The sequence below is a fragment of the Dendrobium catenatum genome, unplaced genomic scaffold, assembly GCF_001605985.2.
Source record: "Dendrobium catenatum unplaced genomic scaffold, ASM160598v2 fragScaff_scaffold_1242, whole genome shotgun sequence".
NCBI classification, from domain to species: Eukaryota; Viridiplantae; Streptophyta; class Magnoliopsida; order Asparagales; family Orchidaceae; genus Dendrobium; species Dendrobium catenatum.
The window spans coordinates 401,314-468,881 of NW_021319704.1; the positions used below are offsets into that span (position 1 = coordinate 401,314).

Consider the following 67,568-nt stretch of genomic DNA (forward strand, 5'->3'; position numbering starts at 1 on the left):
TATATATTTTGTTATGGTGTAGAAATTAAGCATGATTGAGTTACACAAGGAGTTTACAGACAAAGAAAAAAAATGGGTTTCTGAAGATTGTCAGGCAAAATATGTTAGTATAAATTTAATTTTTTAGAATTGATTTATTAGTAATTTTTTTATCTTTTTTGTGTTGATTTTTCTTAAAACATATAGGACAAGATGATGAAAATTTGTGAGAAAATTATTGATGATGGAGGAATAGTTGACGAGACAATCAATTGTGCTAAAGTTTTAGGTGAGACATCGTCATATATTCGTGGCCTTGGTTATGGGAAAAAGCCGATAAAGAAAACTAAAATTGTCAAATCAAATGCATCGTCCGAGAGAGAGACCGAGCTTGAAACCAATTTAAAAGTTATACAGATAAATATGAGGAATAGAGTAAGATCATTAAATCTCAGCAAAAAATGATAGATTGCTTTAAAATGATAGAAGAAAAAATGGGCATGCAACCCCCTAATGATGATGGTAAGTATTTAAAATATGCACATTAAGGTTAACTTAATAAAATTGAAAATTTTGTTTAACTAATATTATAAATTTCTTCTTGTAGGTCCAGACTTCTCAAATGAAGAAAATGATGATTAGAGATCTGATTTATTTGTATTATTTGTAACTATAATGTTAATAATTCGCTCTCAATTTAGCTCTTGAACTAACTTATTTTATTGCATCAATTTCCTTATTTTTTAACACATGGTTATTTTCTCTATTTGTAATATATTCCCGTAGTAGCAATTTGAACGTTGTTAGAAACATAATTTTGACCTGAAAACTTCTTGTTTTAATTTAATCTAAGGTTGAAAACTTTTTGTTCTTGCTGAAATCCAAGTTTCCTGAGTTTAAACTTGTACTGTGAGCCTTTGATTTGTGGAAATATAAGTCTATTGTGGTATAGGAGCAAGTTCACAGTTTATGTACAAAATTTGGGCGTGAAAAAAATGCATTCGTGATGATCCTGCTAAAACCTACTCTCATTCAGACCAAGAAGACAACACAATGAAGACTCATAGTGAAGAGATGTCTATATCAATGGGTAAATTTTTGAATGGAGAACTCATTAATTAATATGTATGCTAGCTATTTTGCATATTCTTGTAATTATAGTTAAATGAATAATTAATGATTTTAATAGTTTTCTTAATGATTGTAGATATACAGAGCTGTACTCAGTGAATCTAACTTATGCCACTGTTAAGGTAAGATGCTTTTCCTCTGCTTTCCTTTAGCATTAAAAACTACCTTATCCATTTAATAATCATTCAATCGTCCCGTCGTTTGAACAAGTTCGTCCTAGATGATCGTGACGATTGTACAGACGAAGTGAAAATTAAAAACTAAAAACTGCACACAAATGGTTCAAAATCCGATAATTTGACACACTACACAATTCGTCCCGTATGAAAAAATTTCGTCCTAGACGATTCTCACTCAAAATTTTTAAATCATGCACTCAATCAAAACTAAAACATAAACACAACCAAAACTGCATAAAATCTCAAAAACTCAAATACATAAAATCACAAACAAAAGATCAAAAACTCATAAAAAAACACACAAAAATATTAACTGGAAAACACATATCAATGTTACAGAAAACATTTTTAATTAAGCATTCAAATCAATCACACCAAGCCTTATTCTTCATGTACTGAAAGTATCAAAGGTGAAAGGTTTTGTAAAAATGTCTGCAAGTTGATTTTTAGTAGAAACATGAGTGGGTTCAATTTCTCCTTTGGACACATGATCCCTTATGAAATGATGTTTTATGTCAATATGTTTGAATCTTGAATGTTGAAAAATATTTTTAGAAATATAAATAGCACTAGTGTTATCACAATAAATTGGAATAGTGTCTATAGTTAATCCTAAATCAATCAACTGTTGATTTAACCAAAATACTTGTGCCACACAACTTCCTAATGCAATGTATTTAGCTTCTGCAGTAAATAGGGCTACTGAATTATGTTTTCTACTGGACCAAGAGACTAAAGAATTTCTAATAAACTGACATGTTCCAGAAGTGCTCTTTCTATCCACCCTACAACCTGCAAAGTCAGAATCTGAATAACCAATTATTTCAAATGAAGAGCTAAACTTAGGATATCAAATTTCTAAGTTCTGAGTTCCTAACAGATATCTTAGAATCTTTTTTACTACTGTCAAATGTGATTCTTTTGGATCTAATTGAAATCTAGCACACAAACAAACACTAAACATGATATCAGGTCGACTAGCAGTCAAGTAAAGCAAAGATCCAATAATCCCTATAAACTTCTTTTGATCAACAGATTTTCCCTTAGGGTCCTTATCCAACAGAATTGAGAAACTCATAGGTGTACTAACAGGTTTAGCATTGTTCATTTCATACTTTTTGAGGATGTCCTTAACATATTTTGATTGACCAAGAAATATACCTCCCTCAATTTGCTTAATACTAAATCCTAAAAAGTAACTTAAATCTCCCATTATACTCATCTCAAATTCACTATTCATTATTTTAGAAAAAATATCACAAAGATTTTTATTTGAAGATCCAAAGATGATGTCATCCACATAAATTTGTACAATGAGTATATCATTTCCAAATCTCTTCAAAAAGAGTGTTGTATCCATACTTCCTTTTATAAATGATCTTTCAAGTAGGAAGGTGCTCAACCTCTCATATTAAGCCCTAGGTGCTTGTTTCAATCCATATAATGCATTTTTCAATTTGAAAAAATGATTTGGGTATTTAGAATTTTTAAAACTTGGAGGTTGTTCTACAATAATATCCTCTTGAATTACCTCATTTAAAAAGACACTTTTTACATCCATTTGGTACAATTTAAATCCTCTAAAACAGGCAAAGGCTAGCAAAACCCTAATTTCTTCAAGTCTAGATATAGTGGAAAAGGTCTCCTCAAAATCAATCCCTTCAATCTTATTATACCCCTTAGCAACTAATCAAGCCTTATTTTTATTGACTATACCTGAGTCATTCATTTTATTTTTGAATACCCACTTAGTTTCAACTACACTTTGATCCTTTGGCCTTATAGTTAATTCCAAAACTTTATTTCTTACAAATTGATTTAACTCTTCTTGCATGGCCAAAATCCAAAATTCATCATAAAGTGCTTGATCAATATTAGTGGGTTCTATAGTTGAAATGAAGGCTAAATGATTGACTTCTTTGTTTAATCCATGCCTAGTCCTTACACCCTCACTAGGTTCATCAATTATCAACTCCTTTGGGTGGTTTTTAAAAAATCTCAAATCTCTAGGCAAAGGGTTTTCTATTTCCAAATTTTCTTCCACATTTTCTTCCAAATTTTTTTCCAAATTTATTTTATCAATCTTTTGGGAGTTATCATCTATCTCATCTTCTACAATATTTGGCTCTTCCAAATTTCCAAACTCATCAAATACAACATGTGTGATCTCCTCAATTACCAAAGTTATTCTATTGAATACTCTATAAGATTTTCCAACACTTGAGTATCCAATAAAAATTTTTTCATCTAATTTTGGATCAAATTTTCCTAAGGCAGATTTTCCATTGTTATGTATAAACACCTTGTAACAAAAAATGTGCAAATGAGACAAATTAGGTATTCTTCCTTTTAGCAACTCATAGGGTGTTTTTTTCGTTTAGATCTCACATTCACCCTATTCAGAACATAACATGCGGTGCTAATCGCCTCAGCCCAAAAATATTTTGGAAGTGAGTATTCTGCCAACATTGCTCGGGCGGCTTCTATTAATGTTCTATTTTTCCTTTCGACTACCCCATTATGTTGAGGGGTTCTAGGTGCAGAAAAGTTGAGAACAATTCCTTTCTCCTTACAAAAATCCTCAAATCTTTCATTTTCAAATTCTCCTCCATGATCACTTTGTATAGTCATGATTTCACACCCAAGTTTTCTTTGAATCCAAGTTAAAAATTTTTTGAATTTCTCAAATGATTCACTCTTACAAAGTAGAAATCTAACCCATGTGAATCTAGAGTAATCATCCACAATCACAAAGCCGTATACCTTCCCTCCTAGACTTACAGTTCCAACTTGTCCAAAAAGAACTATATGCAAAATCTCCAATGGTTTACTAGTTCTAAGATCCTTATTGGAAAGAAAAGAGTACTTTACTTATTTTCCTAATTGAGAGGCATCACAAAGGTGGTCCTTAGTAAAGTTTAGTTTTGGTATACCTCTCACTAAGTTCTTTTGGGTAATCCTCCTAAGATTTTTTATGCTAGAATAATAAAGTCTCCTATGCCAAAGCCATGACTCATCAGTTACAGTTTTCAAATAAAAAGCAGTAGGAGTTTGAATGCAATTCAAGTCTAGCATATAAACATTATTAGCCCTTTTACCATTCAAAACATCTTTACCATTTAGGCTTAATATGCAGCTAATATGAAAAAATTTCACACAATATCCTTTATCACATAGCTGGCTTATACATAACAGGTTATGCTTTAAGCCTTCTACCAATAACACATCTTCAATGTAAAATTTCTTTAGATTTCCAATCATACATGTCCCAATCACCTTCCTTGTTGTGTTATCTCCAAGTGTAACCTTGTCTCCACTCCTAGCTTCCAGCGATATGAATTGTGCATTATCTCAAGTAATATGCTTTGAGCATCTCCTATCCAGGTACCATATGCTCTCACGAGGTCTTATGTGAGAGCAATCCTGCAAAATTATCAAATGTTAGACCTGGGAACCCAAATAAGTTTGGGTTCTCCTTTTGGCAATTTATAATCAGATGCATGTATGATATGTCTAGGTTTATGCATCTTAGGTTGTCAGTATTCACTTTCAGATTCCTCTACTTTCAATGCTATGTACTTCTCTCTTCGTGGTTCACCTGCATCAATCTTTCTTTGGCTAACTCCTTACTCGTAAGAAAATAGCGAACCAAAAAGATTATCAATAGAGTAAATGTTTATATCTTTAGACTCTGTAATTGTACTAATTTTAGCATCATAAGCAGTAGGAAAACAACAAAGAATTTTATTAACCATTTCAGCATTCATTAGTTCCCTACCCAATGCATGTAAAGAGATGATAATTTGTGTAAATCTTGTGTACATATCAGAAATGGATTCATTTAGTTTCATGCAAAACAGTTCATAATCATGCAACAAGATATTAAGTCTAAATTGCTTAACCTCATTAGTCCCCTCATAAGTTATACAAATTCTATCCCATATGTCCTTTCCACTTTTGCAAGTAGAGACCCGCATGTAATCTTCTGATTTAAGAGCACAAAAGAAACTATTCAAGCATTTGACATTTAGTTGTGCTAAGTTACGTTCTTCTATTATCTAATCTGGAAAAGGTGTTTCAACTCTAACTCCATCAACTAGTCTAGTTAGTTTTGTATACCCTTCCTGAACTAAGATCCACATACGATAATCAAGTGACTGTAAAAATGTAGACAAGCATGTTTTCCAAAAATCAAAAGGTATATTGTCGAACAGTGGAGGTCTAGTTATAGAGTAACCCTCGGGTGTATTTCAGTTTCCAAATGTAACCATCTACGTTAATAAAAATGTGTTCTAAACTTATGATTTTGAAACTAAGCTCTGATACCACTTGTTGAAACTTGTTCACTATGAATTAGGTTGTTAAACCTAAGTTTATGTCCAAGCGGCTAACCAAGAGGGAGGTGAATTGGTAATTAAAAATTTTACCCCTCTTTTTAAAATTTAAAACCGAGAAAATTAACTTTAGTGAATTTTATAGAAAACATTTTTCAATCACAAGTTAAAAATAGAAAAGCAAAAATAAACGCAGCAGAAAAATAAAAGACACGAGATTTATAGTGGCTCGGTCAAACTTGACCTACATCCACTCCCTGGAGGCACCCTCTGAGTATTGCACTAATACCAATAGTGACTCTCCTTTGCACCAACAGCAAGGCGGAGAAGCCTTTACAAAACTCTCTTTTACCACTACCCGGTGCGGCAGAGAACCGTCGTCCTTTTACACTCTTCCCAGTGTTGGCAGAGAACCCTTCGACTGTTCACACTCTCTAAGTGTGGGCAGAGAACCCTTCATCCTTTCACACTCTCCTAGTGTGGGCAGGAACCCTTCAACTGTTCACACTCTTTAAGTGTGGGCAGAGAATCCTTCGTCCTTTCACACTCTCCTAGTATGGGCAGAGAACCCTTCGGCTGTTCATACTCTCTAAGTATCGGTAGAGAACCGGATCTCCTTGACAGATCTTCTCACAAGAAATCTATAAGGAATAGAGAAAAGAGTGAAGTAATCAAAAACCACAAGTAGAGATTCTTACCTTTGAGTTCCAAGTGAATCCTTCACACTGCAGTAGTAAGAAATCTCCTATAAACACTCTCTCACACTCTCTACTTGACTCTCTTTTTAATTGGACGAAGATCAGTAAGCAAAAAGATTAAGTGGCAGTCTAAATTGGACTATTTATATAAAATACAAGAAAAACTGTCCAAAAACTATAAATTTTCATGTCAACACGATGTTGATCATCTCGTACGATCGTGGATTGTCTTGGACGATTTTACTTAAATGTGTAGAAACGAACCAAATGTATATTGGCACGAACAGAAATCATACCCAAGCATCATCCCATACGAATTAGGTTCGTCCGGTATGAACAATTATACCATAGGTCGGTTCCCAAAAACTACAGGACGTCGCCAAAATTTGAAGAGTCGGTTCACTTCAGACTGGGACGAATATGAGTTCGTTCGGACGAAATTTTTACATAGAACAATTCATCCTGGGACGAATTTGCATTCATCTGGATGAAAATTTTCATATAGTATTTCGTCCTTGCATGAATATGAATTTCATCTGAACAAAAATTTTCCAGGGGACATTTCATCCTAGGATGAATTTGAGTTCGTCTGAATGAAAATTTTTCAGAGAGCATTTCGTCCTGGCACGAATATGAATTTCGTCTAAATGAAAATTTCCAGAGAACATTTCGTCCTGGGACGATTAACATTCATCCTGGACGATCACAACTTAGAAAAATTTTCTTCGACTCCTGTTCGTTCCTTTACTCTTTAGAGGAGATAACTGACTTGATCGTCCTGTACGATCAGTATAAATTTTTAAAGATCTCCTCAAGTGTGTGTGTGTGTGTGTGTGTGTTTATTCACTCAATCAATCACTCCCTCTCAAACTTAATTCAAATAAAAGTACAAGCTTCAATTCATAAAAATCTCTCATGCTAAATTTGATTTGAAGTCTTCAATAGTCTGGAGTTTGATTTTTCTGAAATGTTAGTTCACACAAGAGCAAAAATAAATCTTCAAAAGTGTTAGGAGATATCAATACATAAAATAATAATATTTGGAATCATCAAAAATATACAAGTTGCAAGAATGTAAAACATGCAAATAGCAACTCTCTTAACATTATCTTAGGCCTCTTTTATTATCAAGAAAACTTTGTCTGACACATTTAAAGAATTTTTGTTTTCTTGACTGAGAGCCTTTAATATATTTGATGCTGTCACAAACCTTTTCAATAAAACACTCAATTTCCTTCATTCCATCTTGAACGATGAGATTAAATATATGTGCATAACATCTCATATGATAAAATTCATCATTACATAGAAGACCATTTCTCAAATTTAAATGATTTCCAAGAAAATTAATAGACACATTGTTTGAAGAAGCATTATCTAGAGTAACACTGAAAAGCTTACCATCAAGTTTCTATTCTAACAAAAACTATTGGAGTTTTTGAAAAAAGGCTTAACCAATCATAGGGGGGCATGAAACTTAAATTTATAACCTTTTTCCTACAAGCACCAATTGTTATCAATAAAATGAGTAGTTAAACAAATAAAACCCCGTGTTGATAGATGACCATAAATCAAAAGTTAAACAAAATCTACCCATAAAACTAGGTAGTAGGGCTTGAATTTGAACTCTTTCCTAAGTAAACATTCTATTGCAATCATTTCATGTAGTGTTTCTATAAACTAGTTGCAGTCTAGTAACAAAGTAATGCTCTAACACCAACCCACTCCATGAATTAAAATGGTAGATTATGCATGGTGATGTAAGAAATAAATAAGTTCAAAATTCTTGATGATCAAACTTACTTTCAACTATAGAAATAGAATTACTGGAGTTACTTTACATAATAAGTTGTCAATATCAAGATAATTGATCTTTTTATAATTTTTCAAGTGACGCCTTAAATTTCCTATGCCATTTTTATTATTTCATTGGTACACTGACCCGCATTTCATACATTTTCATTATTATTTCCCATTATTTATAAGTGGTAACATTTCATAATAACCCCATATAGTTGAAATCATTATCCTCTTTTTTTAGTTCTTCCCTCATTTCCTACTATATTAATATCACCAATCTCCCCAGCATTATGAAAGGCATCACTATCAAATTCAATTTCATTATCAACTAGGCTCGGCTCATTATGCTTAGTAGGATTACTTGCAATAACTATGTTAGAATCATCCACCTAAACATAAAATTGGACATATTTAAAAAAAAAAAACTATATGGGAACCTTAATTAAATACACAAGACGGCAACCCATTCAATCTATTACATATTTAAATTAACCATCACACTACCATTCACAAATTTAATAATGTTCAAGCTAAGGTTCATGTTAAACACTAAACCCTAAAATAATATATTATGAATATATAATATGATTGACTACTGCAACTAAATTTTACTAATGCTTAAGTTAAGGTTACAAATTTTTAAGTATGCAAATCATTAGATATATTAATACCACCATAAAATGTCTAAGATTTTAAGAATCCAAATCATCACAAAAAGTGCACACCATTGCAAAAGTGTCAATGTGTAAATTACTAAATTAAAATGGAATACTAGGTAATTAGAACCAGAAGAATAATAACAACAAGTCCAAACATACATAATTACATAACCCAATACTATAGCAAAATATAAGAGGAAACTAAGCTAGAACATGTTAAAACCCTAAACTCCATGAATGAGAAAAGATACAAAATCTTACCATTCTCTTCTTATCTACATATTGTGGAAACTCAGAGATAGAAAAAAAAAATGAAATAAGGGTTTAACCTTTTAAACCTTTAGGGTCGTCGAACTAGGTTTACTAGTTGCGGGTTGACAACCTCCATTCCCCAACAACTCAACAAGAATACAACATAACAAACATAGCATTACACTATTACTATCTACAAATGTAAGAATGTAAAACCCTAAAATCCAAAAACCTAAAATATTAAAACCCTAATTTTTTTCTATGGGTCAACCGGGTTGTCGGTTTAACATGAATCCAACCCAAACAATAAACAGGTTCAAAATTTACACCTAAACCTGACTCTTTTCTTTATCAGGATAACCTGAACCTAGATTTTTTAGGTTGAGTTTTTTTGTCGGGTCATTATTTGACACCCATACCCAAGATACCCGATATTTCCTATTTATTTAAGTTAAATGGTTGGTTGTTTAATTTTAATTAATTTAGTTTGTTGACTTTTGAATTGTAATGTTTATAATTTAATACTTAAATTTTATCAACTCATTCATGGTGTTGTCATAATGGGCATGAGGATCAAGGTCTACTTAGGACATGTAGCCCCATAAATAATAGAAAAAATATAACCAAATTCTAAGGGGTATGTGCGTTATGATTTTTCAAAATTTTGGGTCAAAATATGATAGAATTTTGAAAATTTAATTCAGTAAAATCCATTAATCATCATGATTGGAACAATTATGGTATGTAGCAAACATACCTAATTTGACCCTATCTAAATTTGAGGTCAATCAAATCTATTTAGTCGTCTAATTGCGCATGGATCAGATGGATGGCTCTAATTGTTCCATGTGGTGCTAGTTAGGCCATGCGACATGGGTTCAAAAACATGTCTCATACATGGCACTATCTAACTATGTTTGGGTCATTTTGTTGAAATACATGCAAGATCGAACAATTCAGATTAATCTAGAGGGCTTAGTACAAAAATGAACTAGAATTTTAAATTCTCATATCTTTGTATACAGTGCTCTCAATTCGATGAAATTTGAAACACAGCTTCTTGGTACCCTAATCTTCCATTCCATGGAGTTTGAGGGCATCATGCATTTAAATATTAAATTAATTAAAGATTGAAGTTTAAACACTTAAATGTAAAAATTCCTCCAACTTGAGGATGGATTCACTTAATTTTATTCTATATGGACTCCTACAAATGTCCTCTACAACCTCCTTTTAGACTCCAAGCTCTAATTTCCATTGGTTTGGATGTTGTTTGAGAATTTTTCTCCTCTCAAATGGGATTTTTTTTTTTTTTTGAACTAAGGAAGGCTAGGAAAAGCTATGGTGAAGCTTGGAGAGTTTTTTGGAGCTCAAAGCAAGAAGAATGGGAGTTTGGGATGCTATGGCCTGAGAGTATTTCTTAAATAATCCTTCTCCCCTCTTTTTGGCCTTTTCTCCCTAATTCAAGCCAATGGGCCTTCACTAAGAGATGAGAATTATTGGAAGCTTTCCCTGAGGCTTGCCACATGGTAGGAGTTGTTTAGGGGCATTCCTTTTGGGTAGGTGAAGGAAAATTTAAGGTCATGTGATGTGGAAAGAGGGGTTTTTAGATTTTTGTTAATATGGAACTAAATTGGACCAATAGGCTACATGGGGTAGATGAAAAAGAGCTTTTTGAACCTATTTGAAATATTTGCAGCAACTAATTTGAACGGGGTTACCTTTGAGTCCATGAATTTGGGCTTTTGAGGGCTTATTCAACCCAATTAATTGACCCAAGTCAAACCATGGGTTGGCTCACTGGGTTATGTATATATGAGTTTGGTTCAATGGTTTTGTGAAAATCATAAGTTTTGAATTTTAAAACCCCATATGTGTGTTTTGGTCAATTGAGGGTTGACTTGGTCAACCAACTTATTCCAAATAATATTTTAAACATATTAGAGGTGGTTTCATACAATGGAGAGATCATTTGGCTCAACATGCATATTTAAGGGTTTAAGGGACCCTTTGGTCAACATAGGCTAACTTGACAAGTCAGGGCTGACCAAGGCTTGGGGTTTCGTTCAATACACTCCATTTCATATATAAAATGTGTTGGAGGAGATTTCATTACTTAGTTTGACTAAGCCATGTTGATGTTTAAGGAAAATTTAGTTTTAAAATGCTTTGGGGTTTTAGGTTTTTCAAGGTTTTGTGGTCAATCATGGTTAACCATGTTGCAATTAGGGATCCTGAGCTTATGATTTTAATAATAACAAATATTATTGATTGTATTTTTATTTTTCCTACCATTTTGTAATGCATATATATTTTTGTGTGTACTAATATTTCAGGTACATCATACACCATACAAAAAGATTCGGAGCTCAAATTTAGATAAGAATAGAAACATGGCTGACAAAAGTCTGTAATTTTTATTTATTTATTTTTAAATTTCTTGAGTCAATATCCTATAAAAGGTGTATGCTATTTTTCCAGCCATGCACACACACAAGAGAGGGAGAAAATAATTTTTAAATTTTTTAACTAATTATATTGTATGATCCATATTATATTGTACAATCCACATCATACAGTATGATTTGTTATTTTTGAAAAAACTTAAAACTCTAATTTTATAATTAATATTATTAAACTAATCATATTATACTTTCCAGATCATACTATATGATCTATTTAAAATAGAAACCCTAGTCGCCAATCAGAATTAAGTAAGTATTTTGATTTTTGAACTAATCGTAATATAAGATTACATTCGTATAGTGTAATTTTTGAAAACTTACTTAGTTTAATCCTCATGATTAATCAATCAAATTAAGGTTTAATTAGTTTGGTTGATCGTATTGTACGATGTAGATGGTATTGTATGATAGGAAGATATAAAAATTAGACATCCTAGCAATCATCCTAGATGAAATCTTAATTTTTGAACTAATCGTATGATATGATGTTAATCATATTAGATGATATGCAGAGATAATTTTCATTCATCCCGAAAATCATCTTATATGATCATAACATAATTAAATTAATCGTATTATACAATATTCAGAACATACTATACGATCAAGTATATAGATTTTAAATAGTTCATCCCAGGACTATTTCATTGTATTGGAAATTATCTATTTTTTTGTACTAATCATACTTTATGGTCATCAATCATACTATACGATTAGTTTTGGCATAATTAAAATTTTAGGGTTTTTTATAAACCTTGTATTTAAAAGCTTTTCTTAATTGTCTCAAAGAGAGACTTTTTTTATTGAAGTAATTCTATTGGATATCTTAGAGAATGGAGAAGGATAAAGTGAGTTTTGTAAGACGAAGAATAAGTGTGAGGGTTTTCTCATGGCTGCTTTGAGCTGAAAGTACGAGATGCGCTAGGGGGTGAATTAGATATTTAAAAATTTCTTTAATGAAAAGAAAAATCTTTTTATAACTTGATGTGGAAGCGAATTAAATTCACAATAAAAAGATAAGTTATCATTTCACGCACGTAGTTAATCGCAACAAAAATACATGCAGAAATAAAGTGCAAAAATAATAAAGGAAAGAACACACCAGATTTATAGTGGCTCGATTAAACCATAACCTTCATTCACTCCTCGGAGGCACCCTCCAAGTATTGCACTAAATCTTTAGTGACTCTCCTTTAGGTCCCACTACTAGGCAAAGAAGCCCATGCAAAATCTCTTCCATTCCCCAATACGGTAGAGGGGCAAGGTCCTTCAACGCCAAAGAGGCCTTCTTCTTCCCAAAACTTCCCTCAAGATAAACCTTGAATCCGATGGTACTAAGGTGTAAGATTATCGGAGCAACCATGTGAAATCCCCTCCACACTCTATTGAAATCCCCTCCAAGAATCTTCTCACTCTGAAACTCTACCCTTTCCTCTCTCCCTTTCAAGTTCTCTCTTCAAGTTTTCTCCAGAAGAATAATGACACAATGATTGTCAAAGACACTTGCAAAGTATTATGAAAAAGCTTAAATAGAGGGCTTTAAAAAATTCTAAAAAAATAATTCAACCTTCAAAGATCATACAGTACGGTCGCAAGATCGTACATTATGATGTGCATAATTTAACTTATTTGTATAATATGATCACCAATTCATACTGTACAAATACTTCAATTTACCTATTTGTATTGTACTATCATCGATTAGAACTATACAAATGGTTCAATCAAAATGAAGTTCGTCCATAATGAAATATGGGATGACCAAATCGTCTATGTTGATTGTATAGTACAAACAAAATATCAAAATAAAGTAGATTTGATTGACTAATTATAAGATTAAATTAAGAAATACTTTAAACATCATACAGTATGATTAGATTCATACAGTACGATTAGAACAACTTTTCAAATTCAAAATTTTGCCTAATTTAATGGACGACATGCTTTCTAATTATCACACATCATCCAGTACGATGTGGTGATCATATTATATGATTAGTTATATTTCAAAAATATTTTTTTCTAGGAAAATAAAACATTTTAATTAATTTATGTAACACCATACCATACAATAGGATCCATATCGTATAATATGATATGCAAAAAAATTTAAATATTTAAAATTATTTTTGCTCCCTCTATGTGTGTGCATGGTCACCAAGCTAACATACATAATTATAGGACTTGACTCAAGAAATTAAAAAATAAATAAATAAAAATTACAAACTCATTTAACATAATCTAATCTACACAATCTTGAGCCATGAATTTTCAAAGAATATTGCATGGTGTACCAGAAATATTAGTCAACACACAAACAAATATACACTATAAATATAATAAGAAATAAAAAGGTAATCAATATTATTTATTATCATCAAAATTATAAACTTGGAAGCCCGAGTTACAATAATCTCACCCTTTTTAATGATGGAAAATAATATTGGTTGAATTTATAAACTAAAAATATTTTATCCTAAACTCTCCCTCTCTAAAAGAATTATATTAAAAAATAGGGGAAAGCATTTTTTTAAGATATAAATTTTTAAAGCTAAATAATAAAAAATTAAAAAAAAACATAAATACAAACAATCACAATACATTCTCCCCCTTTGACATTATCAAAAAGAAGAGATAAAATAACATATAAAATTAAAATATATGTAGAAGAAAATAACAACATAATAAAGAAACAAAAATATAAAATTATGCTTAAAATATGATAAAAAATTAAACACGGAGAGTAAATAAGCAGACATACAAAACATATAAATAAAATACACAAATAAATCTTAACATACTTATACCTCATCGTCTTGCTCATATTCTGATGATTCAGATGCTAGATCTGCCTAGGAGATCTTTTACTTTTTATCTTCTCATCATATTAATATCAGCTTATTTTTAATCTTTTCCCTTGCATTAAGAGTTTTTAAGTTGGGGCGTTTAAATTTCAGATGTCCAAGTTTCCTACACCCAAAGCAAATAACATTAAAAAAAACTTAACATTTTTACCATTTTTATATTTGCTCTACTTTTGTTGATGCTTATGCTTGTGCTTCAATAGACTTTCAAATTTATTTGTTATCAACGCTATATCCTTGCTTTCATTATCTACTAAGCCATATTCTTCTATGTCTTTGGCTTTTAGCACTATAGTCTTCTCATCACCTGCATCCAAAAGTCTTTGACTCATACTTTGCTCGTAGGAAATGAGTAAGCCAATTAGATTGTCTATAGAATAAACATTCAAATCTTTTGATTCATATATGTTGTCAATTTGGCATCAAATTTATCAAGTAGAGAACATATAATTTTGTTAACTTTTTTAAAGTTTGAAAGTTCTCTACCTAAAGTATGCAATGATATTATAATTTGAGTAAATTTAGTATATATGTCTAAGTTCATCTCGTAAGCTTTCATGCAAAAAATTTTATAATCATGCATTAAAATATTCAACTTAGATTTCTTGACTTAACTCGTACCTTCCTATGTAGTGCATAATCTATCCCAAATTTTTTTGCCAGTAGTACATGCAGAGATTCTCATGCAATCTTCAAAATTTAACACATAGAAAAATATAATTCAAATATTTAGTATTTAGTTGAGCATTGATTTGTTCTATTCTACACCATTCAGTAAAAAAATATCAATTTTTACTCCATCTATAATATGTGATGGTACATAATATCAGTTTAAATCATATACCATATTCGATAATCAATTAATTACAAGAAAATAGACATGCAAATTTTCCAAAATTCAAAAGAGATATTTTCAAATAAAGGAGGTCGCATGATTGAATAGCCTTCCACAATGTTATAATTTGTAAAATGTGACATGATCATTTTTCTCAAGGTTTTCTAAAACACTATTTTGGAGACCCCGCTCTGATACCACTTGAAAGTACAAGATACACTAAGGGGGTGAATTGGATATTTAAAAACTTCTTTAATGAAAAGAAAATTCTTTTTATAACTTGATGCGGAAGCAAATTACATTCACAATAAATAAATAAATTATCAATTTCACTCACGCATGTAGTTAATCGCAATAAAAATAAATGCGAAAATAAAGTGCATAAATAATATAGGGAATAACACACCAGATTTATAGTGGTTCAATCAAATCTTGACCTACGTTCACTCCCCGAAGGCACTCTATGAGTATTGCACTAAACTTTTAGTGACTCTCCTTTAGCTAACATAACTAGGCGAAGAAGCCCTTACAAAATCACTTCCACCTTCCCGGTATAATGGAGGAGCCGTGTCCTTTAACACTAAAGAGATCTTCTTCTTCCCAAAACTTCCCTCAAGATGAACCTTGAATCTTATGGTACTAAGGTGCAAGCTTGCCATAGCAATTGTGTGAAATCCCCTCCACAGTCCCTTGAAACCCCCTCCAAGGATCTTCTTCCTCTCAAACTCCACCCTTTTTTCTCTCCCTTTCAAGTTCTCTCTTCAAGTTTCTCTAGAAGAACAAAGACGCAATGGTTGTCAAAGACTCTTACAAAGTCTTATGAGAAAGCTTAAATAGGGGGCTTCAAAAAAACCCTAAAAACAATTCTGTCGTCGAGGATCATACAGTACGATCGCAGGATCGTCCAGTACGATGTGTAGAATTTGACATATTAGTATTATACGATCACCAGATTGTACTGTATGAACATTTTAATTTGACTGTTTGTACTATACGATCACCTGTTAGTACTGTATGAACAGTTTAATCAAAATGCAGTTTATCTAGGATGAAATATGGGATGACCAAAATCATCTATATTGATCATATATTACAATACAGTTTATATAGTATGATCAAAATATCAAAATTAAGTAGATTCTATTGACTAATCATAGGATTAAATTAAGTAATATTTTAAACATCGTATAGTACAATGTGGTGATCTTATTATACGATTAATTATATTCAAAAAATATTTTTCTTAGGAAAATAAAATATTGTAATTAATTTCTCTAACATTAGATCGAACTGTATGATTCATATCATACAATATGATATAAAAAAATTAAAATATTTAAAATCATTTTTGCTCCCCCTATATGTGTGCACAATCCCTAAGCTAATATACATCATTATAGGACTTGACTCAAGAAATTAAAAAAATAAATAAATAAATAAATAAAAATTATAGACACATTTAATATAACTTATTCCATCTAATCTTGAGTCGTTAATCTTTAAAGAATGGTGCATGGTGTACTTGAAATATTAGTCAACATACAAATAAATAGGCACTACAAATACTAGGAGAAATAAAAAGGTAATTAATATTATTTATTATCATCAAAATCATAAACTAAGAAGCCCGAGTTATAACACGAGAAAGCTTACACATTGATTCCTCTACAGAGCTCCAAAGATTTATAGAGGTTGCTCTAGAAAGAAAGGCTTCAAGTTTAAATGTCGAGGTACTCTACCTTCAACAACAGAAAAGAGATTTTAAGGTCTCTACCTCACTAGGAGGGTGAAAAGGATTTTAGTTCTCCACCGCACTGAGTTGGTGGAAGAGATTCTTGTAAGGGCTTCTCTACCTTACTATGCGGATAAAAGGAGAGACACTATGAATTAGTGCAATACATAAAGAGAATGACTCTAGGGAGTGGATGTAGGTCAATGTTTAATCGAACCACTATAAAATTTTAGTGTGCTCATTCTTATTTTCTTTTACACATCTTTTATTTCTGAAGTTAAATCTCCTGTAAAGTTATTATTTCTAAAAAATGCATTTTGAAAAGGTTATGATTGTTGTTAGATTAATCTGATTAAATTTTCATCATCATTATAATTATTTCTATATTTATTTTATTCTACATTGGGTGATCAAGTTTAAAAAAATATAAAAAAAGAATTTTTCTTTGGTATTAAGAAGAAATTTTTTTAAATTATGGGGGTTTCCAAGGTGATTTTTTTATAAGATGCAAGGTTAGTGGCATAGGCTATAAATATTTGAATATTTTACATCCTTCAAGAATGTATTTAGTTTTAGGGGTTAGGAGGCTTAAAATGCTTCCAAATTTATATGGTTGACCCTAGGGACATGCCTAATCAATACACAACTGACTGGTCATGAATCTAAGGTCATTTGATAAGGTTTTATGGATTTGAAATTTTTCTATAATTTAGTTTTTGACCAAGGGGTTTTGGATTTGGATTTCAACAATTGATTTTAGATTTTGGATTTTGAATTGGATTCTGATTTGGATTTTATTTGGGATTGAATTTAATTAGATTTTTTCTTGACCTCACATAAAAATGATGTCAATAAGCACTTAGGATGAAGGAGGTTCAATCATAGATTTTTTTTATCAAAATAGCCAAAGATTTGAGTATGAAGTGGCCTTTATTTGTTTTTGGTTGAAAAAACAAACATATTTTAACCTTTGATGCTTGAGACTGATTAGACTATGTTGGATTTAATTAGCTCACCTTTTACCCTATAAACTTCATTTGGTCATCAATCATATATGTGATGCTTTGGCTCATGTTTAGAGATGATTTAATCCATTCCTCATATTTCAATTTTAATCAATTTAAATCCTTGATTCATTCTTAAATTTACCCCTAGCTTGATTAAAAACTATGCCCCATCGCATAACCTGAGCTAACTAGGATTAAACCCTAGCCATTTATGACTATAGGAAACCAATGGATTTAATAAAGCATTAGATAATAGCTCATATTTTTCAATTATTAATCTCAAAATTAATATCTTATTAGGTTTAAACATATATCGCCTTAAGGTTAAACTTAATCTTGGCTTAGCCTTAATTACTCCTAGTGGCTCAGTTGGTAGAATAAGCATTTAATTTTCCTTCCTCGTGCCTCAGCCACAAGTATGTTCCTTAAGATTGACCATTGAATCTCTTAATTTTAATTTATGTGCCAAAGTTTGACCAAAATTATGTTAAACCTCTCAGTCCCTGTCTAGTGCTCCAGGCGATCGGGTTCCACTACTTGAACCTCTATGGCGCTGCCTCTCTCAGAACCTGTTACCACTTAGTTATATTATTAAAGTAAATGTTAAAGCGGTCTTTATATAACCAACTGACTCCTCTAAGCTTACTATATAGTCTTGTAAACAACACTATTTGAAATCAATCAACTAATGCAACTTTACCTTTTTAAGCTCAACTTCTTCCTTTGTTAGTTCTTTCATGGTATCAGAACATACATAGCCTCATGGCAACCTGACTCCATGGCCGACTCTGGTAGTACCTCCGATAATGCTCAGGCCACCTCCTCTCATCAACCGCCTATGACAATAGAAACTACCTTCCCACCAGCTCTAAAAAATTTCATATCCAACCTGAAGAACCTCGTTCACGTTCATCTCAGCTCGGACAACTACCCCATATGGCGTCTCCAGACTCTAAAAATCTTCTCCGCCAACCGCTTTGATGGCCACCTCACCGACGCCAGCAAATGCCCTCCGGAATACATACCTTCCACTACCTCTGGCATTATCCTGAACTCTATGTACGCCACATGGACCTTCCTAGATCAAAACCTCTCCTCCGCTCTGTGTTTTACCATCACAGCTCCCATCATTCCATATATCCTCAATCTCTCAAGCTGTCATGAGATCTGGCTCACTCTTGAGAAGCGCCTCCAACCCTCCAACTGAAGCAGAGTTATCCAACTCAAGAATGAGTTGTATTATGTCTCCATGAAGGACCTTTCCATGTCTCAGTACCTCAGTCACATGAAGGCGATAGTCGACAACATCTCGGCGGTAGGCTAAGCTATCAACCAAGAAGACATCATCTTCTACATACTAAATGGATTACCCCCATCCTATCAGTCTATCAAGACTGCTATACGAACTCGGTCCGACCCCATCAATCAGGATGAGTTATATTCACTGCTTTGCAGTGAAGAGATCAACTTGATGACAGAACACCTCAAGCTCACTCCGACTGAAACTCAAACAATGGCATTTACTGCTTCAAGTGGTTGCACCACCTACTCACGAGGACGTGGGAGAAACATCAGCGACACACCTCAATCGAACCGCAACCCCCTACCTAACAGTAGTGCATGAGGAAGATCAACACCATATCAACGTGTTCTCTGTCAAATATGTTGTAAATCTGGGCATATCGCCCTGCACTGCTGGTACAGATCGGATCTCAATTATACACCTCCTGCAGCACCGGCCAAAGCCTTCTACTCCAACACCTCGTCCGTCTCTCTAGACTGGTACCTCAACTCAGGAGCCACCGCGCACATCACCGCCGACATATCTCAACTCAAACAACAGAAGCCTTATGCTGGCTCGGACACGGTCTCCATCGGCGACGGGTCATCCCTTCCGTATATAACACCAGAGACAACATTCTACCCACCACGACATCTCACCGTAAGCTCCACCTCAAACAAAGTCTTCATGTCCCTAATATCTCACATAACTTGCTATCTATTCATTAACTCACCAAAGATAATCACTGCTCTGTTCTTTTTGATCCTCATGGCTATCACATTAAGGACCTGACCACCAGTAAAGTCATTCTTCAAGGACCAAGCTCTCAGGGTCTCTATCCGATCACTCCCTCCCGCAAGCCTTCAGCACACGTTGCCATCAACAATCCCGACAACTCCAGAAAACTATGGCACTTACATCTAGGCCATGCTCACAATTTTGTAACTACTGCTGTAATGCGGTCTCTTAGCTTAGTCTCTCCCTCTACTCCTCTATGCTTTGTGTCCTATAATGTGGCCAAAAGCCACAAGTTACCTTTTAAATCTCATATGAAATCTGTAACTCAACCATTCTCGTTAATACACAGTGACGTTTGGGGGCCTTCACCCATATTATCTCAAAATGGTCTCAAATACTATGTCATTTTTGTGGATGACTATTCCAAATTCACTTGGCTCTACCTCATGAATACAAAATCTGAAATGTATCAAAAATTTATTCACTTTCTTGCCATGATTCAAACTCAATTTAACACCAACATCCAATATTTACGATCTGACAATGGAGGCGAATATACATCAACACAGTTCAGAAACCTCCTAGCATCCAAAGGCATCATTCACCAACTTATCTGCCCTTACACTCCAGAACAAAACGGAGTCTCAGAACGCAAACATCGTCACATTCTGGAGACGACTAGAGCCCTCCTACACGAAGCCAGTCTTCCTCTAACCTTCTGGACCGATGCTCTACTAACGTCCATCTACCTAATCAACCGACTACCATCCAAAAACACCTCTCTAACCTCCCCATATCAACTTCTAACCAAAAACTCACCCTCTTATACTCACCTAAGGGTATTCGGTTGTCTCTGTTTTCCCTGGCTAAAGCCCCTAACTGTCAATAAATTCCAACCAAGATCGAAGCCCTACATATTCATTGGATATTCCAACTCATCAAATGGGTACCGCTGTTATGACCAATCAACAAAGAAAATCATAACATCACGCCATGTGACCTTCTATGAAAATCAATTTCCCCATGCCATACATCCATCTCAACCTTCCAACTCCACAGCAGACAACCTCATTTCTCCTCTACTACTAACTCCTACATCCATCTCATCTCAAATCTCCAGCAATGAACCACAAACCACACATCTGTCACAACCCGATCCCTCTCTTATATCTCCTAACCTCTCCACTTCACACAACTCAACAAACTCTACTACTCCCAGCACCCGGCCTCCAACACCATTACCATAAACAATTACCAACCCACCAAAACATCCAATGCTCACTAGATTTAAAACTGGCACCCTGAAACCAAAACAAATTTTCACTTTATCAGCTACCCACACATCCTCCCTCTCTCCCTCCACCTTTGCCCAAGCCAACAAGGACCCCAATTGGAGAGCCGCCATGTCTACCAAATTTCATGCCTTACAGAACCAAGGGACCTGGGAACTCACTCCTCTTCCTCCTAATCAGCCACTCATAGGTTGCAAATGGACATACCGACTCAAGCTCAAACCAAATGGCACTATTGATCGTCACAAGGCAAGACTTGTGGCTCAAGGATTCTCCCAACAATTTGGAATTAACTATCATGAAACCTTTAGTCCGGTGGCTAAAATGCCAACCATCCGTCTCTTACTCACTTTAGCTCTTCATGACAATTGGTCTATCAAACAATGTGATATCTCTAATGCCTTTCTCCACGGACCACTCCAAGAAACTATATACATGAAACAACCTCCCGACTTCATTGACTCCTCTCATCCCAATCACGTGTGCAAATTACACAAAGCCATATATGGCCTACGTCAAGCTCCACGTCAATGGTTTCAAACATTCTCTTCATCCCTCATACAACAAAAATTCACCATAAGCCACTCTGATCCCTCTCTATTTCTCTACAACACAAACAACACACATATGTTCCTTATTCTCTATGTCGACGACATCTTAATAACAGGGATTAACCCCGATCACATTTCTCACCTTCTCTACAATTTAAAACAACAATTCCATCTCAAAGATCTTGGACCCATCTCCCTATTTCTTGGTATCCAAGTCACCAAATCAGCAAACTCATACTTTCTCCAGCAATCCTCATATGCAGCCTCTATTCTACAATCGGCTGGAATGCAGTCTTGCAAGCCATCCCTCACCCCACTCTCAGTCCAAACCAAATTGTCCACCGACAGCTCTCTATCATACTCTGATCCCAAACTCTATCTAGCAATCCTTGGCTCTCTTCAATACCTCACCATAACTAGACCAGATATAGCCTTCGCCACCAATTATCTTTCTCAAGCCATGCATCAACCTCTTAATATCCACTTTCTTAAACTCAAACGTATCCTCCGTTATAAAAAGGGTACCCTCGACTATGGATTACCTATCACCACTGGAGAACTCACTCTACGCTCCTACTCCGATGCCGACTGGGCCTCCGATCCATCTGACCGACGATCCATCTCAGGCCATTGATCGTTTATCGGCAACACACTAATTTCCTGGAGCGTAAGGAAACAACCAACTTTGGCGAAATCCTCCACCGAAGCTGAGTATCGCGCACTCGTTGCATCGGCAACCGACATCGTCTAGCTATGTCGCCTTCTTGCTGAACTCACCATTCCACAAAACACGGCAACACCGCTGTATTGTGACAATGTTTCAGCCATGGAACTTTCAAATAATCCAGTATTCCACGCCCGGACCAAACACATTGAAATAGTTATCACTTCATCAGGGATCAGATCACTGCCAAGGAAATCACAGTGCATCATATATCTTCCCAGGATCAACCAGCTGACATCCTAACCAAAGCATTACCTCCAAAACGGTTTGACGAACTTCGCTTCAAACTAACCATCCAACCTCCGGCTGCTTAGTTTGTGGGGCGGTGTTAAACCTCTCAGTCCCTGTCTAGTGCTCCAGGCGATCGGGTTCCACTACTTGAACCTCTATGGCGCTGCCTCTCTCAGAACCTTTTACCACGTAGTTACATTATTAAAGTAACTGTTAAAGCTGTCTTTATGTAACCAACTGTCTCCTCTAAGCTTACTACATAGTCTTGTAAACAGCACTGTTTGAAATCAATCAACTAATGCAACTTCACCTCTTTAAGCTCAACTTCTTCCTCTGTTAATTTTTTCATAACCTAGCCCAATATGTTTTAAACCACTGAATACAATTAGTGCCTTTAAATTAATTGATCCAATTAATAGGCTAAACCACTTTCATAGGATTTTAATCATAAAAATATAGATTTTTTTACCCTAATTAACCATTATACTAAGTAAGATCCCATTTAACCCTAGTTAGCCCAATTAAACTCCTTAGGCCTTTGTTAGCATTAAAATTTGCATTATTACCAATTTATTTTATGTCATCACAATGGTGCTGACAGTTTTGCTGAGATATCCAACATAGTCATTGACATGTCTAACATTATTGCTAGATTCTCAACATCATTTACAAGATGTCTAAAATTATCATTAAGGTGCTTGACATTATCGTAAAAGCTTATGAGGTTGATGTTAAAGTCGTCAGGATACTTATTGTGGTGTTTGAGGTCACTATTATCAAAGTGGTTGAGTTTATTGACAATATTTTTACGGCACGTAATCAATTTATTGGAATATTTACTAAGTTGGTTGATCCAAATTGATGCTTGAACCCAACCAACTCAATCTATTGACTCTTTGAACCCAAATGACCCAAATATAACCCATAAAGACAAATTATTCAAATTTACTAAATTAATCTTACCCAAAACTTCCAATTAACTCAATTTGTTTGATCATAAAGCAAATTGATTCAATTGACCTTTCACTAATCTAATTAAGACCAAGTGACCCAAGTTAGACTGCTTGATCTCATTGAGTCCAATTGGATTTAAAATGGCTTAGTTCATTGAATTCAACATCTTTAATTATCCTTAATTGATTAATAATTAGTTAATTGAGTCCATGGACCCATTGGATTGGCCTATGTAGGCTAGAACTCTTGAACCAAAAAAAAAATCACCTTCAACCCATTTGATTATCTAGCCTAATTAAGTCTTCATTTGGGAAGGCTTTCTTAATGCTTCTTAAAGAAAATTTCTAGTATAAAAATTTTAATTTTTAAACTAGAAAGCTATTTTAAGAAGCAATAAAAAAAATTGTCCCAAACGAAACCTACGATTGATTGGCTAACCCAAACTTATCAAATAGTAGGGTCCTCTTCTTGAAATTGAGGTGAAGGTGCTTGATCAAATTCATGACCTAAAAGCAACCTAAGCTAATACAATTTTAAGCCTTAAGCTTTTAATCACATTCTAGTTTTAGATATGTTAGAGTCCACTACTTGTTGATTTCTTCGCACCATCTTATAAAGCTAAAAAAAACCGATCAATTTTCTTTTGAATCATTTGATTTCAAGCACTGGTTAAATAGTTATGAGCCTATGAAGTTAACATGCCATAAATAACTTATTTTTTCTTGAATTTGAGTTGGTTGGAGCTTATAGAAGAAATTAGGGCAATCTATTCCTTTTAAAAGGGAACCGATAGTCCACACTACTTAGCCTATTATATATGTAATTGTCTTAAGATATTTGCTCAAATCAAAGTAGAAATTCAAATTTAATAATTTTTTTCAAAACTCTATCATGACATGACCTTTATTGGATATATATTTAATATTTAATATTTATTTTTTAAAATCAAATAATCACTAATTTAATTATTTTAAATACTTGAGATTATGAAATATTTATATTTAATTATGAAATTATCAAATAAAAATAGATAATTTGGAGTATTTTAAAGCCATTGTTTGAATTAATGAAGGTATTGTGGCGCTTTGCCATTATCAAAATGTATTTTTCCAAATTTTCACCACTAAAATCCTATTTTTGGAATTTCTTGAAAATAAGATTAATTTAAAATTTTAATTTTATTGCGTGCGTTTGTTGTACATGCATGAATTTCAATTTTAAAATTTATATAAACTAATTGGAACCAATTCCAAGTTTATTTATATTTTTTTAATTTATTTTATAGTTTTTATATTTAATGCAATATTTATATTAATTATGAAATTATCAAATAATATTAAAATATCTTAATTATTTGGGTGTGATTCTTGTATGTGATATGTTTTTAAATATTAAAAACCTTCTCTTTGACAATTGGAAAATAACATTTCTTTCAATTTAATTATTCTTAACTTGATTTGAGCATTCTAGAGCAATAGGATAAGTACAACACATCCCCAAATATTTAAGAATTTTATTTATTTATTACTTTTCATAATTTTCACCTCCTAACTTATAATTATGAAAAATATTAAATAATTTCTAAAAATTTCTTAAATATTTGAAAATATATTTTGACTTGATTAATGACATTTGGCATATTAACTCAATATCTCACCCAAAATTAACTGTGAATCATATAAATTTTTTCCTCACAAAAACTATCTTATATATATCATACTCTTAACTCTAAATTATGAAAAGCTTATTCCCATCACCAAATTTAATAAAAATATAATAGTCAAGTATGGCAATGATAAGATAAAAAAGTGAAAAAAAAAATTAATCTCAACCTAGCCTAATGATGGTTTATTTGTTCACAGGAGTTCATCACCAAAAAACCTCACTTATAGCCAGGCTTGATAAGACAATTATCTATTAAATAAAAATGATTAAGGATTGTAACTTACCCCATTAATCATTGAAGTTTCATAATCATATTTGGACAAATAATAAAAAGAAGAAGAATAAGAAGCTTTTATCCCAATACATGAGATCTAATATATGAAGAGGGGATTTTTGGGTGCTTCGAAGAAAGTGAATCTGAGGAAGACTTTTGAGGGCTGATTTGAAGAGACTGAGCAATGTAGTAATTTACAAAAAAAAGATGGATGGAAGTGGGAGAAGCCAGAATACTAACCTCCACCAATGCTTATTAGATATAGATCTATTTGACCTCCGATATATCTTATTAAGAGAAAACATCTTTATAATTACATTTATTTTATATGGGTTCATCTTGATGCCTTAAATAAGTCTTGAACTCGCTCTAAATGTACACTTTAGATAATTGAGACACATTATATTACTTCAAATTTGCATTGTATCCTATAAATCTAAGATGTGCTATTCCAAAGTTCTAATCTTGAAGAGTATAACATCAACCTAAGATAAGATATTTCAGCATTTTTTAATTAAAAATCAACTCTAGTTTTAGGCTAGACCGGTGTTTATTTTTCCTCTGTGTGCCGGATTTTCGAGCTTTCACTGCATGCTGGTTGTTAGCTTAGAATTGAAAATGCAATCCATCATTCACAGGAAGTTTTAATAATAAAATGCATCATCAGTCATGAAACTCACATTTTCATAGCCAGTAAGATGATTTTTATTTAATAATAGTTTAAACAAGCATCAAGAAAAATTATTATTTGAAAGTTGGTTGTCGAATCAACCAGTTCTTCTATTCATGGGTGATTATAAGTAGCTTTTCAAACAATATAATGTTAAAACTATTGTCTTGAAAGTATTAAGCAATGGATGACCAAATATACCATTATGGGTCATCAAGGCGTTGATTATTACGAAGTTGACCATGGTTGTAGATTATCGATTATATTCTCCTCAAGTGATTGACCACACAATCATCCCATCAATTTTTCGTGTTTGCCATAGAAATCAAGGCTTTAGTGTTGTTTCTAAGTACAACTTCCATCATTTAATGTTTAAAAAGAACAAAAAAATTTCTAAGTGATTCACCCTACTTTTTCTCACATTAAAAAGAACTTTTGAATTATTCAACAATTACTAAGAACTAATGAATTCAAACACATATGATCATTTCAACTTGGAGTATGAAGACAAACTTTTAGTGGGAGATATGAGAGCTATTTTAACAACATATATTTAGAGATAATAATGAATAATCATCATTCAAGTACATCATTGATATTAAGAAGTGAAGTAGTTGAATAAATTTAAGTGACATGATCAATTGGGTTCAACTTCTCTATTTAAAAGTTGAGATAAGATATTTTAAACTTGGGATGAGATCAAGCCTTCAAAATTTTAACAAAAAAATAGATTGGTAAGGTGGCTTGATGAGAGAGATTTTTTTGGAGTTATTTCATCACAGGAGACGAGCTTCATCTATAACTAGAATAGAAGCATGGGCTCCGAGGCAATACTAACATCGACAAATAAGAGTCAGTAGATGCCTATTGTGTCTGACTCAACTTGACGAAAATTGCACAATAATTATTTGAATCATTCTCACTAAATGGACTTGCATTTGATTGAGTTGTCCAGCAATTCTGAAATCTTGTTTTTTTTTTACTTGCAATGGCTTTTCTTTCTTACCAAATCATTCTATTATTTGGCTTCTTATCGTTGCATCATTCAGACTCTCAATACATTTTGAAATATTGGGTACAAATCTATCTGTGAGTAATACAGTATACCTTACTAATATGCCTAGTTCAAGCCCAAAGAGAAAAAAAAAAGAAATATAATATAAAGAGAAAAGTTTTAAGACCTTCACAATGCCACAAAAAAAAAAAGTGAACTTGTCTCTTTGCATCCTATTTATAAGCTTAATACTATAAAATGATAACAGTAAAATAACAAAAAAAATTGTAGAAATGCACAAAATTAACTAAAAGCTGCTAAAATTAAGGACATCTCGAACAGCCGTAATATTTTTGAAGTTAGTTGTAAAATTATTATAAGAAATATAACTTAATTAATCTAGTTGTAAAAAACATCTTTTCATTATAAATTTTTTTTTGAAAAATTATTAGAAAACAACAATAAATCAGCAGTCAAATAAAATTATTAAAAACTAAAATAGCAAGAAAATTATTCTAAAAAGACCCTAAATATAACTTATGGCAACTAGCTCTAGCAAATTATACAATATGAATTTTCTCAGTTGATTCTTTTGATTGATAAGCAAGAGTTTTGATTGATAGACGCAATTCCTAAATGAGTTGCGAATAATTTTAGCAAGATGGCTATTTCAATTGACTGAATTCTTGAGATAAGTGGGGCTTTCTTTAGTGACTTCGGTGAGAACAACTTTTAACTATAGACGACTTCAGTGACTTTGAAGATTATGATAAAGTAATAATTTTATAAAGATAACAGCATAACAAATTATTTATTAGATGTAGCACTTCCAGTACATGAGTATTAATTAGATCATTGCATTCATAATTTTCAAGGGAAAGTCCTACGAATGTGCAAGTTGAGAGGATAAAAAGGGGAAACAAAAGCAGCCTGGATAAAGGTTGTTCTCATGTCAAAAATCTTTGTAATCATAACGCATAAGCAGTAATAAGACTAGAGAATACATGGAAGCGCGATGCTTGAGATCCAACTAGTTCACACCAGCAATCTCTTTCGTTGGCTTCGCCAGCACCATCTTTTGAGGCTACATCCAGAAATGAAAATTTTAAGGCAAAAATGTCAATGCTTACATAGAAAAAAAAATGATGCCAATATGAGCGTGTGAAGAAAACATTCATGTTTATTTCCATCGGAAGAATCACACAAAGTGTTAATATCTATATAATTCATTTATTTTTATTATATGATTCACATGCTGAGAAGGGTTGTATAGGAGGCAATAACAGAGATGACGAAGGGGCAGCTGCTGAGAACGGAAAGAAGGCAGCCAACATTGTTGAAGGACATCTACTGGCAAAAGAACAGTATGGATGCTGCTGGGTGTGAGGAAAAGGGAATAAGGGTTAATTTCTAGTTTGTAAATAGTTGTTATAAGGTTACCATTTGTAGTATTGTCATTGGCTATTGGTGCGTAGGTGGAGAGAGTATAGTACAGCAATTGTATGGTTGAGATGTACTGGTAGCATAATCCAAATTACCAATACAAATTTCCTGTTAATTTTCTTTCTCCACATGGTTTTTTGGAGTTGCGGACATCTTCAAATTGCTCGAAACCAACAATCCTTACAATTGGTCTCACCAATGACCGTAAGCACGTGCTCAACAACCAACCTGGAAGATACATCACGCAATCAATGAAGTTCCCTGTGGCGCCAATCTACGGTTAGCCCTAATGGAAGTGAAGCAAGAGCATCACTTCAAAGGGAAGACAACACGATGCATAGATAAGCAGGAATGAAAGATCTCTTGGGGAAATCCATTAAGGGGCTTACGCCTATAGGACACCAGAACTCAGATCATAAAGTCCTCGCAAAATGAGGGCGAAATCTCTGGATAGTGTCTTATCTACAAACTCATTTGCCTTCCCAAAATTTATACTGAACTTAATCTGTTAAAACTCCCTCGAAGAAAAACAACGAGGGAGACCGGGGCCGAATTTTTGTAGCCCGCACATATTGAGTTTCGAATGTGTCAGAACAACTATGTACAAGCTTGAATTAACAAAATACTCTCACATCCAACCTATTTTCCAAATATCATTGCTCAAGTCATATCGTCAAGATCTGTAATTGCTTCCTACCTACTTTCTACAGGAGCCATGGATGAATCACCCACTGCTTAAGCTGGCGATTTTACTAAGTCTTGCCAAATCTCAAGCTGGGTGTCGAGAAGTGCAACACCTCATTGAATGGGAGTGGACACTACTGAAAGACCCCATACAGAATGCTTAAGTAGAATTGAACACGAACTTTCCTAAGTTCAAACTTGAGTACAAAGTCATTGATGCAAGAAGAATGGAATTGACATGGACCCCAAGGAGGCTGACAAAGGATGGTTGTCGAGGAGGGAACAAAGGCTACCAACATACCTCAAAGACTTCCACGTGGAAAAAGGATGTTATGGGCTGTTGCTGGGTGTGGAGATAAAAGGAATAATGGTCCTTCCTAGTTTGCTATGAGTTGATATGGCATTGCCATCGGTAACTTGTGAGTGGTTGTAGGCATATAAGTGAAGTGAGTCCAGTATAAACGTGGTATGATTAAGGTGCAGTGGTCTGCTATATCTAAATTATCAATACAGTTTTCATCTTCATGTTCTTCTTCACACGATTATTTTGGAGTTGTTGGCATCCTCGAATTGCTCAGAACGAGCAATCCTGAAAACTTTATTTCTTAACTTTAAGTTAATTTATTTAGTTGACATGATTTAAGTCTCAATTTAATTTTGATTAACTCTAACAAAAGACTGAGTAGGCTATATGGTACATTGCATTATATCTTAATGTTGTTTGGATGAGAGATTGTGCTTTCGCAGTGTGTAAGCTAGGGGGATTATGTATCTCTTGCACTACAATATTTGATAGGCTGAGGTTTTTGATTTTATTTGAATCGTCTTAAATGCGTTTTTTGTGTTGCATGATATGGTTGCCTTGTTTCAATTCTCTTTGAGATTTTAACAGTTGGCTTCACCTAATGGTGCTACCACGAGTGACTTCTTCAGTTGTTAAAAAAATTTTAATGAAAGTGAGTGACTTCTTACCTTGAGGAATTAATTAAATTTTAAGTTTAAACTTAACTATTGCCTATTCTCATTAAAGAAAGTTTAGTGCAATTCGTAGCTAATGACTAGTGGAACATCTATTTTCCTATTCATGAAAGCATAGGAAGCGTCATATTAAGTGCATTAGAAGACCTAAACCTAAGTCATACTATATTAGAAGATGACAACAACAACAACAACAAGCCTTTTGTCCCACTACGTGCAGTCGGCTACAGGAATCTTTTTTCTCCATTGTGTCCTGTTAAAAGTCAAATTCTCGTTTAAATCTAATAAAGGAATATATTTTCTAATATTTTCTAACCAAGTCTTTTTAGGTCTACCTCTACCTTTCTTAATATAAGTTGAATCTAATACCTCTACTATCCTAACTGGGTCATCGGAAGGCCGTCGTTCTATGTGACCAAACCGTCGTTCAAGGCGTATTGAGGCGTAAGCCTCAAAATCAAAAAATTGTGTAAACATAAAATGATAAATTTTGTATATACTAATGAGTAAATAATATATAAAACATAAAAATGCACAAGCTATGAAGCGAAATCAAAATATCCCAATAATAAGACAACATGAAATATAATTCAACTCAAACTCCATCTTTCCCAAATCACAATATTCTTTTCATTAACATATAATTCCAAAAATAAATAGCAATGAAATCTCACATAAGAACTCGCAAGTCATCAGCACTGTCATCACTAAGGGGGTCTTCATTTTAATCATCATTATGATGAACTGCTCTCTCCCCTTCCTCCTCTCCTATAGAGTCTAATGTCTCCCAATCAGGTCCTTCTTCCTCAATATTAGTTATCTTTCTCTTCCCTAAATATTTTTGAACAATCTCAAAATAAATAATAGTGTAATACATTAATAAAAGTTTAGAAAAATTATATTATTTATATATCTTTTTTTATTTGTTCTTGAATTGTGGTGGATGTAGATGCTTTAAGGCCATCAAAGAAATCAACATTTAAATCTTCATCTTGTAATTCAAATGGCATCACTTCAACTTCATCATCTACAAACCACTCATCATTAGATGTCACATTCTCGCAAAGCAAAGGATCTTCATCATCCATTAATCATTTTTTCTTTAAATTGATATCTCTGAGTCTCCTATTGTACATAATGTACACCAGTGAATTCATCCTCAATGTGGACAAGCGATTTCTTCTCTTTGTATGTACTTGATTGTAGGTACTCCAATTTCTTTCACAACCACTATGATGCACAGACACAGACACGGCGAATCGGATACGACACGACAAGGACACGGGACACGTCAGTTATTAAAAATATAGGACACAGACACGGGTTGGACACGGTATTATAGTTTTTATATTTAAAAAATAGTGTATAAAAATTAAATAAGTATAATTTTAAAAATAATTTGAAAATAATAAGTCATTTAACTAGAATTTGTGTTTAAAATGATTAGTATTAGGATGTCGAGAGTCAGGCGTCGATGCTGTTTATCAGTCACCAAGAGAGGAGATGAAAATACCTTCACTGCCAAAAAGAAATGAAAATGAGAATATTCGATGATTGGGTATTAAGCGCGGGCGTTGATTTGGTGTTGTGGATAGGAAAAAAGAAATTTAGTTTAAATCCTTCCAAATATAAGAAGTTATATTTAAAAAAAAATCATAAAATATTTAAAATACGTGTGTCGGACACGCGTATTCAATTTGTATTTAATATTTTTTAATTGGACACATTTTCAGCGTGTCCAACACGTGTTGGAGTGTCGGACGAGTGTCGTGTCGGATACGGTGTCGGACACTGCACGCCTCTTTGAGGAGAAGTGTCAGTGCAACATAGCAATCAGATGAAGAGCATATCAAGCCCAAAACTTTCACAGTAAAACGTTGCAATTCTTGAGTCCCATCGCCAAATTGAATCCACCACTCAACTAATATTTATATAAGAGAGTTTAATTAGTGCGAAAAAAAATTTTAAATAAATATTTAAAACATTAAATAAAATTACATGAAGATCATTTGACAATTGTATCATTTGCATGTTGTAATCCAAAAAAGTCTTCTTTGTTCCTAAAAGGTACTAATTGCATGTCAGCATTTGATCTTTCAGTTGCATCACTTATTAGCCGATCCTTGCAATGATACAATCCCAACTTTATTTCAGAGTTTGACTTGTTCTCTACATATTGATATTGAGGATTTAGGTAGTAACCAGCTGCATGCAAGTGCCTGTGAAGTTGTAGGTCCCACCTATCATCAATAATATTCCAAATTTTTATAAAGCTACCCTCTTCGCCTCCTAAGTTGGAGGCAATCATTTATTTGGCTTCATCCATGGCATTGCAGATGAAACTCATTGCAGGCTTCTTTTCAGCATTCACCATCCTTAAAACTTGAACCAAAAGTCTAGTGATTGTAATGGCATATAAGATACTTTGCCAAAATCTATCATTTAAAATAATCTTTCTAATCTTTTTTCCCTCAGCTTTCTTCGCCCAAGCACAACTCAACCACTGTGTAAATGTGAACATAGCCTCTAAAGGTTGTCTAGCATCCAGCATGCTCTTTGAGGTCAAATAAGCGATGACAAATCTTGTTGCTGCTAGCCTTAGAATTTCTTTTTTTAAAAATTTTCTCATAAGAGGTAGAACCCAAGTGGTTGTAAATAAACTTGATTATTTTTTTTGCTTTAGTAAGTGCATTCTTATGTTGAGGTAGCTCTCCAAGCTTCTCAAGAATCAGATCTTTGACCTGGTCAGATACTTCAACTGACCTTAAAAATACAATACCATAAGCATTATTAATGAAAATATTGATCAGACTTCTATGTTTGATATCAGACCACCCATCTGACATAATTGTTACTCCTGTTTGGGTCCAAGTCCTCTTAATATCTTCGATGCTTTTATCAGTGCTTTCCAACTCCTCCTTTAGAATCCATGTTCTTAAATCATACATGGTTAGAGGTTTGAACCCTCTCCTAAATGCTCCAACTGAACGAATCATATTTTAAAAGGCATGTGATTTTGCAACATTAAATGGAATTGCATTTTCGTAAAAGAATCTACCTATATCCTTACACACTCTTCTCCGCGCCTCCCTTGCATTTTTTTGGGCCATCTTCTGTGTAGTATGAGGCATATCCTCTGATGTGTCCACCATATAATGATCCATAGGCCCTCTAGCACTCCTAGATGAAATGGGCTTCATCGAAGAAAATGAATTCCTAGCGCTGCGCTCACTCCCATAATAAGAGCCAACATAACTCTGTCCTCAAATTGCTTCTGTGCAAGATGTTTTAACGTGGTAGACTTATTCATGTATGACTTTATCTCCTCCCTTATAGTATCAGAAACTTTGGAGCATGAAGCAACATTCTTGTGAGACCTTGAAAGGTGATCCTTCAACGAGAATATATATATATATGGTCCAGTGACAAGTTTAGACCATTCTTGAACGAGAAAATCAGCTTTCCAGACAACATCTTTCCTATCAAAGCGAAGGAAAAATGAATACAACTTCATTTCAAATTATAATTTTCAATGGGTTTTCCAACTTTTGTCTCCACTACACTGACTAAACTATAGAGACAAACCCATAACCAATCTTCTACTAAAAATTCAAGAAGAATCTTAGAAAAGGGGCATTAGAAGTCCAGCTGGTGACAGGATTCTGACTCAGCACGGCTGTTATTAAGCAAGAGTTTGTTATACTTTCATCAAAGATTTGATCTAACACCTTATTAGGCTCTCATAAATAAGCGGATATATATATATATATATATATACACGCGCACGCACACATTTAAGGTTTGAAATAAAGAAGATAGATTAGGGCACAATTTCATAACAAAAATGAAATTGGTTGGTCTTAAATATGAAATTATAGTAATGATAGTTGCTCAAGTGTTTAATGATATTTTATTCAAAGTTTTGGTCAAAATCGTTGAGTTTAATTTTTAATCTTTATCAAAACTCTTGAGTTTCACCCAAAACCCTCAAAATTAAATCAAAAATATTAATTGGCTTCAAATAGGTTTCAACTGATAGCTATCCAAAATCAATGAAACTGTGCCAAAACTACCAAAACTTCAGCCATAATTTTTTACAAGTAGAACTCCAAGATAAGGTAACAAATGAATTCCCAAAGATGTGTAATAAATTATTGAAATGTTGTATTGCTGCAGATTGCATTCATGAAATGATGCACCCCCTTTTTTTTAATGATGCACCCTTAACAGAGCAATTTGGAAGATCTTCAACGAAATCATTTCTCAAGGTTAAAAATCTTCAATCCATGCCAGCAATTAGGAAAAGACGTTTTTTTAATAATATTTATTTTATCGATTTCTAATCAAAGCCGCAAATAAAATCAATATGGGTGAGGCAAGCCTGTTTATCTATCACTACTCTGCCGTCACAGAGCACCAAAATCGGCTCAAAGTAGAGGAGGACGAAGAAGAAAATAATGTAATTCCGTTTAAATATAGTTAATATAATTGATTATTTTGGATGCATGGGACTAATACACAAGAAAGACAAAGGGAGCTTAATCCAAGCAGAGAAGGGCATTTCAAATGGAAAAAGGATAAGGTACCTCAGCCAATTCGCTCTCATGCTTAGGTATGAATGCCGTATCTACCTTTCCAATTCTAAAGTCCTGCATTACCATGAAAGTGACATGTAAGTTTTTCTGAATTCAAACATCAACAATTGCATTTGAATTAATATCTCAAAGAGAGCAGGGGCATCCTCGTGAAATGCACAAGTGATCTGCTTCTGCATTTCACGTGGACGCTTGATTTAGCCTGCCAGAAATCAGAAAACAGGCATCTCGTATTCCAAGTAATAGGCACATCGATTGGATTAAATCCAACACCGCCTGCGCCCTTGATTCCATAAGCATAGAGCTTTTTATACCTCAACATCAAGGATGAGCTTGTGGTACTCAATTGTCGTCGGGACACCTGAAAAAGGTAATAAAATTGCAACACTCATACAATGAGAGGAATCATGAGAGAATTCGCATATTCATGAAGAAACATTAAAATAAACTTAAAAATGGCAATACGTACTTCAAAAGCCAATATCTCAATGATGCCTATAATGAGATAATTGATAAATTGATAGAAAAAAAATAAATAAAAGGAAGACAGAAAATGATAGTAAATTTGAATAGTATGTGGAATGAAGGTTTCGGTTTACATGATATACAAAAACAAAGCAATAAGTTGTACTCTACTAGAGAGTTTCATCCAATATTAAAATTATGGAATGAGTGTCCGTTGTAACAAAGACAGATATTCTTTAACGTTAGCAAATAAATGATATCATGCAAGTTTTCTGTTAGTTTAACTACAGTACTAGAAAAGGAATAAAAGATAACTGTATCTGTCCACTAAATTGATTTTCCATTGACTGCAAACTAACCGGTGATGACGGTGTCATTTAGAGCTCTTTTCATTCGTTCAATTGCTTTATCCCTGGTTGGGGCCCAAACAATAAGCTAATTACAAAGAAGAGATGTTAGATTGGAAATTCGCATGCAGCAAACAGTAGAAAAGAATGAAAATCAATATTAAACAGACTCATCACATTTCAATTATAATAGCAATTCAACCATTTATTTATTAGTTTCTGTAACTAATAAATCTCTGTGCCTTTTAGCTTCTCCCAAGTTGAACTTATGTACCATGACCTAATTCTAAGTTTTCTAAACCATGTTGTGTAACCTTTTGGGGTTCTTTGGTTGCAAGTAGGATTTAGTAAGTCCTGTAAATCTAAATTTATCAAATCCTGAGGTTGTTAACACGTAAAAATTATTTGGCATGATACATATTAAATGCTAGCAAATTGATTGGCTATACATTTCAAAATTTATGGCCGTGAAATTAAGAATTTAAATGTGAAGCTATGTATAAGGCACATGTGAGAAGCAAACATTATTACATGACATCATTGAATTACATGATATCACCAAATTAAGATAGATAAGACTCTAGAAACAAATTATTGATCACACATCTAAATACAAATAAGAATGAAACATAAGTCTTATAACAACAATGGTGGCAGCAAGTACATAGAAGATAAATACAGATGAACAAATAAACTAAATAGAAGTAGACAATAATATTTCATATGTGCTTCCATAATGAGGGAGATATGATATAACTAGCACTTCAAAGTGATCTTTTCATTTTGAGCAGTGTTGTTCATTCAACTTCTTGAAAAAAAAAAACATAAGTAGTTTAAAGTTTTAAAATTTAATTAAATTTTCACTAATGCAATCAATATTCTTACCCTAGCCACCCACAACTTCTTGGTGATTGCATGTCTATCTATTTCCCCTTGATATCTTTCCCCTATTATTACATATACATTAGGATCTTCATCAATCACTTCTAGCTCACTATTTTGAGTATCATGCTACATTTTAATTTGCAACATATGGAAGTACAGATCGTGTCTATGGTAGTAACCAATAAAGTTAGTACAATACCACACATACAAGCAAGATGTCTGCCGGAGCACTAGGAGGAAATTGTTGCATGTGAGAAACGTAGATGGTAGTTAATGATAATGAGTTTACTCACTCAATGGCATTAGTTTAGTAAATCATGAATAAGAATAGTACCAATATGGAAATAGTTCTAATTGAAGAAGGAATTATGGTCCGACATCATATAAGTCATGAATCGACGTCTAGGCACCAATGACACCGAAGAGGTGTTCATGAAAAGATTTCAAAATATGGAGTTGGGTTTTAGAACATTATAGTGACTATCAAATCGAAACAATTGAAGTGGGAAGAGGAGCTTCATACCCCAATCGCAAAAAATGAGCAGAGAGAAAATTATACATATACATTTGTATTAGTTTAAAAGTCTAAACATTAACACGAATAATTTCTTAGTTATAATTGTATATCTCTCTATCACAAGACAATCTCAAGATGACCCATTTTTGTTGAAACTCGTTCCACCTGCACGAAATCCTTCAGAAGATCTACGTTGATAAAATCGCAATTGGGACAACAATAAGCTCAACAAGAACAGCATGACCTGCAAACAATGATGAGGACGATGAAGTTCCAAATAATGTAGTTCATGTCTTCCCATTTATGATGCATCGATACTTTTCCTCAAAAGAGGTATGCAGTCTCCAACATGTATCAGACACGAAATGCATCAGACACCACTCAATAAGATAAGATCACTCCGAACTGCAAGTTAAATCCTATCACCTTCATCATGGAACCACACGTAAGATATTTATGTCTAGTCCATTTGTTCATATGTAACTATCTTCTATGTACTCGTAGGAGCTATTACTATATTTGTTGTAAGAACTTATATTGCATTCTTTTTTATTTTTAGATGTGTGACTGATACTTAATTTCAAGAGTCTTTTCTAATCTTAATTCAATGATGTCATATAACAATGTTCACTTCTCACGCATTCATTATGCATAGTTTCATCTTTAACTTCGTAAGTTAACCACCATAAATCTTGAAATGCATAGCCAATCAATTTTTTAGGATTTAACATGTGTCATGCCAAATTGTTTTCAGGATTTGACATTAGGATATGATAAATCCGGATTTACTAAATCCTACTTGCAGCCAGACAGCCTCCAAGTAGTTGGGTTGCAGAAAGGACATGCATACCTTTCCAAGTAGGGAGTCATAGCTAGGAGGCACCACATAATCTGGATAAATGTGACTATCCATTCTCACAAATGGACCTCCAGATGGAAGGTATGCTGAAATTCTCCCTGCCATCTCGGAAACACAAAAAAGAATACTTAGATATATGGAAAACCTTAAACACACATAATTATGATGAATTGATAATGACAGTGACAACAAGAAAAGTAAAGTTTATCATTAGCAGTGGACACACGTCTAAACTTAAAAAACACTTAAGTGGGCAGCTGATGAGAAATGTATTTCTTTTTTTGTTTCGTCCAGTGATCATAAAGCACCAATAATTCAGAAATAAAATAACTAACAGAAGCATATCCTAATTTTTTCCTGCCAGCTTTTATGCATATTTCTAGTTAAAAGGATACAAAAATCTTTCTTAGCTAAGTTGATCAATCACGGAATTAAAAACCGAACACTATAATTAAATTAATCAAGTGAAAGAAGTTATACCTGGCCCTGGACGAAATCCTTTAAAGGGATCCTCTGCATTGATGCGACACTCAATCGAATGTCCTCTGAGAATAATATCCTCCTATAAATGAAAAAGACAGTATTCTCGTAAACACAAGAATTGATTACACATCACCTGAGAATAAAAACTTTAAATGTAAAACCTGTTTGTAAGTCAGCCTCTCCCCGAGAGCTACACGGATTTGTTCCTCAATTAAATCAGTTGAGGAAATCATTTCAGTAACAGGGTGCTCGACCTATTTTCATCAAAAATAAGTATGTAAACCAGGTAAAAAGATAACAAATAATAGCTGAGAAAATATAATTTACTCCAGTTGTTATCCATACCTGGATCCTCGTGTTCATTTCCATGAAGTAAAACGAACCTCTCTCGTCCAAAAGAAACTCCACAGTTCCAACACCAATATAGCCGATGGATGCAGCTGCTGCCACCGCAGCATCACCCATAGCTTTCCGGAGTTCTGGGGTCAAAGCAGGAGAAGGGGCTTCTTCTAATAGTTTCTGGTTTCTTCTCTGACAAATACATCATGTTTTGAAGGCCATTAATTCATGCAGTAACAAGAAAAAAGGATTAGGCTCTTCGCAATTGTCAGCAACTTTTATTACTAGCAGGATTTTATGTGGCAAATAAATGTGAAAGGTAAAATGGAATCTTAGCTTAGTAAAGGAGAATAAATGTCAATTATTGGTTTAGTAATACAATAATTTCCTCTTACTTAGTATTTATCCTCTCATGGAAATTTGAGCATTCAATTAGACAACAGAATACATTTGTATCAGCAAAAAAAGAATCCAAAAGAAATTGACTTGAAATTATACGCAAGTTTCTGAAACAATGACAGGCATGTCCTAGGAACAAGGAATTTAAGTTCCTTCCATAGCACCAGACTCAAAAACCTCATGAACAGTGTCCAAGCTACCTTCGAAAATATTATTCATACTAGGGGTATATATCGTGACGCAGGAGTCATGCGCACATGTGTGAACAGTTTTGGATGACCTATTAAGAATCTTTGCTCTCATTGAGATTTGGGGAGTGAAAACTTTACAATCCAATAGTACGGAAAATGGGAATGAAAAAGGGAACCTCTTCATAGGTTATTAAGGGTGGTTAGTCTAGATCTGGGGCTCTGATCCGTGGATTTGCATAGTAAAGCTACAACAACCAAATGAATGGAATTTCATGTTGCATTCATTTGCCTGACCTAATTTCATTTCATTGATAATCAAATGTTTTTTAGCTAGTACATGGTCGGGTAATAAGCTAAATTTGTATCAAACTAAGAGATTCTGTACAAATTCACTTGGAAGTACCTGAATACTGCAATCACGCTCTCCAAAATGAACAACATTTCCATACTTGTCAGCAAGAATCTGTGATACATAAGATTAGTTTAGGTGAGCGCTGATATTTACGAATTTTTGTAGGATGGTGTCATTTGGTGCATGAGAAATATTCAGTAGCATTGATGTGAGCCAGATGTTGCTTAGATGATTTTGACCAAATTATTTTTTAAGGACAAATAAAAAGGTTTAAGATTTTTAAAATTATTGGAGTTCAAATATCTCTCCATATTATGTCATAAATTTATAATCTATATGGTTACTTATCCGCTACTTCACAAATACTTCTCAGCACTTCACAAGCACTCCTAAAATGTTCCTAATATAATAACTCAACTAAACATTGCCTCAGAAGATAACATATTATTAAATTAAAGTATATATTTGTTTCCAAAAATATCAAACACCAATATTTTCTATCAAGTAGTTGTTTAGGTGCACATTATACTGTTTTTTTTTTCAGTTCTTTTTTTTTTCTATAAAAAGTAGTTGCTGTCTTACATCTCAGATTCTTTCTTTTCAAAAAATGCAGTATCCCAAGTTAAAATATATTAATCACATCTGAAATTGTCCACCTTTATTTTACAGATGCATTTAATAAATCTTGAAGGGTTTGCCGAACATCCATAGTTGAATTAGGATGTTTATTAATCCAGTTATAAAACTCTTGACTAACCTAATAAAAAAGTGTTTTGATAAGTTAAAGAACTTTCTTGTATCTTAGAAAAGGAGAAGAGTCATTATCCACACTATCAGAAATTGAAAGTTCCCTGGTAGCATAATTTGGAAATCATAACCTGAAACTCAATGTGCCTTGGATTCTGAATGTACTTTTCCAGATAAACACCGTCATTTCCAAATGCAGCTGCTGCTTCGCTCTTCGCTTGCTGCAAACATGAACAGCAATATTTAATCTTACAGAAGCAAAAAAAAAAAATCCCTTTCCGTAATATCAGGGCATGAACAACAATGTCATTTATCATCTCACAAATGTACTGCATAGGAGCAAAGATCAGAAAATTTGATGATGAAATATAGTTGTATTAAAAAGGTACCCACATTAGAGAAGATAAATTTTTGTCATAAGAAATACCTGTAGTAATTTCACGAATTCACCAGGCTCAAGAGCTAATCGCATTCCACGTCCTCCACCACCAGCAGTTGCCTTCGTAGGATAGAAATATAGATTTAATATTACAAACAATAACCAAATATCATAATTCATAAGTGTATCTAACAAGCTCGATAAACATCCTAATATGTATGATGGGTAGAAAAAGGGACTACAGTTCCATGAAAGGTGCATATCAATTGCCTTCTAAGAAAATATGATACATTATCTTAAGATCTTCTCCCAATCTTCACTCAACTATAAATATATCTCTTTACCATGAAAAAGTCAAATTAAGTTTATTAATGCTTTGGGAGGAATAAAAACACATCAACTTGATAGGCTTTTCTCTAGACATATTTTACCCCAGTAAAACTTCCAATTTCAATCTGTTTTCTCAAGTTCTTCTTTCTATAAAATTTAATTGAGTTCTTATAATTGAGCAATTAAGATGAGCCAGATTGACATCTACAGAAATTCAGATGTAATGCTGGATTGATACCTTGATCATGACAGGAAAACCGATTTCATGGGCAAGCTTGATAGCTTCTTCAGTGGACTGATAGATTTGAAGAATGTTCAAGGTTAGAAAGAGATTACAATTAAAAACACATTGAATACTCTGCAATTTATGCGGAGTCCATGACATTACTAAAGGTTCTATTATACCTGCAGCAGTCCATCGCTGCCAGGAACAGTTGGAACACCCGCTTTCTTCATCGTTTCTCGGGCAGTAGACTTGTCGCCCATAACGCGAATGCTGTCAGGCTGGAATAGGATGAACAACTTGTTAATTAAAAGCTGTGCTACACAGTGAAGACAAAAAGCAGAACTATAAAGAAATCAGTTCAATAAATGCAAAATTTAAGAGGCTGATGAAGTTCGATGATTTATAAATGACTTCATGACAAGACAGTTGCACATTTATAAGGCAAAAGCATCCATATTTCTGTTTGAAATGGGTGCTTCTAGAACAACCAAATAATTATGCTGCAAAGAGAGGACAATAACATGTAGCATGCTAATAAAGCTAAATTTATTAAACATCTAATGCTGAGATTAAGGATTATAAGAACAACTGCAGAAATTCTATAAGAAAAAAATGTGGGTCCAAACTTCGACCATTCAAAGAGATTCTACTTACATTAGGACCAATAAAGTTTATTCCATGCTCTTTACATATATCAACAAAGTGAGCATTCTCAGCCAAAAAACCATAACCCGGATGTAGCATAGTGCACCCATGGCTAACAGCAGCAGAGAGAACATTTGGAATGAACAAGTACCTGCCAGAGAGGTACAAAGCTGAAAAAGACTGTAGGACCACAGAAGAATTGCAGCATGTACTAAAATGTAAGTAAACCAAGAGGACAGTTCAAAGAAATCAATATTACTTGTAATATGACTGATATGTGAATATTCTTTTTTTTAAAAGAAAATACGGCTTTACCGAGGAGTTTGGAGAAGTAAATATCTTACTTACGATTGACTGCTTGGAGCTTCTCCAATGCATACTGCTTCATCTGCCAGCCTCACATGAAGAGCGTCCTTATCTATTGTAGAGTGTACAGCTACACATGGAATCCCCATCTCGTGAGCAGTCCTAATGACCCGAACTGCAATCTCACCTCTATTTGCCACAAGGATTTTCTCATCCTGGCATTTTGTACAGAGAGCTCCACCAGAATTTTTAGATCTTTTATTTATATAGATGGAATTCTTTCTGGAGAAGAATAATTTTTGAAAATTTGGGGCATTTCCAACCATAAAGTTGCATTTAGAACTCCTAATTCCTTGAGTTGGTCTGAGAAACAGTGCCTTCTGACAGAAACCAACAATAATTTAGACAGCTACTCAGCTAATCATGGAAGAAAAGGTATAGTAAAACGTGAGCTTTCTTTCCTCTTTCTGAAAAAAGTAGAGTTTCATTGAACCATCTTGGCATTAATAACGAAATTTTCCAAAAAAGGGCAACTAATCAATGCAGCAAACAAGTGAGGACTTCGATTGAATAGTCACAGCCAAAAAAAATAGCTCAGCAATGTTAAGTTGGAAACTAAATGAAGTAAAATACATAAGTAGTTCAATACCAACATAAAAACATATATCACCAAAAAAAACAATCGAAGAATTATCTCTTTCTGTATGTCTGTGTTTATATATATAACAGAAAATTAGCGAGGACTTAAAACTACTTGCTTTCTTTTGATTTGAACTCAAAACAATAAGAAATCCATAACAAATAATAATTTAATGATCAATTAAACCAAAGAAAATTAGTAAGGAATTGATAAACACCAAAAATCCACATTTCAGTTGGAATTCACACTATAATTCAAAAATAAGTTGACATGTATTTGATAGAAATTAATAAAGCTTGCACTAATAAAGAATTATGTGGAAGAATTGAGAACAAGGAAAAAATTCACCAAGTAGAGAAAATTCATGCATCGCACTAATATAAGGAGATAACATCCCTTGGAATTTGATTTTTGCATTTGCACGGCATTCAAAGGAATCCAATGGCCAACTAAGCACACAAAATATTAGAAGGAATTTGAAATTTTAAAAAGCAAAAAGCTTCATAACATGCCAACAAGCCTAAGATTGCCTAATTTATAATCCTTAAATTCTTATAATCACGTTGCCCTTAAAATCTCTTTATTACAATTCACATATCACACCATATGATACTCAAAATAATCACTAAAAATGGTAATAAATGAATTAATGCTACCGGTTGGATAGGCATAAGGATCACATGGGACGTCCTCCAGTAGCATCATTGGTGAAACACAAGAATCAGAATACTGACTCAAGCAAGAGCAGTAGGTAACATGGCAATGCAAGTATGTGAAGTCCACATGGTTTAGCTCCACATATAAAGCAGTAGAGAAATCCAATTGCAATTAAGACGGAGTAATGAAAACTCTGGACTCCAATAATAAAATCGACAAATTGCATAAACCAAGATTTACCAAACCAAATCAAAGGTGAATCAAACAAGGGAAAATATCAAATTAACCGAGAAAGCATTGCATTCTCATATATCATAAAAACTCCAATAATGAATCAATTTTGATTTATTAAGAAAAAGATCTAAGAATTAATTCTCTTGAGGTTGAAGCTTGGTGGTCAGCCTTGGCTTCACATTGGTGGGAGGGTTAGTTATCCTTCAGTTTTACGTTTATCTATCTTAGTAACCATTCTCCATTGATAAGAACATTCTTCCACACTCAGTCCTGCATCCCTAAGGCTTTCCCATATCCTCTACAACCTAAAAAATATTTTTTTAAGCACAACTCAAAATTCTCTTTTCAAATGCCTTAAAACACTTAGAATCCCTCCATCAACTCTAGAACAATTGTCCACACATACAAGTAACCCTTCCAAGTCATTCCAACAGCTAAAAACCGCACTAGCCTCCTCCTTTAATTTTCTAAATCAAAACTAGGGCAATTGGTCACATTAAGGTTTATAATATCTGGTGTTGGGAATCCTCCATCTACAAGCCCTAAAACTTCAAGGAAAATGTCCACCAACTCCAAAGCTAATCTCCACATACAAGTCAATGCAATTCAATGCAAGACCTTAGAACCCCAATATCTTTCCACCCTAATTTTATAAACACAAGTAAGGTGCACTTGAGCTTGGCCTCCCCCACAATAGTTGACTGACCACAACCACATGGCTACAGTCTCTCCCCTCCACCACCAACACCCTAAGAGTTATAACTACTGCAAAGACAACATTATAGTAATTTAGACTTAGTTTGATCACCACTCCAAGGTCACATCAATTGTAGTCCATGCTCTGAATGACAGTATAATCATACATAATTTGCCTGAGCTTGACGACAATGGGGCCAAATGACTATTAGGCCCATATTTTGGCCATGCCAGCTAGAATTTTGATATGATCCAAAGAAGCTACTTCTCCTAAACCTTTTGGATGAGAGCTCTATTATTAAAAAAAAAATCACTTTAAAAAAAAAAAATTAGACGATCAATCCATCTCTAAATCTATCTGATTTTTCTTTTTTTAGGGGGGGGGAGCAGGGGATTAGGGGCAAAGCCCATCTCATTATTAAAAAAAAGAAATTACAAGTATAGAAAATTACAATGAGAGAAGTGGAAGGAAACAAAAAAAGCTCCATGATCAGCTACTAAACATGAGGTAAGCTCGATTATAATATAGTCCAAAAACCCCGACCAACAAGATCGAGCAACAGAACAAAAGAGTGCCAGAAAAAAGAAGAAAGGTATAGACATAAGCAAAAATTAAGCCCCACAAGCAAGGACTCAGATCGAACTAGATAAACATTCAAAATCGGACAGGGTCAGTTCCCCTAGTTGCTAAAGAGGCCATCCAAGGGGAATAAGTATGGAGTTAAGGGATTATTATCATCGTCATTAGCAAACCAAAATCCCACCAGACCATAGAAATTCGAAAAGCCATCATCATGTGACAACCCATGAGATAGCAGCAGCGGAGAGGTCCACAAGAAATACCTCCCTCAAATCCAAAAGGAATAGAACTTCCAGCAAATAATAGGCAATCAAAAGCAGAGAAGCATCATAAATATTCATATCCAACAGCAACTTTAATATTCAGCCCCAAGCTCTTAGAGGCCTCAATATAAACCTATTTTTTAATGATATGAGCAGTATTGTCAATGCTAGCAAAATTGGAATCAAATCTTATATTGTTTTTTTTCCTCCAAACATGATAAATGGTGCAGCAGATCAATACAAACGTGAAATTCTTGCAGGCACTAGAAGACATGTTAAGATCATGAAAATATTCAAAAATATGCAAAATGTTTGGCCTTAACAGAAACCCATGAAGATCAAGAATAATCTTAATTAAAAGAGCAAAAGAATAATCACATTCGAAGAATAAATGTGATATGCTTTCATCAGACAAATTGCAGAGAGAGCAGAGAGGATTGACTTGGATATTTCTCAGGCATAAAGCATCTATAGTCTTAAAACCACCCAACAAGGCCAACCAAGAATAAGAAAAATACCTCATGGACAAGTACTTGTCCCAAACAAACTTAAACCAACGATAAAGAACCTCTTCAGCATAAAAATCCCTCAAGAAGTTTTTAAACATCCCAAGTCTGTTGCCAACAAAATTCCAATTTAAGCAAGAGGAAGATTCCTAAATTGGAATGCCATAAATGGAGTTAACCAAGGTGATTGGAATGCATTCAGGAAAATTCCAATTATAACCTATAAGGAGAACAAAAACAAAGGCAAAAGAAGGGTAGATCGAATGCAAGACAGTCGAACAAACATTACCCATTAAACCAGTCATCCCAGAAAAGAGAAAACGAGATATTGCTAGTGATATTGCATGAAGTTTTACTAATAACCCTTGTCCTTGTATTGCAAATGTTCTTCCACATGTTGGACGCTCCAATAGGCAAAGGTTTCCATGGAAAAGCATTGTAAAAAGCATTAATAGCAGAAAGACCAATGCCACCGAATTCCCTAGGTTTACAAGTGTTGTGCCATGAGATGAGATAAAGCTTTCTGGCCTTTATATCACCAAAGTAAAGGAAATTAGAGCATAGTTTTCTAATTAATTTGAAACATGTTTTAGGCATAATAGCATCACGAATCGAGTAAGCAATGGTATTTACAAATAGTGAATTTGAGGAACTAAGCTCTACCTACAAAAGAGAGAAGCCTTGCTTTTCAGCAAGTTTGTTAGAGAAAATATTAATGAGGGGCAGGACGTCGGAGACCTTGAGTCTCTTAAGAGAAATCAAGAGGCCCAATTATATCATGTTGGAGCTATAGTTACGAATATAAAGATGTCACATAAAGCAGAAGTGAAAGGAGTGTTTGGAGAAAGGATCAAAGAACTTTTATCATGATTTATATGCAGCCCCGAGCAACTAGTAAAAGATTGGAGAATAGAATTAAGGGAAATACAATTTTGAGGGGAAGCTTTCCCAAATACTAATAAATCATCAGCATATAAGAGGTGGAAAATAGTAAACTCATCAGTAGAAAAGCCTTGAAATGGAGTAGGACTATCCACATAGTCTATAAGGCAAGAGAAAGCGTTCATAACAACACATAAAAAGTAAGGACTAAGGGGGCAGCCCTGCCTTAGTCCTGATAAAGAATTGAAAAATCCCTAGAGGTCACCATTAATACAAATATAAAAATACACATCAGAAATACAGGCTTTAACCCAAAATATGAATTTGGAAATCCTTTTTGAGACATTCTAGCAAGGATGAAAGAACAAGAAACCGTATCAAATGCCTTTTGGATATCAAACTTAGCACAGAAATACTTCCTGGAGTATTTACTATTGAACTCGCCAAGCAATTCAGAGGCCAGCAGCATATTATTTGTAGAAATCCTTTGGTGAATGAAGCCAGATTGATTATGTTTAATGATGTATGGCATGATTAGCTTCATTTTGGAAGTTAAAATTTTGCAATCACCTTGTACAAAACATTGCACAATGAAATGGGTCTGAAGTCAGCAATATTAGAGGAATTATTGGTTTTAAGAATTAAAGCAATAGCAGTGGCTTTAACCTTCCTAGGAAAATAATTTTTAGTAAAGAAAGACCTTGTAGTTTTGCATAAGAGAGGGCCAACAATGGGGTATAGAACTCAAAATTGTATCCATCCAGGCTTGGAGCATAAGTAGAGGATCCAGCAAAAATTTCATTTTTAATCTCACAAATAGTAACAAGAGTAGATAGAATGTTAGCCCGGGGGGGAGGGGGGGTGCATAATCTCTTCATGTGGGATGAAGGATATGTTAGTCATGGTGGGGGGTGGAGTTGTAAAGAGTGTTGAAGTGTTGAATTATGTAGTTAATAACATCTTGGTGACCAACAGAAGAGTCAACAAGGGCAGAGAGCACAGAAGTTCTACCATATTTCTTCCTAGTGTGGATTCTGGCATACAAAAAATTTAAATCATCATCTCCGAATCCTATCAAGTTTCAAATGAATAGGGGATTCAACCCTTTGATTAAACCATGTGTAAAAACTACAAGTGGAAGAAAGCTCTTTGAGGCCCGTGTCAAAAATAAGAGAGTTGAAATCAACCAAACTATGGCTAAGCAAAGGAATTCCCCTAATCTTATCTGATTGAAACCTGCAACAATTGAAATCGCCTAATATAACCCATGGGGTGCCATCAGAGGGCATAGTATGACGAATCTGCTCCCAAAGATCAAACCTTTCAACTTGAGAGTTGGAGGCATAAATAACATAAAGAAGAAATTGATTGTTGAAAGCATCAGAAACCAATCCAGTTATCATTTGATTGGAGTAGGAGAGGCAAAAGAAATCTTAGAAGGGTTCCACTTCACCCAAATTCTACTTGACCTAGCAAAATCAAAATTATGACAGCTTTCTTCATTCTAAAAAATGAGATGGGATAGATGAAACAAAGGTCATCACGAGCAGCACTTTGGATCCTACTTTCCAAAATAGGAAACATGTCCGGAGAGAACTGAGAAGCTAAGTTTTTGCAACACATAACCTTAGCAGGTTTATTAAACCCCCTAGTATTCCAAGCTGCTAGGCGGAGCAGGATCATTAGGATTTTGGAGGGGGAGAAGAAATTTAACCAGTCACTTTGAGCTGCATTGCGCAGAGTACATGTACGTAGTAATTTAAGTACAAACCTATTTCCAAAAAAAAAATTTAAGGGCATCTCTCTCCCACTATATCTCTACCTCGATCTCGACCAACACGTTTTTAACCACTTGCTTCTTAAGCAACATTGTGCATCATTGCTCCATCACAGGTACGTAAGTACGCAGCTTTTTATGCTACATCTACATGGCTCATCAGTATTCGAGCATAGACGTGCAAGTACACGGAGACGGCATTTTTTTCAATTATTCCAAAAAAATTCTCATAAACTTAAGCAGGAAAAGTCTAAGGTTTAAGATCAGTGAAAACTTTTCAATAATGTATTAACGAATATAACATTATGTTCGGCAAGCATTAATATAGGCATAAAAGCGTCTCCTACGACTAACACTACCTAACAAAGAGTAGCGAAATGCCGGAGCCAAATCACTCTCGATTTATTCAAGGCGCCAAAAAAAAAATTCAGACAAAGAACAACAGTAAATACCGCTAAAAGGGCAAGATTTTGCAGAAATGCACAAATTAACAAAGCCCAACAAATAGATAACAACTCACCGGCGTCGAGCAAACGGATTTGGCCATGATCACCGAGTCCATCTTCAAATAAATACCCTATAACAGAATAAACAATAAAAACAATGCGTATTTCAATCGAACCACGACGAAAACCTCCCAGAAGCCATGCCAAAGTAAACGAGCTCGAATTAGCGGGATCTGCACGGGGATAAACCTGAGGAGAGAAGGCAAAGGTTGATCCTTGAAAGGGATTTGTGGAGCAGAGGAAATGGAATCGAAATTATGACAGCTTTCTTCATTCTAAAAAATGAGATGGGATAGATGAAACAAAGGTCATCACGAGCAGCACTTTGGATCCTACTTTCCAAAATAGGAAGCATGTCCGGAGAGAACTGAGAAGCTAAGTTTTTGCAACACATGACCTTAGCAGGGTTATTAAACCCCCTAGTATTCCAAGCTGCTAGGCGGAGCAGGATCATTAGGATTTTGGAGGGGGAGAAGGAATTTAACCAGTCACTTTGAGCTGCATTGCGCAGAGTACATGTACGTAGTAATTTAAGTACATACCTATTTCCAAAAAAAAAATTAAAGGGCATCTCTCTCCCACTATATCTCTACCTCGATCTCGACCTACAATTTTTTAACCACTTGCTTCTTAAGCAACATTTTTGGGAAAAACTTCTTAAGCAACATTGCGCATCACTGCTCCATCACAGGTACGTAAGAACGCAGCTTTTTATGCTACATGGCTCATCAGTATTCGAGCATAGACGTGCAAGTGCACGGAGACGGCATTTTCTTTCAATTATTCCAAAAAAAATCTCAGAAACTTAAGCAGGAAAAGTCTAAGGTTTAAGATCAGTGAAAACTTTTCAATAATGTATTAACGGATATAACATTATGTTCAGCAAGCATTAATATAGACATAAAAGCGTCTCCTACGACTAACACTACCTAACAAAGAGTAGCGAAATGCCGGAGCCAAATCACTCTCAATTTCTTCAAGGCGCTAAAAAAAAATCAGCCAAAGAACAATAGTAAATACCTCTAAAAGGGCAAGATTTTGCAGAAATGCACAAATTAACAAAGCCCAACAAATAGATAACAACTCACCGGCGTCGAGCAAACGGATTTGGACATGATCACCGAGTCCATCTTCAAATAAATACCCTATAACAGAATAAACAATAAAAACAATGCGTATTTCAATCGAACCACAACGAAAACCTCCCAGAAGCCATGCCAAAGTAAACGAGCTCGAAATAGCGGGATCTGCACGGGGATAAACCTGAGGAGAGAAGGCAAAGGTTGATCCTTGAAAGGGATTTGCGGAGCAGAGGAAATGGAATCGGCGAGAAACGCAGTGCTTGGGGTTGTTAAAATTAGGAATGCAGCAGGTATAGTGAGGATCGATAACATCGAGGAAAGATTTGAAGCTCTGCTGTTCGGATAAAAAAAGCGGGTCCAGCGTAAAAATTTGTAATTAAGACTAAATAATATTAGGATAGGTAAAGAATGGGGAATTTGGGCGTAATTGGAGAAATATATTTGCTGTATATTTTTTTTAAATGTATTTCAGAGAAAATTATATTTTTTTTTATATTCAGATGAATAGCTTATTGAATTCTATTTCTTGAGAATTTTATTCAAATTAGTTTAAATTAAAATCTTAAATCAAATATAAGTCAACAAAACTTATTGGAGCATTCATCAAGAACTGAATTTCGCAATAGGAGCTCATTAGGTGCTTGTATATGGGATCGATAGCATGTGAGAACAGTCAACTTATAACGAGAATCACTCAAGCTAGCTGACAAGACCGACAGTATTTGAGGAGAAGATTTCCTGATGCAAGCTCATTAGGGCCTCACCAATAAGTCAAAAAGTCTATGCAAGAGAAGTTAATTTTGTAACTTATTAGGGAAGGCAGAGATTGGATCGACTATTTAGGAGGAGAAAGAGGAGGCTTTCTTGTGGATATCACTTTGAGATCAGCATGCAATGAGCTTACTAGGGAAAGCATCACAGGTCAAGCACGTGTGATGGAAGCTTGAATGGAATTTGAATCGATCAAAATTTGTTCACGAGAAAATTCAACAAACAATCGGATTTACAAAAAGAGTAATTTAATTTTAAATGAACTTTTGAGCATATTTTTCAAATAAAATAAATAACGAACATATTTCTTCAATCACACCTATTATGAAGCATATAAAATCAAATATTCTAATAAAAATAAAAATTTATAATAATAAGATAAATAAAGAATAAATGTAAAAAACCTTCTCAAAGTTTATTTTTTTGTATAATGATCCTTTTTATATATTTATCTAAAATTTTTTTATTTAAATGTTAAAATTCATAATAAAATATAATCTACCACTTTTACTTTTAATACACTTCAAGAATAATTCATTTTTTTAAGGTACTAGATTTTTAAAAACAATGAATTCAATTAAATATGTTTTTTTTTTTTTTTTGAGAAATTCTAATTTATATTTTTGCACTAGATAACTTTCAATAGCTTCATCATGGCATGCACAAAAACTTGTTTTAATAGTTTTTTTTAGTAGATATTAGATGGGAATTTTTTTTTTCAAAAGGGAATTTTTTAAAGAAAATGTAATTTTTAAATAAATTTAAAATTTGAATTATATCACCAATTAAATTGGCATATACGACTAGTAGTTGGAGGTCGAGAAAACCTTCTTTGCTTTTTAAAATCCCACACCAACTTGTTTTCTTTTTTGTCGCTCATCTCTTCTAAACTTCCTATACTAGTCATTTTAATGCAATCCTTAAATTAAAAACTTACATGATTAAAATTATTACCATTTGAATTCTAATTTCAAAAAATTTATAGTCACACTAAATGTTTCAATGCGACAAACCTAATGATTTGAAAGTGGTCCAATTTGAAACATGCATTTGAAATGCGGTTGAAAACTTTATAATATTAATAGAATGACTAAATGATCTAAGAATATCACATTCTTTCATTCAAAATAAGCATCTCGATGAGAGAAATTTAATAAGACTAAGATCACTTAATTATATGACAATTAAGGCCATAAATATTAAAAAGACTTGCCAATGATCAACATAATCAATATATACCATCCAATTAAGTATTTTTGGATAATTTAGCTAAAATTACCTAAATGTCATTCGATAAAAATATAAATATATATCTTCATTCTTCACATGAGGGAGGGGATGAGAGCTTAGAAATTGACTTAAAGTAGAGAGGGCTTCCAACCACTAGAGCTCTACTTGACGTTTAATGTTAACAAGCATTACCAGCAATTGTCATCACTTGAAAATCACTGACTTACGACCATCATGCATCAATCATCGTAAAAAGATGTTAATGCACACACTCACTTATAAGGCTGATACACGGTACTGACACCATCATTGATGCCTATCAACTTTCTTGCTTTTTCTCGCTACTAATGTAGACACAATACATAACCAACAAGGCCAATGTATGTAGTAAACACAAAACATTGATGCTTGTTATTGCTTATAATTTGGACACACACCATCACTTATAAAAGACAATCCACACTATCCAAAATAAGCAGACACCTCCTACTTCCATTGCCTATTATAGCCACCAATATCGATGCACACAATTGTCTATAAAGAAAATGCATACAATTGATACAAGTATTAAAACTCGTCGACTTCATTTAAATTTCTTGGTTTTCTCTTTGTTGAGGGAAAGAAGAATGACAATATGTATAGAAGATTTCACCAAAAAAAAAGGTTCATTGGCATAAAATCAATTAATCATATCTCAACTCATGTAAAATACACATAAGAAGTCATATTATAAAATTTAAGTGAAATTAAGTAGATAATCAGAATTGATTAGTCTCCAAACTGTTAATTATACTGAACGACACATCCAAATTATACTCCTCATAAATGAATCATGCCTTCATTTTAATTTTCCTGAGTTAACATCAAAGAAAATTATGGTTCAAAGACTACTATCTTAATAGGAAACATATGCTTTGAGAAGAGTTAGTCTATAAGATAGATGATGAATCACTATAACCTAGTGAGACGACTGCCTTTCCATACAAAAACTTAATATGATAATGATATTTGAATCATAAAAAAAAACTCAAATAGGAGTATAATAAGCTCAAAGGAGTGACAGGTATTAGTAGTTAGTCTTGAAAATGTGGAAATTATCCTGTTGGGATTTCATGGATCCATATCAAAATGAGTTGTGTTGTTTATATACAAAAATGAAAGTGAAAATCATGTAAAAACATTGATGAACAATCTACATTTGATATGTTGCACCAAGTTCAAATGTACTTTTATATGTTTGTTATTGGGATGCATGCTAGTAAGTACTCCTAGATCAGCTAATGAGGCCGGGTACTCTTTAATATATGTTAATACTAAATAATAAACTTTTACTTTTATCTTTTTAGACTAAAAGTATAGTGGAAGTAAAAGAATTAAATTGGACACACACAACATAAAGTATGAAAAAATAAATTAAAATATCACATAGAATCATTTGGAAATTATGCTTGAGTTGACATTTAAAATAATTTAGCATAAATCCCCTATATAAAATAGAAAAAGAGCAATGGCCACAAGTATTGTAACAACCTGATAATTATGAAAAAAAATTAAAATGAAATCTATTTTTTTGTCTAAACTAGAGGATTGCGACATCAAAAATTGTCAATGCTATTTTAAATACTCTATTCTACAGTAACTCTAGATTTAGCATGTAGTGCAACGGCTTTGGGTTGGAGTGTTGATGGGGTGGAGTAACATAAAGAATTATGAATATGATTTAGGGCTCTATTGATCCCTAAATAATGCTTAGATTTTCTTTGATATAAAAAAAATATAAAAAACTTCACTTAATATATGCAAATATATGTGCCGAATCAAGTAATATAGCAATAGAGTAAAATATCGATCAAACGATGAATAATATTTACTTGCAAATACTAGTATTGTCTACTTCAACTACAACAATTATCTTACTCAATAAAAATAAGGTTTGGTAGAGATTCAACAACTTTAGCAAAATCAATAACAAAGTAATTGATACATTTATATGAATAAAATATTTTGGATTGATGAAATGTAAAATTAATCTTTCCTACTGATTCTCTTAATAATGTGATGTTATTCAAATCATAAGCATCATCGACCGCTAAGTCAAGTGCGAAGAGATAAAGGACAGGTTTAATACATTTCACTCTTAATACAACTCTAAACTCTCATAGTCTGTCACCCTGTAAAAATCTTAGAAGAGTAAGTAAAGAACGTAATATTAATCACCCCTTTATGACAATCCATCTCTATAAATTTAATATATGACAAGCACTATGTCTATGCTTGCATCATGTTAATCCAACATACATGGTTATCCCTACTTTCTTATTCATATGCTCCACATTACACCTAGATTAAATATATATAAGGCCACTATCTGCATTAAATGAAGACCTGATATATTGAAAACATCATATCATTAATTTAAAGATTAAGAGAAATTATTAGTATTTCATATTTAATTTACACTATCAATCTAAAAACTTTAAGAATTAGCCTGCCATGAAAAATAATTGGAACAAACTCATTTTCATTAATAATATATAAGAAAGTAAAGAAGAAAAGATATCACCAGACAGTTCAATATTCTCCTCTACACTCCACCTTGAATTTATAGAATTGCCTCCACAAATATTGACCATATACTCTAAAGAAGTGGATCTAGTGCTCTATGAACTCCCTTAGTTATCACTTCAAAGGAAATATCAGAGAGACACTATAAAGTCTAAATTTTACTAAGTGACTGAGCTCCACCACTAACATAAGAAACATGTTATTTATAGAAAAATACATAAAATGGATTATGGTACCATGATGCATGCAGACACTTGTATTGTGGCGTCCATAAAATAAACTAATGCCGCAGTGCTAAAGGATTTTCTTCGCTACGGTACTTTCTAATATGGGCCCATTATTTAATGAATCAACACGTCACTTCGCTAGCAGTTCGTGGCTTAAATAGTTATAATTGTAGTATGTGGTGCTGCTGATGTTTGAGCATTATGAAGTCCATGTGGCACTCCTCTGACTTAGTGGCGTTAAAATTTGGCATTGTGACACTATATAGATAGAGACTGGGCTTTATAGCATTGACTCCTTCGACCTTGCAATATTGGGATAGTTGGTTAGGCTTTGTGACGCTGACACCTCTGATGCTACAAAACTTTGAAACAGAGACTGGGTGTCACTATGTTCATATTTGGATGCTCTGATTGTGTCAATCTCTAACTTCGCGATGTTGTGCCATACTTGAAAATTTTGCCTATTTCTTATATTCCTTGCACAAACACAAAATAAAATAATATGTTTTCACTAACAAATTAACACATAAAATATAACATACACTTATCAAGTGTCATGGAGCCAGACACTAAAAATTATTTGTTAATATTTTTATCTAATATTCCTCACTACCACCCACTCCCTCCTTCACTCTCTTTGCTTGTTCAGGAAGAAAAGGAAAAGAAGAATGAGAAGGGAAGAGTAGGAGGAAAAAAAAGGAGAAAGAAAATACTTTGAAGTTGTTTTATCCATTATTATGTTACAAAAATTATTCCGCTCACAGTAATTAGTGACTAAACTCTTACTCTATTTTTTATGGTTTTAATTTCTACTAGTTTTATCTCTCCTAAATCTATAAAAAAAAATATTATTCCCTGATTTTATAAGCTTTTACTATTTAACTTTATATATATGATAGATATGATTGATATAGACATTTTAACCTTAATATTATTTAATTTCACCAAGTAAAATAAAAGTTATGATTTTTTGAAACTATTGGCTAGTATAAAGATTTTCTTGTATTTTATAGATTCTTACATTTCATGCATTAAAGAAAAACTAATACCATTGATTCAAGTTAAAAAATGCATTTGCATATAAGAAATAGAGATTGGCAGTTAATACTATAATTAATATAAATTGACTCTTAAAATATAATATCCTGCATAGGAGATTGGGCTAATGGGCTTTTTTGAAAATAAATAGATTGTGGTGCGTGATTATGATTATACTTGTAATTGATTAACCAAATTATGCTGACAAATAGAGGGTGACGACTTATAAATGATTATTTAAGGCCACCTTCTAATTGACTTAGTATAATGAATAATGATGACTTTTTTGTCTATTATTTATATTACAAAAACTATTCAGCTAGTAGTAAGTGATTATACTCTCACTTTTTTATGATTTTGATTTCTATGGATTTTATCTATCTTAAATTTATCAAAAATACATTCTTGTTTTGATTTTGTAAGCTTTTATCATATAACTTTTTATATATGATAGATATATATAATATGGATATTTTGACTTAAATATTATTAAATTTTACTAAGTAAAATAAAAGTTATGATTTCTAAAGTTATTGGCTAGTATATAAATTTAAATGTTGTTGTTGTATAAATTTCTTCATTTCATATTAAAGAAAGATTAATATCATTGATTCAAAATAAAGGTGGCATTTGTATATAAGTAAAAGTGGCTAGCTATTAACACTCTAATTAATATAGATTTGCTCTTAAAATATAATTCCTTACCCAGGAGGATGGGCCAATAGACTTTCCTAAAAATAAAAAATTTGTAGTGTAATCCTAGTTATAGCCTATAATTAATTGATTGAATTACATTAACGGATAGAGGTGACTCTTAAATGATTATTGAAAGCCATATATGAATTTACTTAAAATAGTGAATAATAAGGATAAGATAAAGATTGATGACTAACGCGTTGATAGTTAGGGTTAAATAAAAGACTGATGACCAACTAGGCGATAGTTTGGGCGATAGCTTGGGTGGAAGGATAAAAATGTCATATTAAAGTTGAATATCCTATATTGTTTTTCATAATTACATTCATGATTGCCTTGACATGATAGCATATAAATTAATTAATAGATAAATATGGCATATAATTGATTTAACTAGCATTAATATTGAGACAACATAGTATAACATTCCCATTGATTGATCTCCCTGATCATATTGGTTTTAATATTTATTAATACATGTTTTATAAATTTTTTTATTGATTATACTAATAGATTATTGATTATTGGTTGATATTGACTAGAAGTGGAGTAAGCATATTGATTCTTTTGCCTTGCATTGAAAGCATAAATGAGTTTTGGTTACTTACTGGGCTATGTGCTCATTACGTGATTTTATATGATTTCAAATAAAGGTAAGGAGCTTGCATACGAAGCTAGTTAATAATATTAGTTTAGTTCCATTTTTAGCTTTTTTGTTTTCTATATATTCTTTTGTTGTCTGTTGTGGCTATTGCATATATATCCTTTTAAATTTTAGATTTTGAAGCAAAATATGAATATTAATTATAGATATATAATTACATTTTTTTAATATTTATAATTATTTTTTATTAATAATTAGTTAGCTCTGGTTGTGAATGAATATTTATTATAAATTGAATTGTAGGAAGAACTATAAATAAAGAAAGGGAAAATAGATGAAATTCTTCACTTTAAATCTCAGAGTGTTACATGTATGGTTCAACTACAACAACAACAACATCAGGCATTTGTTCCACTACGTGGCATCAGCTACATGAATCATTTTTCTCCATTGTGTCCTGTTAAAAGTTAAATTCTCATTTAAATCTAATAAAGAAAGATCATTTATAATAATTTCTAACCAACTCTTTTTAGGTCTACCTCTACCTTTCTTAATATTAGTAAAATATAATACCTCTACTTTCCTAATCGGGTTATCGGAAGGCCATTGTTTTATGTGATTAAACCATTTAAGGCGACTCTCTCTAATATTATCTTCCACTAGAGCTACTCCAACTTTTTCACGTATATGCTCATTTCGTATCCACTCTAAGGGTAAAGCCACTAATCCACCTACGCATCGATCCTCATCTCTGCGACACTTATCTTGTTATTATATTTTAATTTTAATGGCTAACATTCTGCACCATAAATTATTGTGGGTCTCACCACCATCTTATAGAATTTTCCCTTAAGTTTGAGAGGGATTTTTTATCTCACAACAAGCCTGATGCATTCCTCCACTTCAACCATCCAACTTGAATTCAACTGATAATATTTCACCATCACTATGAACAATATATCTAAGATATCTAAAACGTGTACTCTTATTAATGACATGATCACCCAAAGTCATAATCCCCCCACTAGATCTATTACTACTAAAATTACACTCCATATATTCAATTTTTGATCTACTCAAGCAAAAAACCTTTAAACTATAAGGTTGACCTCCATAATTCCAGTTTACCTTCAAATCCCTCTCTAGTCTTATCAACAAGAAGAATATCATCAGCAAAAAGAATACACAAAGGTACGTCTTCTTACAAATGTCTAGTGAGAACATCCATGACTAAAGCGAGAAAGATACGGGCTTAAGGCTGATCCTTGATGTAATCCAACCAAAATAAGAAAATACTTGGTCAAACCACCTTGTGTTTGAACACAAGTAATATCTACTACATACATATTTTTAATGGTTGGATTATAAGCATTATTAACACATTTGTTTTCAAGAACTCTCCATAACACTTATCTTGAAACTATTTCATATGCTTTCTCTAAATCAATAAATATCATATGTAGATCATCCTTATTCTCTCTATATTTCTCCATCAAACCTCTCAATATATGTATGGCTTCAATAGTAGACCTACCCGGCATGAATCCAAATTGATTTTGAGAAATATTAGTATCACGTCGTAACCTACGCTCCATAACTTGCTCCCATAGCTTTAAAGTATGACACATTAACTTAATTCCTCTATAATTCACACAATCTTTCACATCACATTTATTCTTAAAAATAGGAATCAACACACTCATTCTCCACTCATCTGGCATCTTTTAAGTCTTCAAAATAATATTAAAAAGTTTAGCAAGACAAGATATTCCTTCATCCCATAATAATTTCCATGCCTCTATTGGAATATCATCAGGTCTAACAGTTTTTTCACACTTCATTATCTCTCAAGCCTCTCTAACTTTGGTTTTACTAATACGCCAATAAAAATAAAAATCTTTATTTTCATTTAGGGTGCTAAGGTCACTGAAGTCAATCATATTCTCACAATATTTATTAAAAGTTTTGCAAAATATCTAATCCACCTTTATTGAATTTCATCTTCTAAGAAAAGTACAATATAACATGTATGGTACATTCAACCAAAATATATCTATCATAGTTCGAAAACAAAACACAACAATTGACAAATAAGAACACCCTCTAACAAAATGTGCATTAAAAAGATCCTTCTAACAATATGCTAAATGTTTACATCCTCTTTATAATAAGCGGCTAAGGGTTTGTGATCTATCACAATTCCTAAGTATATGCAAAAGCTTTATTATAGTAAGGATCAAGTCATATAATTGTGACGTGATACTAAGCTAACTTACCTAAGTGCTCCAATCAAACTAAGGCTTATCACCTTAATATTTATTTTATTTTAAAAGAAATTTGATAATATTGAAATAGTTTAAAAATAAATAAAGATATGAATTAAAATATTTTGAAATGGTTTTTGGCCTTATGTGTAGCATAAAATGTCACAAACTAACCTGACATACTCATATACCGAATGAGTTATATCATATCAAATTTCAACAATTCAATTCCTAGGTACTATTTGGGATGAATTTCTTTTTATTTCTTTTAATAACAAAGTAAAGAGTCATTAAAATATCAAATAAATAATTCAGAAAATAACTCAAAATATTTTCATTCGTCTTCCAAAAAGCTTTACAAACAAAATATTCTTATATATACAATAATCATGATACAAAATTATATAACTGACAAAAGAATTCACTACAAATTGCATATTTATGATAAAACAGTCATAATTTTAGGGTTTAATTTGTGCACACACTTTGATGGTTGTCAATCATAAATCTATTCACATATAATGTTCACAACAGTATTTTAAGGCATTTATCTTCTATAATAAATTTTATTAGAACCTAAACACATATCCAAAATATATGAACCCCCCCCCTATAACCGTCAATACTTGATGATAATTTAGAAGAAATACGTCCAAACATAAAAAGTAATAAGAGCAGCAACATACCAAAAATTATATAGTTAAAGTTTCTTATATGCTAAAATATTCCCATTTTTGTATTGTTAACCTCGAATTTTGTAAAATATTGTATTATTAAAAATAAAGATATGGTAAATATAGCATGCATCAATGTGGATAACTTTTCCAGTTGACCAATTAAAAGAAAATAACTTGGAGATCTCTAGAATGGATTTTCTCTCTCTAAAAATCTCTTTCTCTCTCTAAGCTAGAGAATCCAATGGTGGGGATGAAATGGAAAAAAAATTAAGTTAATTTTAATATTTATAAAAGAAATATGGTTAAAGCATTGTGGTGCCGAAGAGCCTATGCAGCAACACTCCTAAGGAACTCTATTTTCACTTTAGAATATAAAGCGTTAGGTGCTACATCTGTAATAACCCAAAGTTCTTAAATATATTTATTTAAAAATTTTGAAAATTTTCAACTGTGGCACTACGACGCTATAATTTTGAGCATCGTAGGCCTTTGGGGGTTCAACGCTGGGGCACCAGAATTCGTCGTAGTGGCACCGATGCTCTCTGTTCTATAGTAAGTATAGAATGAGTATGCAGTACTGCGACACCGAGTTGAAGCGTTGTGAAACTCAACATTGAAAAATATTTTTTATTTATATGTTCTCCTTCACTCAGCCACCTTCCCCCTCTTGTTCGATTTTCTTGGCTGGGAAAGAGCCAAGGAAGGTAAGGAAGAGGGATGGAGGAGAGAGAAAGGAGTCTGGAGCATTTTTTGTCACTTAGTTATACTCAAAATTTTTTTCTATTTGTGGTAAGTATCTCGAATCTCACTCTGGTTTTTAATTATTTTGAGATTGATGAGTTTAATCTTTCCTATTTTGATAAAAATATAATTTTCTCCTTATTTGTTATATTTTCATTATGTAACTTTTTATATATGATATATATGAATTTATGAGCATTTTGATTATAATATTATTGAATTTCACTTAGTGAATTGATATTTATGATTTTTAAAGTTAATAAATAATATTTAGATTTCCTGCATTTCTTAGATAAATACAGTTCATACATAATATTGACTTAGAAGGTATAAGAAAATGACATGAATAATATGAAATAAACATAGCGATTTCATGTAAGTAAGGAAGACTAGCTATTAACATTGTAATTAATATGAGTTTGCTCTTAAAATATAGTACATTATGCATGAGGGTGGGCAGACATGCTTTCCTTAAAACAAAAAGTTTGTGGTGTAATTATCGTTGTTAGCTTATAATTGATTGATTGAATTTTAACAACAGATAGAGGGTGATGACTCTTTATAGATTATTGAAAACCCCCTATAATGATGATATAAAAATATAATAAATAATTTATAAGACACATGAATGAAAGATGAAAGAATAAAAATATTATATTAAAGTTGGATGTAATGTATTACTATTAATAATTGCATTCATGATAACATTTATATAATGGAACATGAATTGACTGATTGATATAACTGATAAAACTAGTATTGAAATTGTTACAATATGACATAACATATGATAGATACACTTATAGACATTGATAGACATATTTATATAATACATTAGTATGACATACTAATAAATAGGTACATATGGCACATCATTGATAGAAAATATATGATTGAAACAATATCATGGATAAAATTGATAGATAATCGATATATGTTTTAATATATGGCACCTAACACATTTCTTTATAAACTTTTATTGAGTTTATGATATATTCCTATTCTTTTTGGGATGCTTTTGTTTTATTGATCATATTGAATTTGTATTGATATATTGATACTGATCATCGATTTCACATCGATGATCAAGGATTTTATATTGATTGAGTTGAATATGGACATTGATTTTTGTGACCTTACAATGAATGCATTAGTATGTTTTAGTTGCTTGTTAGGTTATATGCTCATTATATGGATTTGATTAATTTTTCTGTTCAGGAAAGGGATGAGCTGACTAAGGTTGATCAGAATCAGGTTTCAGGTTAAGTTTAGTTTCTCGTATTTTTGCCATTTTTGTGTAACTAGAGGGGTTATAATTAGATGATACAAATATATAATTCTTCCAATTTAAGTCTTGAGGTGTTACAACAATGCCCAAAAACCTAGTGTCACAGTTCCCCCAACACAACCAAGTATATCAAAATACAGAGAAAACAATGTCATAATACTCAAACTCCAGTGTCTCTACTCTCCCAGATAAATCATTATTTATACCTAAAAATAAAGAAGCCATACTCGAATCACTTCCAAGGGGATTTTCGCACACATGGCCCTTAAGATTCAGCCTAATGCTAATAATACTTTCATAAATTCACAAAGAATACTGAATAACATGTCACTTACCAAAATCAATTCATGTCATAAAAGGTTCTTTTGATTGCTGATATAGTAGTCCTTATATAAAATAATCAAATTAATATTAAAAATTAATTAATGTAGCATGCTCTAGGTTGTTTATATTCTTAAAAGTAATATTTAATTTGGTTATACTAGGATAATTCTTATTCACCTTATAATGATAGTGAACCTATCATGACTACGAGCTATATCCTAAATTAAAGGGTTTGACTTACCAAGTTAAGTGCTAAGAAACTTCATGCATAAACAAAATGCAATAATATGAAGGAGGATATTTGAAACTAGGGTATTTCCATCAAAAGTAATACAAACACTTGAAAGATTAAAAAATTTAAAACATATAGAAAGAGTTTTAAATATCTAAAATACAGTGTAATTCAAAATAAAGATAGTTTGCTTGAAAAAGATAAAGTGATTTATGTAAAAATGTTGACCTAACAATAGAATAACATAATCAAAGTGTATGACTAAGCTAGGACATAACTCAAACAAATATGATATATCTAATCTCCAAAGAGGTTCCTTAAAAGGAAAGTTTTTAAAAAAAGTAATAAGCTCAAAAGAGCATGATCCTATTAAGGACTAACTTAGCCAATAAGGCATGACTATATTAAGATAGAACTTGGTCAAAAGTGCATGCCTAGATTGGGGAGATGTTCTGGCCAAAAGAGCATAACCAAAATAGCTTAGTATAGTTAAAAGAGTATTACTAGAATAGAGATAAACTTAGCCAAAATTTTATGACCAATTTAGGGTATTTCCATCAAAGGAGTATGATAGAGTGGATAATATAGTCAAAGGAGCATAAATATATAATGAATGTACTAGAAGCATGACTATGAGGGTGGATCGGGGCGGAACTAGTCATAATTTTCAGGGGGGACAAACTTATAAGTAACTGTTGACATATATGTCGGGGGTCCAAGGGGACAGCGCCCCCCTGGCAGGGTTCGACCTGATCGGAGTTAAGAGGCAGCGCCCCTGCGGGGGTTTTGGGGGCAGTGCCTCGAGAACAAATTTTTATTTACTTTTTCTCTTTGTATTTGGTTCATCATTCCATAACAATAACACATATGCACTATGTATTTAATTATATTGGGGGCAATTACCTAAAGACCATAGTATTTTAATATTTTTAGGGGCCTCCAAAGGGTTTCGCCCCTAAGGGTGGATAGTATAGTAAAAAAGTATAAATATATTAGGAGTAAATTAGGTCTAAGGATTATGGTCAGTCTATAAAGATTCTTAACTAAAAATGTGTGACTAAGTGGACTTGAAAGAATAATTAAAAAAATATAATATAGCTATATTAAGGGTAAAATTATCCAAAATGGAATGGCTAATTTTAAAGGAAGTCATGTGAAAAGGTGAATGACCAAATTGTTAAGAAAAAGATCTCAATAAAATTGATGAGTGCATGCCAATAATGCAAAATAGAATTCTCTCATAGCCTCTAGAGATATTTTTAATAGATAGTGTGACATTTAGGTTTTGTTTGAGACGACTTTCTTACTGCTTCTTTAAGAAGCTTTCTAGTAAAAAAAATTACTTTAATAAGCAGTAAGAAAGGCGCACTTGAACCAATAAGAACCTAGAGTGAACTAGCTTAAAAGGCTATGTTGTTTATACAAAGCAGTGTAATCCCCTATAAATTAGCCTACCAATAATGACAAGCTTGCTAGAGTGTTCAGAAAGCGAAGTATATAGGGCTTGAATCATATCAACTAAGCACGACTATTGGTCATCAAGTTAAAATTAATTAAATTTATAAAGCTGGAAGTTTAAAGTGAGGTGCAATGACCATATGACCCTTGACATATGAACAACATATATAAGATGCATATAAATTATGTATCGTGCTCTATAGGGAATTTTATTGTAAATAACCTTTATTAAAAAATATTTTTTTAATTAAAATATAAGATATTCAAAAAAAAAAAAAGTCACAGATGATTAAAGTTGGAAGTGATATTTAAAAATTAAAAATTTATGATTTTGAATTTGACATCTTGTAAAGGTTAAACTCAAATGGTCTTTTAAATTTAATGTCAATGTCAAAATCTTTTTCTCTTAATTAAATAAATAATTAAGGATTATAAAAATAATTAAGAAAAATTTAGAAAATTAGTCAACAGATAATCAAATTTAGCTAAGCAAGGCTTCGTTTAGGACAACTTTCTTATTGTTTTCTAAAGCAGCTTTCTAGTACAAAAAATTTTTTGAAAAATTTTTGTGCTAAAAATTTATTTTAGAAAACAATTAAAAAGCTAGTTTCCATCTTCCCAATTAAGTTGATATAACTTCTCAAATATTAAGGATATTTTTTATAGTTATTTAATATTTTTATAAGGTGAAAATCATTAAAAAATACTTAATACTTTTAAAATTTTCTAAAACATTTAGAGATATTTAGTGTTTGACCTTTGGCTTTAAAAACCCTAAATTAAGCATTAAATAACTAAAATAATTATAATTTATACCTTTTAATATTAATAAGGAGCATTTTCATAATAAAAAATATAAATGCATGATTTGTACTCATCCAAATGCGTATGAATTTTCCATCACATGCTCATGCATATGAAGTGAACATTCATAAATAATTTTAAATTTATTAAAATTATTTAATATTTTCTATAATTTTCACTTAAATTTTAATAATTAAAATTTTCATATAAATTGGAAAATATCTAAATAACTAAAAAAATATCCACATACACTCACCATGATGTAGAGTTGAAAACATGCATTAATAATGCCAATATATGAGAATTTTAATTTTTTCCCTTATTATCCTATTTTATAAAACTTAAAAAAAATGAAAATTTTGAAATTGGAAACATTAAATTATGTGACGCAGGAGCTATTGCTTGATTCTTTTATTATATACTTAAGTCCATATATTAGCCACATTATTAGATAGTTTGGCTTTTATATTTTTTTAGGTCGATTGGCTTTTATGTAGCCTACAAATACTATAAATAAGGGTTGTTGTCATAGGAGGAATGAATAAGATTTTACTTTAGTTTTTATTTATGTATCCTGAAGTGCATTCCGATGGTGATATCTTTCGAGGAGTTCTTGGTGTTGTGCTTGGTCACGGTCTTTGGATCATGGACAGGGAGTTGTCGAGCCCCCTCCGGTCCGGTGTCATTTGCTATCAGAGCTGGCAAGATGCATGTGGTGAGAAGAGGAGCTCTGGAATAGGAAGGAGGATGCCGCCGCTTAAGTGCACGATGAGCGATGATGAAGCATCTTGCCTTTCAGAAAGATCCTCGTTCATGCTTGTGGTTCGAGAGGAGTTCAAAACAAGTGACTAGTCTGTTCACACCGCCGTCATCCTGAGTTTAGCCCAGGCGTTAGGCACTCTGTTCGGCCTCATCAGCGTCATGTTGTTCTCACTAGTGCACTTTATGCTTTTAAGAAGAGACATTTTTTTGGAAGGCATTTGCCTTTCTTCTTGAGTCATGTTGGTGACTGATTCTATATCCCGATAGTTTCAGGTGGTGGAGTTCTTGAGGAATCGTTGGCTTTCTAGTTCTTGGAAGCCTTCTTGGTGTAGTTCTACACCCTCTTGACTGAGTAAGACAGTGTCAAGAGGAGAGGAAGGGCAGTACTTAAGGATAGCAAATCAAGGACAAAATGATGGAATCCTGCTGCTGGTAATCAACTCCAACATTGGGTCAGCTCTCTTGCTGGATTGTTGCAGTTTAGCACCTTCCCTTGTCAATTGATCAAGACTATTTTTTGGATGAGAGACAGAATTTTCGGACATTGATCTTGGTAGAATCCTAGAAACCACATTTATCCCATCTAAAAATTCACATAAAGTAAACAATTCAATCTCGGCCACAAATTCAACCTCCAAAATTAACAAGTACCTTGATAAAGCAGAATAAGCTGTGGGCTCGTCGGACTCTACAAAAACCTATTCAAGAAATAATGATTGAAGATCTTCAACGAGAGATTTCCCAATTCCAAGAGCGATTGTCACCCGGGACTTTCCTGGGATTCGACCACATGTCAAATCTGTTCCAATGGTGGCTTATAGGTTCTCCGTTCAGACTGAATCCTTATGAATCAATGACAGAGAGGATATCTTAGACGATCAGAGCTCTTCTTCATACACATACATGTTTAAAGGCCCACCTCGTAAGTCTTCCTCCACACCCTCAATCGAGTCCATATTTAATGAGCTTAAAGATCTGTTGTCGCAATTATCATCTTTGTCTATCTATAATGAGCCCATATTGACAAGTATGATGATGGACTATTCTTGGGAGTTCTTGATGTTGATAAGCCTTTGTATGATGATGATCAGAGCGAGCCGGATGTCCAACATGAATTATTCACTTATAGTGTTCACAATAAGACAATGAACTTGATCATCATCACTAATAAAAAAATTACAATGCAAGATCTCCCCAATGAGTTGGATATTGAAGCTTCCATCTACTTCTCTAGGATGCTATCTAGAAGAAATACAAATGATTACAAATAGTTTCATAATCACAAATGTTCTATCCACTTGTGCTAAACTAGAGATGTTGAAGATTAGTAGACAAATTGACATCGGGCGAATCTATCCAGATTGGTTTAGCCTACCAAACCTGCATCCTTATTGTGGCCAACCATATATCTTTCTACGAGCTGAAAGTTTCTCCTACCCCGGTTGAATGACGCTGAAGCTATTGCTTGATTCTTTTATTATAAACTTTACTCCATGTATTGGCCACATAATTATATAATTTGACTTATATATTTTTCTTTAGGCGGCCTATTGCCTTTTATGTAGCCTACAAATTCTATAAATT

At 33.0% G+C, this 67,568-nt stretch overlaps 1 protein-coding gene across 4 annotated transcripts; it reads right to left on the reverse strand.

Moving 5' to 3' along the window:
• Positions 1 to 28,091: 28,091 nt before the first annotated feature.
• LOC110105337 (biotin carboxylase 2, chloroplastic) lies at positions 28,092 to 50,672 on the reverse strand. 4 transcript variants are annotated; one of them, XM_020834797.2, is made up of 17 exons: positions 50,485 to 50,672; positions 50,310 to 50,366; positions 42,523 to 42,860; positions 42,184 to 42,325; positions 41,709 to 41,807; positions 41,542 to 41,598; positions 41,022 to 41,093; positions 40,726 to 40,815; positions 39,899 to 39,958; positions 38,912 to 39,097; positions 38,728 to 38,820; positions 38,564 to 38,645; positions 38,075 to 38,181; positions 35,835 to 35,910; positions 35,325 to 35,371; positions 35,002 to 35,064; positions 28,092 to 28,394 (listed from the first exon to the last, which is right to left on the reverse strand). In XM_020834797.2, exons 2-17 carry the CDS (start codon positions 50,349 to 50,351, stop codon positions 28,341 to 28,343), a joined length of 1,608 nt encoding a protein of 535 aa, XP_020690456.1. In that variant the 5' UTR covers positions 50,352 to 50,366; positions 50,485 to 50,672; the 3' UTR covers positions 28,092 to 28,340. The 4 variants fall into 4 exon arrangements, with proteins under 4 accessions (XP_020690456.1, XP_020690457.1, XP_028555154.1 ...); XM_020834798.2 differs by having other exon boundaries at positions 42,523 to 42,857; positions 50,485 to 50,653; XM_028699321.1 differs by lacking the exons at positions 50,310 to 50,366; positions 50,485 to 50,672 and adding exons at positions 49,236 to 49,292; positions 49,411 to 49,470.
• Between the last annotated feature and the right edge of the window lie 16,896 nt (positions 50,673 to 67,568).

Bases quoted from the DNA above. Each gene is read 5' to 3' on its own strand.
- LOC110105337 (XM_020834797.2), bottom strand. From the start codon at position 50,351: ATGGACTCGGTGATCATGTCCAAATCCGTTTGCTCGACGCCG. The intron at 40,816-41,021 runs GTATTTCTTATG...TCATGTTTGCAG, and splicing joins AATTCGTGAAATTACTACAG to CAAGCGAAGAGCGAAGCAGC. The intron at 39,959-40,725 runs GTTATGATTTCC...TATGTATCACAG, and splicing joins CAAGGCACATTGAGTTTCAG to ATTCTTGCTGACAAGTATGG.